The following is a 72089-nucleotide window of genomic DNA, read 5'->3' as shown; positions in this document are numbered from 1 at the left end:
GTGCATTCACTCTAGACAGTCACACAAAGGGAGCTGAGGTGTCCCTTGCATATCCTGATTGCCCATCACCTGGCTGAGGGGCCTTCTTGAGCCAGAATGGTGGAAAGAGTTGTCACTGGCACCTGAATAAGGCTGTGCCTGTCCTCACACAAAGCTATCACCATCCTCCCTCCTTGTAGTGTGCTTGCAGCCAGGTCATGGAAAGGGAGGGTCTTGTGTACTACAAAGACTTTCCTTAGAAAATTGCCTACTTGAGAAAATGGTATAAGTATTGGACCTCTGACACCCCAAAATCAAAACACTTCTCTACTGAGAACATTCTGCCAGGAAGAAGAGCTAGATGCTGCAGGGGGGTCTACCGCTCTGCCTGATGCTTCATTGTGCCGGCCTTCAGCTACTGCTTTCATCCTGGGAGTGAAAGGACTGCACCTTGCTTTCTACATCCTGGTTCCAAGATGTCCAAGGGCTTGTGTGTACTTGCCTCATGTTAAGAAGTCTCTGGTCCATCAAAGTCTTCCCCTACTAGTGCCTGGGCTCTTCTACTGAGAGTCCTGACATGCCAAGTGGTGCAAAATCAAGTTCCTGGGCTTTTGGAAGTGTAATTGGGTGATCCTAAAGAGAAATACATGCATCGACTCCCAGGGCCTGTTTTATCGATGCACTGCTGTAAAAGGTCAATGCATCGCCGTAGCCTGCACTGAAGAATGGCTCCCGCTTGAAGCATCAACCACAGCTTTCACCGTCGGCCACATCTTGCCATTGTGCCCCAGCACATCAGAAGAATGGCCGCAGCATGAGTCCCGAGCACCATGTCACCAACATCCGGTTCCGAATCAGCATCTGCTTTGCAGCTGTGGAATTAACGCAGCATGTCTTGTTTTTTGACGCATTGTTCCACGATGCCGATTCTTCATTGACACCGGGCCACACATGGGGCCCGATGTAGGTGGCCGTTTCAGGCCATTTACCGACCGGTAACGGCCGATTTCGGCCGTTACCGACCGGTAAATAGCCAATCGGTATGTAGGGGCCTAAATCCAAGGCCACATGTAGGTAAATCTACATTTACAGAATCGGTAAAATTACCGATTCGGTAAAATACCGAATCGGTAATTTTACCGATTCTGTAAATTCCATATGTAGGTGGGACTCTTCTGAGTCCCAAAGGCCATAACGAATCGGTATTTTACCATGAAATCCAACTTCATGGTAAAATACTGATTCCGGTGTGCATGCACATGTGTGAATGCACACCTATGCCATGTGGCAGGCAGACCTGCCCCTAGGGCTTGTATGCCTGCCACATGGCACCCAATCCTGTTTAGGGAGTGCCAGGGGGTTTCAAAGTGACACCCCCTGCACCCTTGTGAAATTCGGTATTTACCGATTCGGTAAATACCGAATCGGTAAAGCCTATTGATTCCTATGGGCTTTGAAGCCCATAGGAATCAATAGGCTTTACCGATTCGGTATTTACCGAATCGGTAAATACCGAATTTTACCGATTCGGTAAAAGGGAACATCTGGATTCCCTAAATACCCACCCCTCACATTTACCGATTCTTAATTACCGAATCGGTAAAATTCGGTAATTTTCGGTAATTAAGAATCGGTAAATGTTACTTACCTACATCTGGCCCTAAGGAACCACGGCCTGTTTCCAGAAACCAATGCATCATCTCCACTGCTAGTAAGGAAATATTGCATAACCTTCCCTGTGTAGTAAGGAACCAACGCATCGCTTGGCTTTTCGGGCACCTCACCTCCCTTGCCCCTTGCACCGTCTTTGATTTTTGACGCATTTAAGGTAATTTGTGCTAAAAGTAATGCATTCATCGATATGAATGAACTATACTTGTTTAACCTTTTAAAATGATATTTTGACTTGTATATGTTGGATTTTTGTCATTTTGGTCTTGTGCTATTCAGATCAATATTGGCTGTTTGACTCCATTACCCGGACTAGAGTGAGGGTCCCTACTTGGACAGGGTGCAAACCACTGCCAACTGGAGACCCCATTTCTAACAACCAGGTATTAGGTACCGTGGATCTTGGTGAGTCGCACACCTTCTAAATTCATTGCCTACCACGTAATTCATTGTCTATGGTATGTGACTTTGGCTGAGAAGGTAGTTTTATGCAGCAATTTGTAATTTATTACCTTTTTTATCTTATAGATAGACAGACAGACAGACAGATAGATCGATAGATAGATAGATCGATAGATAGATGGATAGGTAGGTAGATAGATAGATAGATAGATAGATACAAAATCTAATGAGATACAAAATCTAATGAGATGGAAAAGAAGGTTAGGCTGAACAAAAAAACAGATGTATACAAAAAAGCGCTAAAACATTTTAACTACTTCTTACCCATAGTCGCAAAGGCAATTGATTGCTGCTGATTTTTTCAAAGGAAGCAAAACAAGAACAAACCTACAGAAGACTATATTTCCAACCTAAGGAAATTAGCCATAACCTGCAAATTTGGCAACCTTCAAGATGGCTTGATTAGGGACCAAATCATCATGCATACCATTAACATATGCATCCAGTAAAAGTTGTGGGTATATGGTGATTCACCCTTAAAAGAGGTCATTGCATTTATAAAAAAAATGGCAGAACTATCCAGGTGACCCAAGCTGTTAATGTTAAACCGGTAGAGGTCGAACAAGTTTGTAAGGTGGTAAAGAGGAAACTTCACTCATAAGAGAAGGAGGGTGCCACCAGTAATATCTAGAAGTTCAAATGGACAGTAATGTTGTCAAATCAAACATAAGGGATTGCTATCACTGTGGCAGGACAGAACATCTTGCCTATGACAAAAAGTTATCTGCTGCAAAGCAGAGCTGTTCCCTTTGTGGTATCATGGGCCATTATCCTAGGGTGAGTCAAAAAAAATTGTCTACAGTTTTTTTATAACACTTTATTTTTATTATTTTATTTCGACAGATTAATTCCGTACATGCTTATCAGTCCAAAATTTGTTTTTCATACTGTGTTACACATCCTATTTTACATTCTGCGGTTTTCAAACAGTGCATAAATTGTTTGTCACTTTTCACAATGCATATGTACAGCTCGTACATATGCCAATTTTTGGGTTATTGCTGTCCCATTAGAGTACCCCACACTAGCTACAAATCCTTCAATTGTTAGATCATGTGCCTGGTACATCTTGTGGGCCCGTTGATGTTTGTGTCTCAAGTAGGTATATCTGAAGCAGTTGCCAAATGTCACGTGGATTAAAAGTAGGTTGTTGTAGTTGTACATAAATATCACTGTTAGTATTGCAGTATGTTAAGCTAATAATCAATGCCTTATGGTTCGGTGAGTGTCTGCTGCTCCATTAAATAGCAATTTCCCTTTTGGCAAGTAGCAGGTCAGGCGCCGCAAAGTGGCAAATAGATTTAGGTATGATATGTACAAACCCCAGTAGTGCCTGCAACGGGTCAGGTGCAAGCATGGCATGAATCATGTGGGTAAGTTCAGTGAATATGTACATAACATGTGAGAAAAGTCAGCTGAGGGGGCAAGGCATTTTGGACACGTATGTGGGCGGGAGGGGTCTAACTGGTTAGGTTTAATAGGGGTGACATATGCGCGCCATAGAAATTTGACGTGTAATAATTTATGCCGGTGGTTTAAGAAAATCTTTTGTGTACAGCAGTATTGCCATTGGAAGTCTGAAAGTGCGTGCTCTAAGTCCCACTCCGATGCCGCTCTCATGCCTTTGTCTCTCATGGGAAGCAGCGCAATGCATGTTTTGTATAATTTGGACACTAGTTGTGTACCACTCGAATCTTAAATGAGTAATGTCAAAGGAGTAAACTCCTGCGGTTCAAGGGGATAGCTGGGGATTTGGGCTCTAAGTCCACTCTGTAATCTACCCTACACAAAGTGGTCCATTAGCTGGATCACTAAATCGAGCATCTTCTGTTCGTGTAAAGACATGACCGAAATAGGTCACTGATGGGGTCTAATGAATATTTGGACAGCCTGCGTTTTACAAGTGTCTCTCGCGCAATGGGTAACCATGTATTTCCTGCCAAGGGGAGGGCAGGTAACTAAAGTAGATGCCTCCCTGTTGTTCTAACCCAGCTTTTTCTAAGCCCAGCTAGTTGTAAAGACAATCTGTATTGTGGATCTCACAATACACAATATTAGATAGAGTTGGATAGGGTGTGTAAGGTCTGCCTCTGGTTTAGAATATGGTATCCTTACGTCTGGGTGGTACCAATGTCTGACAAAACTGCACTGAGCCACCAAATAATATATCTGCAAGTTGGGAACACCGAACCCACCGCGCTCGTAGCGCAGCATCTGAGTCCCTCCTAATCCTAGGTTGTTTACCTCCTCAACAAGTCGTATTTCTTTCTTGCCTGTTTGCTGCCAGGGCGACCCAGCGGCCGCTGAGCCGCCCGCCCGCACCAGCCTTTCCCGCCGCTGCCTCCCTGCGGCCCACACCCCCGACAGCCCATTGGCCCCCGCTCCCGCCACCCAGCTGACCCTCCCTCCCGGCTACCTTCTTATGTCGCCCCCACGAACGCGCAGCGGGTGCACCGATTGTGCGCCAAAGGCAAGCCCGTCTGCGCCCGTCCACGCCTGGACCACGCCCAGTTCCAGAACCCCTGCCCCCCGCAGACGCCAGCCCACCCACCGGGCTTACGACGCCGCCACCCTCAACGCACTCAACACTGGCCGGATCCCCGGATGCTACCGAGCCACCCTGCGACGCACCCACGGACCCTTCAGCTGCCATTCCTTCAACTTCTCCTGCATCCGGACCTGTACCGCACCCGCCAAGCTGAGCACCAGCCACCTGAAGTGCATTCTGCTCAACACCCGCTCCGTCCACAGGCACGCCGTGGAACTCTAGAACCTGCTCGACACACAACATCACCAGACGTCGCCTTCCTCACGGAAACCTGGATGAACGCCTCCTCAGCGCCCGACGTCGCAATCGCCATCCCGGACGGCTACAAGATCACCCAGAGGGACCGCGTCAACCAGACAGGAGGAGGCATCGCCATCGTCCACAAGAACACCATCCGCATCACGACCAACTCTGACGACACCCTCACTGCAGCCGAACATCTTCACTTCTAGATACACACCGACCCAAAGACCACACTCAGAGGTACCCTCATCTACAGACCCCGGGACCTCGCACACAATTCAGCGAAGACATTGCAGACTTCATCAGCCCGCACGCTCTCCCCTCCGCTGACTACATCCTCCTAGGGGACCTCAACTTCCACCTCGCCAACCTCGGACTCAAGCAGCTGGTGAACACCCCCACCCACACACTTGACCCCGTCTTCTCCTCCAGCAAGGACATCACCTTCAGCCACTCCACCGGACTCCACTGGACTGACCACAGCTGTGTCCACTTCAGCTTCAGAAGGACCACGACTCACCATCACCCGCAGCTGGTTCCCCGCAGGAGCTGGAACAAGATCACCTCCGACCAGCTCTCCACATCCCTGAACCAGAATCCATCCGCCAGCTCAACGGACCCCAACCAAGCAGCCATCAACCTCACACCGTGGATCACCACCTGCGCTGATGACCTCGCACCCCTGAAAACCCATCCCAACAGGCCCGGCAGCAAGAAGGCTTCCTGGTTCAAGGACGATCTCAAGAACTCCAAGAAGAACTGCTGCACCCTCGAGAAAGCCTGGCGCAAAGACCCGACTACAGACAACATGACTGCCCTCAAGCACGCCACCCGCAAACACCATCGGCTGATCCACACCACCAAGAAGACAGCATTCAAGAAACAACTCGACAACAACTCACACAACAGCAAGGAACTCTTCAGCATCATCAAAGAGCTCTCCAACCCCAGCGCCGGAACCAACTGTTTTTCCGATTTTGCAGCTGGGAATATTACTACAGCCCTGGCAGTAGGAGCCCTTATGCTTCTGGCCCTACCCATTGCATTCAGTGCCACATCACCTATAGTGTCTATGAGGAGAACAGGAGAGTGGTGCCCTATAAGGTTATGGTGATATGTATGGTACTGATATGTTGTTGGGGATGCTTTGGTGATTTCATTGTTTTTTCGTTGCATGTCCTGACGTTATGATGTATGTTGGTTTACCTTACCAGGATTTGCATAATATAGCCAGCAGCCCTGATTCATTTATTCCTAACCTGCACTGTAGACCCTGATCTTATGAGTTATGTCATGTATGGCTTGCATTTGTCAGGATAACAGGCATAACTTCAGAGTATGCATTATATGTGCGGGGATGGTGTAAGATGATGTTATGCCTACTGTTTTTGTAACATGTGCAATATATATGTGTTTACTTGATTGTATTACCTATGCATTTATGACCATTGCCTTATGGCAAAGTGATTCATGATCTAAGTGACTTCATGACAAGTGCACAGTGATTTATGTGATTGTGACCTAATGTGTTTTATGAACAATACATACAGCCTGGTGAGGAGTCTTTTTTTGTAGTGTGCTAATGTTTCGCGTGTGTGTGTGTCTGTGTGTGTTGCGCAAACGCTTTACACATTGCCTCTGGGATAAGCCTGACTGCTCTACCAAGCTACTAAGGGGGTGAGAAGGGGTTATCTTGTGTGTGCAACTTCATTTTCCTGACTAGAGTGGTGGGTTCTCCCTGGCTTACCAGAAACCCCATTTTGAAAAATTGGTTACTAACCCCGGTACATCTTTAAATATTGTGCTTTTTTAAGGGGGGTGTGTGTTTTTACCTGTGCGAGGGAGAGCACAATAGGATTAAGGCTGGATTGGGGAACCAATAGCAGCCCTGGCAAAAATGCTTAAACCAGCCCTGCTTCCCCTTCTTCTACAGTCTCTCTCTCTCTCTCATCATCCATACATTATTTTTCCTCTCTCTCCTACCTGTCCGAACTGTTTCTCTCCATGAGCATCCATATCTTTCCCTCTTTGTCATAAACACCCTTAGTGGCTGCTGCAACTAACCGTGGACAGATAGGCAAAGTTACAGAGGCACCAACGGTGGCCTTTGTTATTAGAACAGGCCCCCAGTGTCTCAAGCCCAACAGAGAAAAGCCAAATGGAATGAAGATACCATCTGGCCCTGATTAGGGACCAGCACTTTTTATGCAGAGCGGTATCTGTATTCAGCGAAGATTCTAATTTTGCTCTGCTGCATTGTGCAGGAGGGAAAATACATCACAATGCTATATCTACAAGGATTGGCCTGCTGGTATTAGCCCACTTGCTCACTGCACCATCAGGATTCAAGCAAGCCGGGCCGACGACGGCTGAAATGCCAGAAACCGGTCCCCGGAAGCTTGTCTCCTTACTGGTGAAGAATTGGCTTGGTAGTTTAGTCTGCCCTGTTCCCATGATGCACTGGGCCAGGGACAGACTGATTTGCATATAGCCAGGTTCTGAGCTGGGATGGTGCAGTGAGCTAAATAACGGTGATGGATCAAGGCCCGATCTTTGGACTGGGTAAGAGTGGTCTGCTTAATTCAGACACTCTGTTCATCACCACCCCCTTTTCTGAATCGTTTTTGGCCACTATAGGTGTGGCAGGGTATACTCAGACATGAGTCCCTTGCTCACTGCACCATCAGGATTCAAGCAAGCCGGGCCGACGACGGCTGAAATGCCAGAAACCGGTTCCCGGAAGCTTGTCTCCTTTCTGGTGAAGAATTGGCTTGGTAGTTTAGTCTGCCCTGTTCCCATGATGCACTGGGCCAGGGACAAACTGATTTGCATATAGCCAGGTTCTGAGCTGGGATGGTGCAGTGAGCTAAATGACGGTGATGGATCAAGCCCTGATCTTTGTACTGGGTAAGAGTGGTCTGCTTAATTCAGACACTCTCTTCATCACCACCCCCTTTTCTGAATCGTTTTTGGCCACTATAGTTGTGGCAGGGTATACTCAGACATGAGTCCCTTGCTCACTGCACCATCAGGATTCAAGCAAGCCGGGCCGACGACGGCTGAAATGCCAGAAACCGGTCCCCGGAAGCTTGTCTCCTTTCTGGTGAAGAATTGGCTTGGTAGTTTAGTCTGCCCTGTTCCCATGATGCACTGAGCCAGGGACAGACTGATTTGCATATAGCCCGGTTCTGAGCTGGGATGGTGCAGTGAGCTAAATAACGGTGATGGATCAAGCCCTGATCTTTGGACTGGGTAAGAGTGGTCTGCTTAATTCAGACACTCTGTTCATCTCCACCCCCTTTTCTGAATCGTTTTTGGCCCCTATAGGTGTGGCAGGGTATACTCAGACAGGAGTCCCTTGCTCACTGCACCATCAGGATTCAAGAAAGCCGGGCCGACGACGGCTGAAATGCCAGAAACCGGTCCCCGGAAGCTTGCTCCTTTCTGGTGAAGAATTGGCTTGGTAGTTTAGTCTGCCCTGTTCCCATGATGCACTGGGCCAGAGACAGACTGATTTGCATATAGCCAGATTCTGAGCTGGGATGGTGCAGTGAGCTAAATAACGGTGATGGATCAAGCCCTGATCTTTGGACTAGGTAAGAGTGGTCTGCTTAATTCAGACACTCTGTTCATCACCACCCCCTTTTCTGAATCGTTTTTGGCCACTATAGGTGTGGCAGGGTATACTCAGACAGGAGTCCTTTGCTCACTGCACCATCAGGATTCAAGCAAGCCGGGCCGACGACGGCTGAAATGCCAGAAACCGGTCCCCGGAAGCTTGTCTCCTTTCTGGTGAAGAATTGGCTTGGTAGTTTAGTCTGCCCTGTTCCCATGATGCACTGGGCCAGGGACAGACTGATTTGCATATAGCCAGGTTCTGAGCTGGGATGGTGCAGTGAGCTATATAACGGTGATGGATCAAGCCCTGATCTTTGGACTGGGTAAGAGTGGTCTGCTTAATTCAGACACTCTGTTCATCACCACACCCTTTTCTGAATCGTTTTTGGCCACTATAGGTGTGGCAGGGTATACTCAGACAGGAGTCCTTTGCTCACTGCACCATCAGGATTCAAGCAAGCCGGGCCGACGATGGCTGAAATGCCAGAAACCGGTCCCCGGAAGCTTGTCTCCTTTCTGGTGAAGATTTGGCTTGGTAGTTTAGTCTGCCCTGTTCCCATGATGCACTGGGCCAGGGACAGACTGATTTGCATATAGCCAGGTTCTGAGCTGGGATGGTGCAGTGAGCTATATAACGGTGATGGATCAAGCCCTGATCTTTGGACTGGGTAAGAGTGGTCTGCTTAATTCAGACACTCTGTTCATCACCACACCCTTTTCTGAATCGTTTTTGGCCACTATAGGTGTGGCAGGGTATACTCAGACATGAGTCCCTTGCTCACTGCACCATCAGGATTCAAGCAAGCTGGGCCGACGACGGCTGAAATGCCAGAAACCGGTCCCCGGAAGCTTGTCTCCTTTCTGGTGAAGAATTGGCTTGGTAGTTTAGTCTGCCCTGTTCCCATGATGCACTGGGCCAGGGACAGACTGATTTGCATATAGCCAGGTTCTGAGCTGGGATGGTGCAGTGAGCTAAATAACGGTGATGGATCAAGCCCTGATCTTTGGACTGGGTAAGAGTGGTCTGCTTAATTCAGACACTCTGTTCATCACCACCCCCTTTTCTGAATCGTTTTGGGCCACTATAGGTGTGGCAGGGTATACTCAGACATGAGTCCCTTGCTCACTGCACCATCAGGATTCAAGCAAGCCGGGCCGACGACGGCTGAAATGCCAGAAACCGGTTCTCGGAAGCTTGTCTCCTTTCTGGTGAAGAATTGGCTTGGTAGTTTAGTCTGCCCTGTTCCCATGATGCACTGGGCCGGGGACAGACTGATTTGCATGTAGCCCGGTTCTGAGCTGGGATGGTGCAGTGAGCTAAATAACGGTGATGGATCAAGCCCTGATCTTTGGACTGGGTAAGAGTGGTCTGCTTAATTCAGACACTCTGTTCATCACCACCCCCTTTTCTGAATCGTTTTTGGCCACTATAGGTGTGGCAGGGTATACTCAGACAGGAGTCCCTTGCTCACTGCACCATCAGGACTCAAGCAAGCCGGGCCGACGACGGCTGAAATGCCAAAAACCGGTCCCTGGAAGCTTGTCTCCTTTCTCATGAAGAATTGGCTTGGTAGTTTAGTCTGCCCTGTTCCCATGATGCACTGGGCCACGGACAGACTGATTTGCATATAGCCAGGTTCTGAGCCGGGATGGTGCAGTGAGCTAAATAACGGTGATGGATCAAGCCCTGATCTTTGGACTGGGTAAGAGTGGTCTGCATAATTCAGAAACACTCTGTTCATCACCACCCCCTTTTCTGAATCGTTTTTGGCCACTATAGGTGTAGCAGGGTATACTCAGACATGAGTACCTTGCTCACTGCACCATCAGGATTCAAGCAAGCCAGGCCGACGACGGCTGAAATGCCGGAAACCGGTCCCCGGAAGCTTGTCTCCTTTCTGGTGAAGAATTGGCTTGGTAGTTTAGTCTGCCCTGTTCCCATGATGCACTGGGCCAGGGACAGACTGATTTGCATATAGCCAGATTCTGAACTGGGATGGCGCAGTGAGCTAAATAATTGTGATGGATCAAGCCCTGATCTTTGGACTGGGTAAGAGTGGTCTGCTTAATTCAGACACTCTGTTCATCACCACCCCCTTTTCTGAATTGTTTTTGGCCACTATAGGTGTGGCAGGGTATACTCAGACATGAGTCCCTTGCTCACTGCACCATCAGGATTCAAGCAAGCCGGGCCGACGACGGCTGAAATGCCGGAAACTGGTCCCCGGAAGCTTGTCTCCTTTCTGGTGAAGAATTGGCTTGGTAGTTTAGTCTGCCCTGTTCCCATGATGCACTGGGCCAGGGACAGACTGATTTGCATATAGCCAGGTTCTGAGCTGGGATGGCGCAGTGAGCTAAATAATTGTGATGGATCAAGCCCTGATCTTTGGACTGGGTAAGAGTGGTCTGCTTAATTCAGACACTCTGTTCATCACCACCCCCTTTTCTGAATCGTTTTTGGCCACTATAGGTGTGGCAGGGTATACTCAGACATGAGTCCCTTGCTCACTGCACCATCAGGATTCAAGCAAGCCGGGCCGACGACGGCTGAAATGCCAGAAACCGGTTCCCGAAGCTTGTCTCCTTTCTGGTAAAGAATTGGCTTGGTAGTTTAGTCTGCCCTGTTCCCATGATGCACTGGGCCAGGGACAGACTGATTTGCATATAGCCAGGTTCTGAGCTGGGATGGTGCAGTGAGCTAAATAACGGTGATGGATCAAGCCCTGATCTTTGGACTGGGTAAGAGTGGTCTGCTTAATTCAGACACTCTGTTCATCACCACCCCCTTTTCTGAATCGTTTTTGGCCACTATAGGTGTGGCAGGGTATACTCAGACATGAGTCCCTTGCTCACTGCACCATCAGGATTCAAGCAAGCCCGGCCGACGACGGCTAAAATGCCAGAAACCGGTCCCCGGAAGCTTGTCTCCTTTCTGGTGAAGAATTGGCTGGGTAGTTTAGTCTGCCCTGTTCCCATGATGCACTGGGCCAGGGACAGACTGATTTGCATATAGTCAGGTTCTGAGCTGGGATGGTGCAGTGAGCTAAATAATGGTGATGGATCAAGCCCTGATCTTTGGACTGGGTAAGAGTGGTCTGCTTAATTCAGACACTCTGTTCATCACCACCCCCTTTTCTGAATCGTTTTTGGCCACTATAGGTGTGGCAGGGTATACTCAGACATGAGTCCCTTGCTCACTGCACCATCAGAATTCAAGCAAGCCGGGCCGACGACGGCTGAAATGCCAGAAACCGGTCCTCGGAAGCTTGTCTCCTTTCTGGTGAAGAATTGGCTTGGTAGTTTAGTCTGCCCTGTTCCCATGATGCACTGGGCCAGGGACAGACTGATTTGCATATAGCCAGGTTCTGAGCTGGGATGGTGCAGTGAGCTAAATAACAGTGATGGATCAAGCCCTGATCTTTGGACTTGGTAAGAGTGGTCTGCTTAATTCAGACACTCTGTTCATCACCACCCCCTTTTCTGAATCGTTTTTGGCCACTATAGGTGTGGCAGGGTATACTCAGACATGAGTCCCTTGCTCACTGCACCATCAGGATTCAAGCAAGCCGGGCCGACGACGGCTGAAATGCCAGAAACCGGTCTCCGGAAGCTTGTCTCCTTTCTGGTGAAGAATTGGCTTGGTAGTTTAGTCTGCCCTGTTCCCATGATGCACCTGGCCAGGGACAGACTGATTTGCATGTAGCCAGGTTCTGAGCTGGGATGGTGCAGTGAGCTAAATAACGGTGATAGATCAAGCCCTGATCTTTGGACTGGGTAAGAGTGGTCTGCTTAATTCAGACACTCTGTTCATCACCACCCCCTTTTCTGAATCGGTATTAGCCCTTGAGCTCATGCTCAAAGTAGATTGTCCTGTATGATACACAGCATTGCATCCTGCATATTTGCTGCCTAATATAGGACTAAAGCATACCGGTCTGTACAAATTCCTGTCCATAGACAAACTTAAAAGTTTGCACCACATTGGATGTGTGTTGTGCGCTACAGCACACGTGCAATGCACCATTTGTTGAGAAATTAACACATTTACCTATGTTTGCTCCTGCTTTAATAGTCATGAATTTTTGGATGCAAAGCCTAGTCTAGCTGTTTAGTAGAGCAGACTTTACACCAAAACCGATGGTAGCTTGCATTGAACCACCATAGTAACTTTTCTTGCTGCAAAATGGTGGAAGGCGATTTTTTCACCGTGAAAAATTCACCTCTACAATGCAAAATGTTATGCCCTGGAAAGCAAAGCATTAGTGCCCAAAATGACCATCTATTCCAATGTATTCCTCTGGATTTTTGCCTTCTCTACTTTAGTCTTGCTGAACCAGTTTTTGTTGGTGTTATGGCTCTGCACACTTTAGTTCTGCTAACCAGTGCTAAAGTGCTTGTGCTCTCCCATCCTAACATGGTAAAATTGATGTAGACCTAATTGGCACACTTAATTTACCTGTAAGGCCCTAGTAATGGTATTGCATGTACACTGGGCCTGTAAACTAAATGCTGCCAGTGGGCTGCAGCACTCATTGTGCCAGCCACTGAATTGGTACTATAAAACATGTCTCTGGCCTACTGTTGCAGCCTGTAGAGCAGTTTTAAAACTGCCATTTCGAACTGGCAAAATAAACCTTTTGTGAGCCATAAACCTTCCTTTTGAATGATTATAAGTTACTCCTAAGGTATGCCCTAGGGGCCCTTAGGGCAGGGTGCATGGTATTTAAATCACAGGATCTGTCAAGTCAAGTCAAATGATCTTTATTCGGAAGTCAAAAGCATCTATAAAAGTATACACAGGTTAAGTTAAAAAGTACATTAAAATAGTTAATAAAATTATCCAGTACATTGTACAATTGATCATACATGAAATAACATTAAAAATTGCATACACGCATACAAAATAATCTTTTTCAAATGCAGAAAATAGCTATTTATACAACATCCAATGAGCAACCTACATATCTAAACGCCAATAAACAATACAATACTCAGGTGTGCAGAAAAGCTAATGTACAAAAATGCAATGTGCAAATATTCTTCAGGCAGATTCCATAGTTGCACGAGAACGGACACTGGCTTTAAGAAAACTGCTCACAATAAATATCACCTCATCAGAGGACATCCTTCGAAAAAATGTCATTGCCTGATTCAGGTCCCTGAGCCCGTATCTACAACAATACGGTTTTAGGTATTGACAAGTATAAAGTTTATAAAAACCACAAAAGAAAAAATAATGTATCAAACTTTGTTTGCTGCCCTCGGAACAAGGACAATCCAACTATTCCAGATGTTTATTATATCCAAGGGGAAACTTAATAGGTTTACAATGCTTCCGTCCCGGAAGCGGAACAGAAGGCTCCTATTACACCTACCTATTGTGGTGAGCAGATATCTTTGTGGTGAAACTGGGGAACCGTTATCAGGCTCAACAAAGGAAAGATATTTAGCAACAGAAGATTTGGGGTGTTTGAATCTTGCCCGCTCCTCCCCATATAATTCATATAGTGCTCTTTTGACTATATTTTTGTGAGAATGGTGAATAATGTTAGGGGAGCTAAACAAGAGGCCCTAACCCACACTAAACAGGCTTTCCTCGACTGCTTTTAACCATGGTACATGGTGAGACCTCTCACTTTGTAAGCAGTCGGTTATTATACTGCGGGTTAAGTGGGCCGCAGGATTTAGCCAAATTTTGAGCCAAAAGAGAGCAGGTCTAGAACGGATAAAATCCTCTATATATGGAAGTTTGAGCTCATTGTGGCAAATAACTGTCGGAGCACAAAAGACTCCCCCCAATATTTTTCTGCAAAACCTATTTTCCTCAGTCTGAATGTGTGTGCAATTAGAGTGAGGTGATAATGTCAGCCTGTTTAGGTTGCCGAAGGGAGAGAATCGAGTTGATGGATTTACTGATTTTGTTTCTCCCATAGGACACATGGGGTTGCCAAGAGCCCATGTTGGAAAATAGCAGTCCTAAGTATGGGAAGGTGCTTGTGCATTTTAGGCTGTTATCCCCTGTTTTAATTGCAGTTATATTGTATTTTTTGGGCCCGCAATTCATAATAAAAGATTTTTTATAATTTGTGGTTAGGCCCAGATCTGCCATAAAATTAACAAAACCTGAAATTAGGATACGTAGGGCATTGGGTGTGCGGCCTATTAGCACCGCGTCATCCGCGTACAACAGCGCAGGGATGGGGTTGCCGTTAATGATTGGAACATCATTGGTTATAGCGCACAAATTACTATTCAGGCCATTAATGTACAAAATAAAAAGCAGGGGGGCGAGCACACAGCCCTGTCTGACCCCCCTGCCAATTAAAATGTCATTCGAAACCACACCCTCGTTATTAATGCGCACTCTAGCCTTCAAATTCCGATGCAAGTGTGAAAGAAAATAAACTAGGGAATCGTCCAAACCATAACTAAGCAAAAGTGACCACAAACTCGAACGATTAACAAAATCAAAGGCTGAACTTAAATCCATAAAACCAAGGTACAAAGGGGATTTTTTTGCAATAGTGTACTTTGCCGTTAACAGATTCAATTTCAGGCATTGTTTGACAATGCCCACGTGGCTTCTGAAGCCAAGCTGGCAGTGGTGTAGTATATTATTGTCCTCAGCCCAGCTCCTCATCCTGTTAAAAATTACCCGCCCTAGAACCTTCAGTGTATCGTCAATTAGTGATATTGGGCGATAACAGCCGGGATCTACTCTGTCGCCTTTTTTAAATATTGGAACAATAACACTATTTGACCAAGATTCAGGAATAGAATTGTCGGATAAGTTATTAAATAAATTACATAACAGGGGGGCCCAAATATTAATTTCAAATTTAATTTGATCTATTGATAGGCCATCCGGGCCGGGCGCTTTATTCCCTGCACTTTCAGCTATGGCTTCCTCAACCTCTGCAATATTCAGGGGTGTGGCAGGCATAACATGGGAGATACTGTCTGTAGGGGGCCCTTGTGCGGCATAGATTTTGGAAAAATGCTTGAGCCACACATCCCCCGTTATATTACAATTAATAGCTGTAATATTGGAACCAAAGGATCTTAGGGACTTGACCTCTCTCCAGAACCCTGTAGTGTCTTTCAAGGCCGCAGACCGGACCAGAGATTCCCAATGGTCCCTAACTAGAGTCTCAGATCATATGCGTACTGCGGTTTTATATATTGTTCTCAAGTCTTTTACAAGTATCGGGTCCCTAGGTTTAGATTTCAGGGCTCCCCTTAACTCTCTATTGGCCCTAGAACAAGAAGAGTCGAACCAGCGGGGGCCACAATTCTTTTTGGTACGGGCTGGTTTCGAGGATTCCCTTTTAATTGCCAAACAGAGATCGCTAAAGGAATTAACGACATCACGTCCTGATCTATCGAGGGTCAAACAGTTCTCCATTAATGTGGGATTTTTCTTAATGACTCTAGCTAAAATGCTTTTATTATCGGCCCCTTTCCAAATAACTCTTAATCTATCAGTAGATGCTTCCAAAAGTTGCGCCCCCATTTCTATTCTGACTTCATCTTTGTTGTTCTTACCATGGTTATTTAGATGTATTATAATTGGATAATGGTCGCTATAGATGGAACAAGCGACCTCTGCTTTTAAGATGATATCATTTAGAGAAGGGGAGATAAACATGTAATCTATGGTGGAAGAACACCCTTGACCAATGTAAGTAGGAGTCGCCGTGTTATTCCCTCCCGTGCCCGCAATTTCCAGGGCATTCACTAAATCTCGGGGCGCTAGGTGGTCCTTCAATTCCTCACCGCTTCTACATGGGTGGTCATTACGATACATATGAGCATTGAAATCACCTCCAATACAAATTCCATCAAAAGTTCCATATTTCTGCCCAACTATTACATCATCGATAAAATTAAACAATATTAAAAAATTATTATTGGGATGGGACACAAAATCATTATTATAAAAAGTGATTAAACATAATTTTAACCTGTTGGTGTATTTCACGGCCATAAAACATTTCCCATGGGTCTGGATCAGTTTAGTTTCTACACCAGCTGTTATTTTGGCCAAGATAGAAAGGCCCCCGCTAGGGCGACCCATAGGTGGTGCGGGTACAATTTGATTATGGCAGCTAAATCCTTCTAATAGAAGTGAAGTTGTGTACCAGGTCTCTTGTAACATAAGTATATCACAGTTATTATTTACCCAGTCTGACCATTCTTTGATTCTCAATTTCGATTTAAGACCCGCTATATTCCAACTCACAATAGATAGGTTACAGCCCTGTATGGTAGTACTTAAGTTACCAGATGGTTGATTAACTACAGTGAGTGGAAGGGGTGGACGGGTGTGTAGTGATAATTCTTGATTGGGTACCTGGGTTGAGTGATCAGCTGCCATAATATCAAAGTCGGTAACTAATGGTCAGTTTACCATGTCTAATTCAGAAAGGGGTGCAAACCTGTTATGCAGGTTAAGGGGAAAGAATGCTGGACGCAGTTCCCTTTGTGGAGGTCTATAAAAATAGCTTAGGGGTAATAAAGTTACAACAGTGGAGATACCAGGGCAACTATTATTTCTATTAAGCAAAAATCTAACTGTGCCAGGGTTCTTGAAATTGAGGACTATACAGTCACCTTCAATATCTTTAAATAGGGGCCCTACCCATGACACCCTGCGGGCTGACAGGATTTCATTGGAGATGTCATAACCAACGCCTTTGTGCTTAGTTAGCCAATCAATACATTTATTGTGTAGTTGGACCCATGATTCCCCCTGTCCCTCCCTTAGTGGTGGTATGCCTGCTATAACCAGAACAAAGGGGCAGGCATCTGGGGGTAAATGAAGAGGAGGTCCTTGATGTTTGATGGGCCTACTATCCCCTGACAAACCCACACCCCTATTGCCAACGGAGGTGGACCCCACTGCTGCGCTCGTCAGGATGGGGCCACCGTTCTGGTTGTCAATACTAGATCTACCAGTGGGTGGCAATGGTGTAATTACTGGTATGGGCGTGGGTTTAGGTGGTAAATTAGCTACCACTTTGTTGTTCCCAGCATTATTGCCTTTAGTTTGAGTGGTGGGCGGTGCATTAGATGGTTGTTGTCCGCCAGTGCTAGGCCCCCCTACAGGTTTTAGACCACTACACGACGCAGCAGACCTCCCACATGATATAGTACTGCTAACTGATTCCAACTCTTTCAATAAGCGATCACCCCTTTTTTGATCTAAGGTAACAGTCCCCTTTCTTTTTACCTCCTCATTTTTTACCAAATTTTCTAATCTGTCCAGTCTTTTAAAAACATTATTAAACTGTTTAGTCATTTGACTCTCTAGTCTTTTAAAAATGGTATCTACTATAGTGTCTATGAGATTCCCATTTTGCTTCGATATACTATTATTGTCTCCTGTTGGAACAGTCTGTGTCCATATTGTATTCTGGTTTCCAATGGGATTCATAGGGGTAGCGGTAGAATTATCACCTGTATCCGCCAAGTCTTTATCGCCAACGTGGATGGTATCTGCCCCTGTTGGTTGATGTTTTTGCTTATTCCACAGGCTCTGTGGCGTAGGTTGATTCCTGTGGTTTAGCGGTTGTTTTCTTTTATTAACACTAGGTTTAGAAGCACCTCACTTGCGCTTTTCCCCACCCGGTTTATTACTGCCTTCCAAAAGCCCACTGGCATTGTCATCCACCTGAGAATCTATTATTATTGGGGGATCGTCCCCCTCAGGCGGAGGATCTGTGTTTTAATGTCCAGCCAGTGGAAAAAAAAAGTTGTTTTCACTGCAACAAGACAAGTTCTGCCATAGACTTACACTGAGTTACTTTATTACATTTAATAAGTTATAAATTCGGTTGGGGAAGAGCTAGAGAAGTATTTCTTACACTCATTTCAATTGGAATTTAAAATCCTTTTTTAATGGTAAAAGTGGGTTTTAAATTACCATTTTGAAAAATTTCACTTACAGAAAGGGGGCATTTTTGATGCCTAAACCAAGTATGCCCTTCTGCCAGTGTCCAGGGTACAATGATTGTTAATTTCTCTCCTGTGATGTGATGAGTATTCTATTCTTTCCAGTTAGAGGGGAAAAGCACCTTGGGTGTACGGAGAGTGCTCCTCTCCTGAACAGGATGTCCTGGGAGGTTGTTTACAACACTTCTGAAGCTTCAAAGAGTAGCCTGAAGGATGTACCTAGTTCCTTCTTGATTTCTGTAGACGTCTCCCCTGTTACTGGCAAATTCAGCCTGCACCTGGACCTGTCAGGCCTTTGTTTTTCTAGGCAGATTGAGGCTGAATCTAGGAAGAAGAGAACTGATCAGACCCAGCTTAAGGTTAGACAAAGTGTGTGTCCCCCACACACAAGATGGCACTGGGTATAAAAGTGTTACCCTCAGAACCTTTCATCAGAACACTGCTTGGCATGTGGAGACTCAAAAGAACGACTGACCTGATGACTGAATCCTGAAGGAAGACTACACCAGCTTGCCTCAAACCCAGAACCCCAGAAATTACTCCAAGGCTCAGTTGACTGACCTCCTGTTTGAGGTACAAAGACAGAACAAGTTTCCAGAGGCCTTTCCCTGCAAATACCCAGCTGACTAGTGCCAAGTGGACCAGCCTGAACCCTGCTGCTAGCCTTTTGTGGAGTGAGTTCTAGCCCCAGTAGATGACCCTCCACGTCTTGGACCCTTGGGTCGTATTAGAGTGAATTCCCTCAGGCCAACGTAGGAACCGCATCCAACTGCACCAAGACCTGTCGAGCTACAGACCCCGAACATTATCATCCAGAACTCTTCATATTGACAACAACTGCCCTGCATTTTTAGCCAGCATGAAGTTCCTATTGTCGGACATCTCTCTTTGCTGACGATCACACTATTAGATCACACTATTATCAACCTAGGTTAGAATCCGGGACCTGGATTTTAGCAAACTGCCATCGATGAGCCTCTGTTTGGAACCAGCCTGTAACCCAACTGCTGATGATTTCATCACCAAGTGCTTCTTGTGTGCAACTGGACTAAGTTAGAACTTAAACTTTCTATTGGAACGAACCTGGTCCCTATATTCATCCAACTCCATTGCGGTCGGCCTTAACTTTTGACTTTTACCCAGCGTGACCAAATAACCACAATTGACTCTTTGTGGTGATTTTTCTACTGAAAACCCTTAAAATTCATATCTCCTGTTCTTTCTTTTTGAATTTTTGTCATTTTATGTGTATCCTTATGTGTTAAAATATACTCTATTTTTCTGAATAGGTATGGATTGTTTCTTCTGTTTTATTTTAAATGTATTACTGTTCGATTTGTACTTTAATACTTTACACATTGCCTCTAAGTTCACCATGACTGCTTTTGTGCCGAGCTACCAGAGGGTTCAACATAGATTTATTTATTGACATTTGTGGTTCACCCTGACAGGGATTGGGATTAGTGCTTGAATGGGGCTTTCGCAGCCCTCTTAATGCAATTTATTATTTAGTAAATCAGGTCCATTGTTTGCAACATGGCTGCAAATCCCTGTTTGCATCTAGAGTAGGTCAGTACTGTGTGCCAGTTGCCTTTCTACATAACTAGGCTCTAGTTTCACCCATGGCCGTGTATGATTGCACTTTCTGTTATGATACCAGATTTGGGATGTAATTAAACACCCAAATATGTTTACAAATGCACATACCACCCATACGTTTTCAACAACTACTGAATATATATGGGGCCTGGATATCTTCTGAACTCCTCGGGGTAAAACGCTGTGGTTGTTGTGCTAAGACTGCATATGTAAATAAAATAAAATGTAAATTGATACTTGTATAGCTCACTACTCACCCGCAAGGGTCTCAAGGCGCTTGTACGAATACCGCTGTGGAACCCATCCTTGCTTTCCCTGTGAGGTGTCCACTCCTGGGCACCCCCAAGGTGGAGGCCAGGCATCCTTAGCGTTGTGGAGATTAAGCAAGCTATTGCCCAGAGTTGCACTCCATGGGGCAGATTTATGTTAACTGGCGCATCCCGAGGGATGCGCCAGTTAACATGCGCCACAGTGCGCCACAGCTACGCCACCCATGGTGCGCCGCATTTATGATGCGGCGCACCATGGGGCAAAAACGGCACAGATGCGTGACGCATCTGTGCCGGAAATGTGGCGCATTGCTGGAGTTGCGTCGCAAGCGCGACGCAGATCCAGCAATGCTCTGGGGGGGCCTATTCTTTTAATGCTGCCTCAAGCCTTACGCCTGCTTCAAGCAGGCGCAGGGTTTTGACGCAGCATTGCCCTGAAAGTGACTGAGTGAAATCTCATAGATTTCACTCAGCCACTTTCAGGAGGCGTTCCTGCGCAGGAACGCCCCCCCCTGCGCAGGAACGCCTCCTCATGGCGCAGTGCTGTACAACGTGACGCATCTACTAGATGCGTCACGTTGTAAATAGGGCGCAGGGATGCGCCACGTTTCCGTGCCGTTGCGTCACGCAACGGCGACGTAAACGTGGCGCAAGCCCTTCATAAATCTGCCCCTCTGTTTTTAAAGTGTTAGTAAGAGGTTCAAAACTGAGCGGGCTAATCATGGGGCAGATTTATGTTAACTGGCGCATCCCGAGGGATGCGCCAGTTAACATGCGTCACAGTGCGCCACAGCTACGCCACCCATGGTGCGCCGCATTTATGATGCGGCGCACCATGGGGCAAAAATGGCACAGATGCGTCACGCATCTGTGCCGGAAATGTGGCGCATTGCTAGAGTTGCGTCGCAAGCGCGACGCAGCTCCAGCAATGCTCTGGGGGGGCCTATTCTTTCAATGCTGCCTGAAGCCTTACGCCTGCTTCAAGCAGGCGCAGGGTTTTGACGCAGCATTGCCCTGAAAGTGACTGAGTGAAATCTCATAGATTTCACTCAGCCACTTTCAGGAGGCGTTCCTGCGCAGGAACGCCTCCCCTGCGCAGGAACGCCTCCTCATGGCGCAGTGCTGTACAACGTGACGCATCTCCTAGATGTGTCACGTTGTAAATAGGGCACAGGGATGCGCCACGTTTCCGTGCCGTTGCATCACGCAACAGCGGCGTAAACGTGGCGCAAGCCCTTCATAAATCTGCCCCCATGTTTGGAATAGGCACCGAGGCGAGAATTATCAGGTCCATGGAAATTTTTTAGCCCAAGACCCGCCTTGAACCTTGGTCCCGGGCTAGACCTCTGCATCAGGGTCTGCCACTCTAACCATTGAGCCACACTTCTCCACAATGTTGAATTGCTATATTTTTCATTCTCAGCTGCTTCATTCCACCAGAACATTTGGAATATTTCTATTCTTATATCTGTGATTTCAAAGAATCGGAATTTTATAATTTGATAATTTTCCTAGGCAAAAATCCTCTCAAGAAACATTGAACGCTATGCATGCAAGTAAAGGTTAGGAAAGTCTCAGCAGAAACATTGTGTGAGACGAAGGCGGGCTTGGCACAGCTCCAGGAAAAGCTGCGTTAACTGACTTTCTCACTTGTGGATTGATTTAGCAAGTGTTTGATTATTTTAAGATGCAAGCAGAGACTTCGACGGTGGTAACTCACGCAGATGTGAAAATGATAATTACACCTCCCGCCCAGGCTACCAATGAAACAGGCTGTAATGACAGTCTGGCATGTCAAAGTATTGAGAGAAAGACTCGAATGGCTGTACTAAACATGCTGCTGCTGCGCGTACGACAAACATCGATGGAACGTTTTTGAGTATTAAAAAGAATGAGTTAATTCGATTCTTGATTAGTCCTGTCTTTTCAGCAGCACATATTACAGAGCAGAGATGATTGCTTTGTGCTATTGGTGTGAGCTGGCTAAGCAACAACAGCAGCAGAGGCGTGGTAATGCATTTCATTAAAAGGTTTAATTAAGCTTTCATTTACTCATTATGACTGGCTGCCACAGCTACTGCTGAGGAGCCTCGGGTACAACAGGGACGACCGTTTGCATGCACAAACCTAGTGGACTTTGAGAGGCAATCAGGCTGAACATCATATATTCCTACTTTATATTCTGAGGGGGTGGAAGCACAGAAGTATGCAAACAGCTGCAAGCATGAACATTTTCTAAACACTTGACTGAACTAGATCACAAGTAAACTTACCATACATACGGTGTCTCATTGCAAGGACAAACTTTCTAGTCCTGGAAATTGCTTTTACAAGTAACAGTTTCCAGGTGTGATAGTCCAATGTGTTTAATTGCGCTACACGATCACACAGAATGTAGTCATTCCAACCTCTGCAGTGCAACACAGGCTTGTCCGTTCAAAGTGTAATACTAAGGCGTTGTGCCTGTTTTCAGACCACACATCTGGCCCACACTCCTAATAAAACCACTAACAGTACAAACATGAGTAGTGCAGTTGTAGGGAATGCTTTTGTTTACTGCCTTTTCATTAAAATAAGATTTTTAAAATTATGGACAGGAGTGGACACTTCACAAGGAAAGCCCGGAAGGGTTCCTCAGCGGTATGAGTACAAGCGCCGGGAGATCCTTGTTGGGTAGCTGTGCGCTATACAAGTACAAAAACATTTACATTTGGGCAGTAGTGGCTCCTCCGCTATGGCATTTATGTTTCTGCTTCTAGCAGTGTGAGAAGCAGAAACTTTAATGGTAATAACTTTTAGTTATTACCGTTTTATGTTTGCGTTGCGGGCGTCTGGGTGGGCGGGACTGATCTGCTCTTCAAGCCGGGCAGGGGAGAAGTGAGATGCCCACTCCAGAGTGTGCCATGACTGTTTGGTCGTCTATCTCGGGCCGCACAAGCCAGTCATGCACACTCTGCCCTTGTCCATGCAGGCTGCATTGTAGCCTGCATGGAGAATGTGCCCATCCATAAGGCCCTGCTGGGTGCCGCCCCGACTGGCTTTGGATGGAGAACCTGGCTGCCTGCTTCCTGTTCCTGTCAGAGGCAGGAGACGCAAAACGAAGCGGAAAAGTAAGTTTAATTTCTTTTTTTAAATCAAACCCTCCAGCACGACCTCCCCCGCAACACCACCTGTCTGTGTGACCCTCCTTCCCCACATGACCCCCGCGCCTGCCCCACAACCCGCGAGCCATGCTGGCCGCGACTGCATGTGGGCCACTGCTCTCCATGTGCCCATAGTAGAAAAACAAATTAATGCAATTTGCTGTAAAAGAAAAAATGTTCGTCTCATACTACAAGCATAAGTACAGGACTTAGGACAATTTTATACCTAAGTGTTTACTGGCTTTTGGGGTGCTATTCTGCACCGAAATACTGCCTAGCCATTATTTAGGTGATGAACTATCTCTAACAGTAGTTAAGTATGCCTACACGTTTTTAAGGTGCATTATGGTGTGCCCTAGAATTTGCAGTGGTGGGGCGCCAAGGCCCTTGTGTGACACAAACAATTTGTGCATGCACATAAAAACACACACTAGGAATAGGTGTAGCAAAAGTGCTGCTTATTGCTTGCACCAAAATCGAGCCTTAGGGCTCGTTGAGATATGATCAGTGAGATATGATGTCACATAATATCCATAATTCCTGCTCCAAAATTATTTTGCTTCATTTGCATGTGGGTGATTGTCCTACAGGTTTTTACTCCATCCTGTTATTGATGCTGAAACTTAATGGGAGGTAGCGTCTGGTGCTTGATCTACAATACTTGAACAGTTTTTTGATGGTGGAACGTTTCCAGATGGTAACTCTTCAATCTATCTTTCCGCTGATTGCCAAAGGCGAAAATCTGATGACACTAGATCTAGAAGATGCCTACTTTCATGTTGCAGGACATATGAACAATCAACAGTTCCTGAGATTTGTTGTAGACAGACATCACTTCTAATGTCGAGCTCTCCCTTTCAAATAGGCGACATCTCCAAGTATCTACATTAAGGTATTAAATCCTGTTACGGCTTATTTACAAGTTCAGGGCCTGGTGGTGAATGTACAAAAGTCACAACTTGTTCCATTGCAAGTCAAAAATTCATTGGAGCCCGCTTCGATACACATGTGGATGATGTTTCTGCCAAGGACAGTAGGTTGTTGCTCATATCCGATGTACAGAGGCTCTCGGACCGTTCTCCCAATACAGCGATATCTTGCCACAGGACACACGGTCTCCTAGCAGCATCCAAAGTAGCTGTTTCCTGGGTGTGCTTCCACTTTGGATATTTGGAACGGTATTTCTAAAGCGCAGACGGTCGCTCCGGAAGGAGCATCATGGCGCTATAAATCCTGTTGCCAGTTCACAGAGTGAAGGGGGGAAGGCTAGATGGCAGCTTTAGACCAGTCGTCGGGAAGATTGAAAATCCATGTTTTGAGGAGCTTCCTAAACGGCTTCTCGACTGTTTGAAGCCTGAGATGCCTTGGCATGCTATTCCAGGCTTTAATAGCCAAGGTGCTGAGAGTTTTACCGCCTTTCGATTTCAGATTGAATTTAGTGGGGGTCATGAGGTTATCTTGTGAAGATCTGAGGGAGCGTCAGGGAGTATAGTGAGGGAAGCGTCTAGTCAAATAGGAAGGACCGGATTTGTTGAAGGCTCGGAAGGCTACAATGAGAATTTTGAAGAGTATTCTCTTGTGCAAGGGGAGCCAATGTAAGGTTTTAAGGGCTGAGGAGATTGAAGATTTGCGTGGAAGTTTTAAGACGAGCCGGGCGGCAGTGTGCAGGACACTTTGTAGTTTCGGGAGAGTGGACTTTTTGGCCCCTGCCATAAGTCCATTGCAGTAGTCCACTCGAGAGAGTATAAGGGCTACCGCCACAGTTTTTCTGGAGTCAAGCGGGAGGGAATCGAAAAACTTTCTTAAGGACTTTATTATGCCGAAGCATTTTCCAGCTGGGGTCGAAGCATGGAGATCGAAAGAGAGCTCGGAGTCGAAGAGAACCCGAGGTTCCTGGCTGATGAAACTGTTTGTGGTGGAGCTGCAGAATTGTCCGGCCACCACAGGGCAGGGCAAAAAGAGGCATTTTTTCCGATGGGAAGAATCTCGGTTTTATTCGAGTTGCAGCGCAGATGGTTGGCGTCCATCCATTGGAAGACTGCTGTAAGGCAGTGTTTCAGATTGAGCTCTGCCGTATTGGAATTGTCATCTAGGGGGATGATAAGCTGAGTATCGTCGGCATAGGAGGTGACGGTTATGCCGAACGATTCTATAAGGGTAAGAAGAGGGATAAGATAGATATTGAAGAGACTTGAAGCTGATGGCCACTCAAATTCTGGAACATTTGTCCCTGAGCTTGGCAGATTACAAGCACTGAATAATGGTGACCCCGGTAATCTGCTGAGCTCTATAGTGGTGGATGGAGGAGAAAAATCTGGAAACATCCATTCCCAAGTGTACTTACCAATTATGACAGTCTTTGAGGCTGGGGTGGTTCTGAAGAGATAAGATCAAAAAGCCCCATGGTCTCTCCAATGGAGAGGACTCACTCTTTCAACTGGAGAGAGTTATGTGTGGATGTGTGGATCTGAAACCCCAATTGTTTTCCAGAGTAAACAAGAATGCTTTAGTAAAAACAAACAATCAAATGGTATGCTGCTATTGGAATCGTGAAGGGGAATGAAAAAATCATCCAATCTCTTAATGACTTAGAAATGTGTTTGGGCGGAGACTCATCTTCTGTGGTAGAAGGCAGTATGCATCAAAGGTGAGTTGAATTACTAGGACGACAGCCATTTTCTGTCTTCTGTAAGTTACCATCTGTCTATTCCGCAATTCACCCTCATGTCTCACAGATTGGGAGTTCCATGGTTGGATCTGTTTGCTCTCTGAACATTGCCTCTCAGTGTCTGAGATGTGTATGGAGGTGGTGTCTCCTCTGGCCTGGGCACTAAATGCCATGTCAATGACATGGCCTTAGAGGTTGTTGTATCCCTTCCTACCGATTCCACTTCTGCCAAGAGTTCTTTAGAAGATCAGGATAGGTGGAGTCAGGGTGGTTCCATTTCACCATATTGGCCAGGGGACACCCTTGGTTTCCTTCTCTTCTGATAATGTCCAAGGGGATGTTCTTTCATCTTCAGGTCTATCTGCTTTTTTCGCGGTTTCCTCATCTAACCCTTCAGCAGTACACTCATCTCAGGCTAATGTCTTGGTTGCTGAACAGTTAGCTCTTGAGGGTTTGAGCTGTTCCAAGGAAGTGTCTCTGGAGATTCATGTCTCTAGAAAACAGACTACCTTGGTCTAATACATCAAGCATTGGGGTGTTTTTGTGAAATGGTGTACTGAGCATTCTCCCAATCCATGTGATATTTATAAATTTTCGATTTTGGATTTTCTGAGGGAGGGATTTCTAAAAGGTCTAACCGCATCCACCATAAGAGCCCAATGGGCAGCGATTAGGGAATTTTGCCACATTTCTGGGGACCTTTAATGTTATGTTATGTTATGTTATGTTATTATTGTCTCGTATAGCGCACGGCTACTCAAAGAGTGTCCCGGCGCTTTATTGCAAACCTGTATCACAACATAACGGAAAAGGAAAGGCAGAAAAATGAGAGGTCCCTAAACTAACAAGCAAGACTAATATCTAAAGAGTAAAAAGTCAGGTTTTTAGGCCCTTCCTAAACGCCAACAGATTGGAGGTACTGCGAAGTGTCACTGGCAGAGTATTCCAGAGCTGCGGATGTGGAAAACGAGCCCGCATTGCTATCGATGCCCAGGCCGCTGGCGCAAACTGCCTCTTAGTTCCCATGTTGAATAATTACCAAAATAAAGAGACGGGCGCTGGAAGCAGGAATCAAGAACAGAGTTTAATTCTCATGAGGAGAGCCAGTCATTTCGGACACGAAACACAGTGTCTTTCGGGAGGTGCTCTAACAAGTGAGCTGAGACTCTTGCTTTTATACTTTACAAAACATTTGATGGTACAATCAGGACAGTATGACGCAAAAGAAAGACATCCCTATAATCCTCGTGGTGATCCTACTCCACATACGTTCACAATGGGGACCCTTGACCTGTTGATAAGAGGGGAGGGCAATCACGCAGCTGAGTGTTTCGTAGGATGTGTACGCCTGATCATGGCCCAGGGGGTGGGGTGGCTAGGCATACAATAAGGGCAGTAAATGGTATCTCGTGGCTTAGGCGATGGCCTCGGACATGTGTGGTCAGCTGGACTCGGGGGAAGGGGTCATCAAAGGAGTGGTATTCATGCCTGCGTGGACAATCGAGCGTGGAGGGAGGGCTTGTCAATAGAGGGGCATTCATGGAAGGGAAGGAGGTGCTGGTCAGGCGCGGCCGTGACTCTCAAGGACAGGGCTTTGCGGAAGAAGAGGGTTTATGACTTGCTCATATGAGGAGAAGGAGGGGGTCAGGGTGCGTGCAGGGCCAGAGTCGCGCAGAGAGAGAGGGAGAGAGAGATCCTATGACCTGTACATGAGAGAACAGGGGCAGTCAGATACAGCTGGGGGGGGGGGGCTATGTCAGCTGAGGCGAAGGATGCTTCTTTGAGAGGGAAATGGGGAATGCCTGGGTCAAGCAGGAGGGTTGCCTTTCACATCAGGATCGCGCAAAGGGAAAGGGTTTCATGGTCTATACATGAGAGAGGGGGTGCAAGATACGCGCAGGAGGGAAGCCGGGGATTCCAATGGGTAAAAAGGCCATGGTGCCTAGAATGGCTGTACATATGCATAGGGGTACGGGTTCTTACTGGCAGGGTGATGCGGTCAATAATTTACAGTATCCATGGTGCCCACAGGGAGAGGAGTGGGAGAAGAAGGGAAATGAATGCTGTTTATGTACATCAATTTCGTCAGATTTCACACGGAGCCAGCAGTCTGAAAGATCGACCTCCTATACGTGCCCTTTTTATGCGAGGGACCACGGCAAGAAACAAAGACTCCGACCTCAGGGACATTGCAGGATGGTAAAAGGCTATCCTTTTTTGGAGATATTTTGCTCCTGAGGCATGTAGAGCTTTATGGGCCAAAGTCAAGGCCTTAAAGACTATCCGCTTCCGGATGGGCAGCCAATGGAGCAGTTAATCCATTGGTGTCTAGATTAATGCACACCTTTACATTAGAAAAACTTACTGTTCACTCACCATTACCATCTTGGGATCTGGCAGTAATTCTTCAGAGATTGCTAAAACCATTGGAAACAGATAGTCTGACGTGGTTATAATACTCTTTTTCTGGTCCTCAATACCTCGGCTCGTCAATTGGGCGAGTTGGGCGCTTTAACCATCTTGCACCCCATCTTTAATTTTTTCACAATCGAGTGGTGTTGAGATTAGATCAAAAATGTAATCCCAATGTTCCGTCCTCTTTTGATATTTCACTGGATTTGGTGTTGTCGGTTTTGAGTGGTGACCCTGTCAATTCTGTGCTGGTCTACTAGGGCAGTCTATGCCTCTCGGGTGGAAGTTGAGGGGTGGAATATGAAGAGCCACAAAGTGGTCTTCATAACACACTTCTATCAAGCACTATCATGTTGATTTGTCTGGTTCTTCTACTGATAATTTTGGTTCTGCTGTTCAAGCTTCAGCAATGTCATAATTGTTAACCAGATTAAATATTGTTGTGCATTCAAATGATGGTGCTTGTTTCTTTGCTTGTGAGGTCCTCATATCTTATGACTGGGATGCGAAGGACTCCATGAGGGGGTGGTGAAGTAATTACTTACTGATGATCTTCATTATCCTGACTAGGAGGGTTGGGGGAGGGACTATTTATGTCATAGGACATAGACATAGAAGCAGGATTATGGGTAAGTGCAGTCTTTCTTTAACACATATTTATTAATGATTAAGTGTGTGTGGGCTGTCAGGGAGATGGGATGCCTCATATCTCAGGTCTGGGTCTGGGACAAGGAGGACTCCTTATCAGGAAATGAAGTTGACCTGTAAGTAAATTGCTCATTAGTGAGGAGCTTAAGGCTAAAGATAATTAACCAAACTTGATAGAGATACAGAAAGTCAAAATCCCTGAAATACAAGTTATAAACATCAATACTTACAACACACTTGTTGAACAACATCCATTTCGATTTAATTAAAATCCCTATTGCCATCTGATATATAACAGTTATACTATAATCTTTCTTCTGACTCTATTTTAACAAGTCTTAAAGCAATTCATGCAGCTTCACAAGAGCAATATTTTACCATTATACAATAGGAATATTTTCAAGAGGGCAGGAGGGTCGGTCCTAGGTCAGTCTCAACAACTCCACAAGAAAAAATGAAAAAACGGGATATGAAAGACATATATGTTGGCTGCTTCGGCTTATTTACCAACCACAGAACCTCAATACAAGCCAACCCATAATGAAGGTCTGCTCTTTTATGAACACAGATACAATATGGCAAAGGCCACCCTTTTGACAATGTAGTGCAAATAGATTGAAACAGCAAGAATTCAATGAACGATAAAGGGGGCCTTATGAGAGGACATTTCAAAATGAAGCAATGTTTCCTAGGATTGGGAAAGTCAAAGTATTGAACACATTACTCTGTTACAAGGAAAGCTAAATTTAGTCTCTGTGACATTTGGGAACATTCCAAGTTCATATTCATAATGGGAATTAGGCAAGAAGGATTTATTAAATCATTCATTAAAAATCAGAATGCCACAACTACATTTTTCTTTTCCAATGGGAACCTCTTTATACACCTGTAATAGAAATCCTCCTAGTTCCACAGTTAATTGTCTGATGAGCAGGAAAAAAATGAAAATACCGGAAATCTTTGGTACATCTCCTCTTGTGTATTGCCAATAACAGAGGAAATGCGTTCCACTGCAAAAAGGCAATTTCGTTTTATACAGCAAGCCAATAATTCAGGTTTCCCTTGCTCATCTGTTTTTTTTGCCATTTATCAATATAAAACAAAACTATTCGAATTATACATAGCAGATTGAGAGCAGAGAGTGTTCAAATACACTTATGGCAAAAGAGACAACCTTACAACAACATGATGAAGGGTACCCTCTGAGCCAAAAAACTTGACTAATCCATACATATTGGGGACCAAGGTTGGATCATGTTAAAAGCTGGAAAAACTATTAACATGAATTCATAAAGAATATAATGCAAAGCAATGGGAGAAAGTGAAAGAATTGCATCAAAATTACCAACAGATTGTTCTGTTACTCAACATTACCATTTCAGTTTAGACCTAGGCACAAGCAAATCAGTCTTGATCCTGCTCTAATAGGAACAGTCCAGCTCGAACGGCCAGGATAGCCTCTGCCTCAACCAGAACACAAGCACATGACTAGTGCTCATCAGTTTGGTATTATATCTTTGTCCGGTGGGACTGCGAGCACCGGACCCACATCTCTTAATACCCTTGCCACTTAGAGCATACACCAAACATTAAAAAAGGTGACAGTAGGAATGCTTGCAATTTGTCTAACCACTGACAGTTACTTGGGGGTAGCATCCCAACCCATCGTTCATTTGCTCACCATGCCATTTGAGTCTGGAAACAGCCACATACAAATCAGTCATGACCCTGCTCCAATTGGAACAGGATTCAACTTGTAGCTTGCCTTGCCGACTACTTGTCAACAACTCCTTTTTCTACTCAGAGTTTTCTGAAGTTAAAGTGTCCACCAGGATTAATCTGGTCCCTATATCCGGCTGGCAATTAATCATGGTTGGCCATAACCTTTGATCCTGTGTAGCATGACCACATAACTGTGGTTGAAGGTGTGTGCTTTTTAGAACTATTTTCAACTCAAGTTTTGAAAAATAATTTCTCCAGTTCTACGTATCAGATTATTGTTGTGTTATAGTAATTTTATTATTTCAAAGTTACTCTATTTTTCTAAATTCATTTGGGATGTTTCTTGTGTGCTCAAAATAGTTTATTACATTTTATAATAAACAAATGATAATACAAAAATAGTACTGTAAGAATACCCAATTAAAATAGAAAATATTCAGAACAGCAATCAAATTCCAACAGGTAAAATACAATATAGTATAGTATTCCTAAAAAAACTAAAGGGAAGAAGAAGCAGCATGTATAAATACATTATTAATAATGATTAAAGTAGAGCTACTATAAAATAAAGACTAGACTCTTATAATAGCAGTAAATAACTGGAGACAGCTACATATGTAGGAAGCTTAATAATTATCAAAAGTTTTCCAAAATGAATGATAAGAATTAGAATTATGATTAATGCCATTCAAAGATAAATGAGCTCCTCTTCTCGTAAAAATAACCCATGACCACCAAACATGAACAGATAATAATCAAATATCTTGCCAATAAGTTGTAATGGATTTTAAAGCTGCTGATAATAAAAAATTAAAATGTTTGGCTTCTAAGTCAATTATTTTTTGAGAAAGACCAACAGATTTGCAGATGATCAATTTAATGACAAATCTTCCTGCATATTAAGGGCTCGATTCCGATCCGGTAAAATGCGCTCCGAATAGTCGTACAGAGCAATTTTCCCCGTACGAATCGTACCCGTACACGTCCCCATACGTACGACGAAGTACGATCCGTACCAGGAGCCAAAGACCGTACGAGTCGTACAAGACTCCGTACGACTAAAATTTCCGTACGAGTCTCACTCGGAACCCGCTGTACGTGAAATCGCTACGGTTCGCGGCTGGTTTTTACGACCCAGCAAGTACGATTCGTGTCGGGTACGCCACATACGACCCTTTTTTTTACGGGAGCTGGAAACAGCCGTAAACGCATAGTTCGCGCCGAAACAAGTACAGAACGCCCCCCCGGGGACGCCGCGTACCCCCCATGATCGCCGGGGTACGCGCCGTACCCCTGCGATCATGTGGGGTACGTGCCGTACACCCAGCGTACATGGGGTACGCACCGTACCCCATGTACGCTGGGTGTACGGTGAGTACCCCATGTACGCTGGGTGTACGGCACCTACCCCACATGATCGCAGGGGTACGGCGCGTACCCCGGCGATCATGGGGGGTACGCGGCGTACGGTGTGTATGTGATGGAGCGCTTTTCCGTACGAATCGCCCTTACCTGACGCGGACCGTACGAATAGCGTCCTGATCACCCGGTCCGGATCGTACTCGCCGGGTCGTATGGTGTGTTTACGAGTCGTACGGATTCGGCTACGCATACGAATCGGACGGGGGATTTTTTTTACCGGATCGGAATCGAGCCCTAAGTATCTTTTTTTTGCAATATCCTAGACTTCAGTCCAAAATTTAAGAACAGAAGGACAATCATAAAGCATATGTTTTAGCGCACCAATTTGTAAATTACCGTGCAAACTATTTGAAGTCGGAAGAAGATTAGCTTGAAACAAACATAATGGAGAGCATAAACAAATATATAAAATATATGAGTTGTTTGATAGAGCGAAACAGGTAACCATACAGAAATATTATTGAGCCAAATATTTTTCCATGTATCAATAGATAAAGAGGTTGAAAGTTCGTAATTCCAGAATGTTGAGATCATATTAATGTTGTTGCCTTTAGAGATGTTCATCTTTTTATATAATATAGAAACAACATGAGATAAAGTGGACACAGTTTATTATAAATTGATAAATCTGATTTAACATTAGAAGGAATATTATGAGGAAATGAATCTAAAATAGAATTACATAAAAATTCATATTTTAGAAAGTCAGAAGGAGGTAAAAGAAATGTTGTTTGGAAAACCTCAAAAGATATAAAAGCATTAATATAATAAACATCTTTAAGATACACAATACCAGCTTTAATCCATGAATGCCAAAATCTAACATTTCTAATATGTTTTATGCATGGGTTACACCATAATGACATATCTTCAGTAATGGATATGGGTGATTGAAAAACTAAATAAAAATCATTTAGTGGGCTTTAAAATAAGAGATTTATGAACAAATGGAGATTTAGTGGACATGTTTAACAAAGTAGGTAATGGAAATGGCTCTATTAAAGTTTTTTCTATAAAAATCCATGTAGGGGAATTACTCAAATGAGAGTGAATAAAACAAAGAGAGCCTTATTTTAATATAAAAGCTTTATGATAATAAAAAAAAATCTGGTAAACCAAATCCCCATTGCATTTAGGCAACTTTGTTTTTTTTTATAACTAATATGAGGTGATATATTGTTCCAAAGAAATTTGGAAAGGAGTTTACCTACAGCTTTATAAAACTTTGAAGGGAATTGAGTAGGAATCATGGCAAGGGTATACAAAATGTTGGTGCTATAGTCATTTTTGTAGAGTCCATTCTTCCCCTCCAAGAAAGATGAAGTGAAGATCATTTGGATATGTTATCCTTAACATAATTTAAGATAGAGTCACAATTCAATGATATTGTTGTTTTCACAGATGAAGAAAACAAAATGCCAATGTGTTTATTTGTATCTCTTTGTCAAATTATATATAACATATCTGGAGTACAATAAATGTTTGAAGGAAAACATTTTGCTTATTAGTATTTAACTTGTAACCAGAAACTTGGAATAAGATGAAATCATTTCAAATAAGGGAAGGAATGAGAATAAAGGATTGCTAATAAATTAAATTACATCATCCAGATATACTAAAATTTTAATAGTAACCTCCTTAATATTGATTCCAGTAATTCTATCATATTTTCTAATGGAAACAAGCAAAGATTCAATACCAAGAAGAAACAAAAGTGGGGAGAGAGGACATCCTTGTCTTATACCTCTGCTAAGAGAAAATTGGTTCAAAGTTTGGCCATTAATAAATAAACGAGCAGAAGGAATAAAATATAGAGCAGATATCATACGAATAAATAAATCACCAAAATTAAACTCTGTTAAAGTGCAATAATAAAACTGCCAATGAACTATCAAAAGCTTTTCCAGCATCTAATGCAAGAACTCATGATGGTAAAGATAGAGTGGGTCCTTGTTCTATAACATGAATAAAGTTCTTGTATTATTGGTCGAATATCTATTCTTCATAAAACCAGATTGCTCTGGATGAATAATAGAATCAAAAACAGAGGTTAATCTAGTAGCAAGTATTTTGGCATAAAGTGTTCAATCTTGGTTGATTAAGGAGATGGGACGGTAATTTGACACAAATCTAGAGTCTTTGTTAGGTTTGGGTAGTACAACAATTTAAAGCTTCATTAAAAGAACCCATAGTAACCCCTGCAGAAATAAAAAAGGTAAAAATTTAAAATAAATGAGGAATAAGTTGTAATTGAAATTCCTTATAAAATTCTGCAGGAATACCATCAGGTCCTATGTATTTATATTTTTAAGAGACTTTATGGCTAATAACATTTCATCTTGAGTAATATGCAAATCTAATTCAGTTTTATTTGATTGGGAATTCTTGGGTAATCTACATTTAGATAAAAAATAATCAATTAAAGAAAAATCATCAAAGTTCGGTGTATTATATAGAGTAGCGTAATAATCTAGAAATTCATTAACAATATCATTTTGAGATAAAGCAATTTTACCGTTAGAGCTATGAATCGAATGTATTTGTGTCTTATCTTTTTAATGCATAAATAATTGGCTAAAAGTTGTCCTGATCTATTACCATTAAAACCAAACTTGGCTTTAGAGTTTGAAAGTTGAATACCAGCTCTTCTGCTAAGAATTGAATGAGACTCATTTATTTTCATGTGCCATGAGAGAAATAGAGACTCCTCTAATATAAGCTTTAAAAGCAGTGCATCTATTCACCATGGAAGTAGAGCCTTCTGTGTTAAGAAGAAAGTAATCATGAAGAGAATTTAAGAGTTTTGGTGTATTTTGTTCATTAAGAACAATACTAGTATTCATTCTCCATATGGATTGTGTTTTAAAATTTGAATTCAGTTTTAAAACAAAGGAAATTAAGGCATGATCTGAAATATCAATATTACCAATAGTAGGAGTGATTACAGAATTAATTAGGTGTCTAGAAATTAATAAATAATCAAACCTTGAATGAGAGTTATGAGGATTGGAAAGAAATGTAAACATGTTTTCTGTAGGAAAGTGTAATCGCCAAAAATCTACCAACTTTGTAGTTTGAAAAAAAGATTCAAAAGCAAAAAATGCTTTAGGAGGTCGAAATTTAGTGAGAGAAGATCTATCCAATAAAGGTTCAGATACAATGGTAAGATATCCTCCAACTATGAGAGGAACGTTACCCAACTTAAGTACTTCCGTAGTTAGATTAGAACAAAATATAGGATCATCAGCAGTCAGACCATAAACATTTAGTAAAAACATGACTGAATCGTGAACTTTAATTTTAGCTATAACATATCTACCTTCTGTATCTGAAGATTTACTCAGAATTTCGCAATGTAGTCTTTTTGCAAAAAGAATAGCCACAACATTTTTTTGTCCTTTTCAGGCGACGATATAATGCTATCAATCCACTTATTTTTCATATAATCCAAGACTTTGTCATCAATATGTGTTTCCTGTATAAAACAAATATCTGCTTACAACTTCCTAAATAATCTAAAATGTTTGTACATTTAATAGGATGGCGTAATCCCTTGACATTTAAATAGATTAATTTAACATTATGAACGTTAGCCATAATAAAAAATAAAGAAGGAAAAAATTAAGAAGAGGAGAGAAAAGTAAAGAAAGAATAAGAAAATAGTAGCTCTAGTACAGGGGAAAAGGGAAGTGTAGGAAAAAGAAGCGACAAACAAACATGAAAAAGACGTCAACACTTAAAACATTATTAACAGAAATGAAACACACACACGCTTTACAAGCATGACCGAGACCGTTGGAGCCCCATATGAAAATAAACAGTAACTTTATCAGAAATATACGTAACAGTAATCTTCAAGTAGCAGAATCATGTGTGTCCATGTGTGAATGTTGATCCAGGAACAATCTTAAATCTTCAGGTCATTGGAAGGACTTTGTAAAATTATCTTTCCAGATGCGCATTGTTAAAGGGTCAAAAAGACCATATTTAAAACTAAGACTTCTTAACTGAGGACGAAAGTGAGTGAATTCTTTGTGAGTCTTAACAGTATCTTTAGTAAAATTTTGGTGAATAAAGATTTTATTACCATTGACCACTAAGGAGGGAATGTCTCGTGCTGATTTCCTTATCAAGACAAAATGATGGTGACTTAAAACTTTAAAAATGATTTGTTGTGGTTTTGTGTGGTGAGGATTACGATGAGATTTAATCCTATGTTCTTTATCAATTTCACATTTGTCCAGAAATTTGATGTTTAGAAAGCCAGGAATCAGATTCTCCATATATAATCTGCAATTGGAACCTTGAACATCCTCCGGTAAGTTAAAAATGCGCAAATTATATTGCCTGTTATGGTTTTCCATATCTAGAAGGAGGGCAGACATAGGAGAAATTTTCGCCACAAGTGGAATAAATGTATCAATTTTAACGTTATTGTCTTGTATTTTAATTGAGTTTTCCGAAATTTTCATTGACATACTAGCCATGTCTTTGCGCATATTTTTAATCTCTGACTCAATGGTATCTGTGTTAGCACAAAGTGCTTGCGTTTTGTCAAGAATTAATGTTAAACAAGGTTCACTCAACTCCACTACTTTAGATTTAACTGGAGGTGGAGAAACCTTGTGTTTCCTTTTATTATGAGCAATTCACACTTTTTTATTTTCCATTTTCCTGTTGTAAGAATTAAGGATGTACAGAAATTCAAAATTAAGGAAAAGGAGAATATTGCACACAAAATGCTTGAAAATGAGTGGTGCAGCAGCTAAAACAGACTGTGGGAGTGGTTAGGCTAAAGCCAGGACCTCTCTTGAATGCTTATTTCACCCCTGACAGAGCAACTTGGTAGTACCTCAAGGCAGAGCTGGGAGATGGAGCAGGAGGGAAGAAAACACCACTTCCGATGATATAAATACTGCGAAAAACCTCACAGCAACAGGTAAGTACTTCGAAGCACAGCTACTTCATTATGAAATTGATTCTGACTGCAAATGTTGTAGATATATGTTGAAAAACATGCTGTAGAAAATGTAGCTCACCGGGAGGTGGCCATTTTGTTTTGCGTGTCCCCTTTTGGGATGTTTCTTGTTTTTGTTTTTATTTTATCACTGTTTGAGTACTTCACAAATGCATTGCCTCTAAGTTAAGCCTGACTGATTGGTGCTAAACTGTCACAAGGTTAAGCACAGGTTTATTTTAGTGACTTTAATTATTAAACTAACGTGTCAAGAATTGTGATTATTATTTGAGGTGGATTCATACCCCCTCATCTAACACTCTGATTTCTAACATTGGTGTGCCGCATATGGATTCTGTACATATTTTTAAGCAGTGCCATTCAGTGATTTGTGTAAAACCATAAATCCCTTGTTATAATATGCAGCAAAATCAATTTTTGATTTTCAAAATCACCTTTATTTTTAATTGATTTTTTTTTCTTTCTCCTAATTTCCAATCTTGTCCTCAATATTATCCACCTCTGTTTCAAAGCTTCACTGTGGCCGAGCTGAAAAAATTGTGTAAGAACAGAGAGCTAAAGCTAAGAAAAGGATCTAAGAAGCTAAAGTAGTAATTAGCTCTCAGAGCCTGGGAAGAAGTCTGTCTATTGCTGTTTGCTTCACAGGAGCAGAAGGATGATGGGAGAGAACAGGAAGATGAAATAGAGGAGGAGGAAGAGAATAAACTGGTAATGGCCCCTGAGCCCGATGAGAGAGGAGGGCGCCTGCAAGGTCCAAGGCAAGGAGCAGTGTGTCCTCTCATAACCCTACACCTGAAGAGCTAGAGGACAGGCAAGCTGAGATAGCTGAGGATACAACTGGCCACTATAGCCATTGAAAAAGCTGGTGAAGGAGAAAGCAACTGCAGCCAGAGCCTTGGAGGAGGAGAACGGTTGGTCCTGAAATACATGAACATATTGGTAAGGTGAGCCAAAGAGAACTGGATCTGAAAGGCAGGAGGGTCACAGAGCCCAGTAAAGATGTGTACTTACAGTGTTTATGTGTAAAGGCGTTTGTCCTCAATTTAAGTATAGTTGAGTCCTTCTTGGTAAAATCTTACTCTATTTAATTATGTAAAACCTAACTAAAATCACTGTTGACACCATGACTATCAACAAACATGTCTAAATCTTGTCACTTATTAGGGAAATGACTTAGGAGACTACTTTTAGTAAAACTGTTAGAACAGGTTAGTGTAGGGGGCGTGGCTTGACACCCAATGGACATGGAGGCGCGTGCGTGAGGCTCAGGAACCGGTGCAGAGGAAACGCGTCCCCCACCTTCCAGACGCAACTTTTCTTAGAGGAAAGGCTCCAAGAACTTTTCCACACATTGCGGGGAATGATTTCACCGACGTGACTAACCCTTCTATGTCAGCAATCCAGGTAATGCACCATACGAACTCGCACAGCAGCAACGGCCGCCATCTCAAACACTTGGGTTCTGCCGCGAATGAACCTCGCCAGCATAATTTTTGACGGAATGGCTTTTAACCTCAAAGCTATAGTAAATATGTTTTTAAGCCTCGGTTTAACACCCATTTAAGGGCATATTAAACTAGCAGGGAAGCACTAATGCAAGCTTCCGTTTTTCTTCATGTTTTTTTTTGTGGAACACATCTCACCCGCCATTTTGAGGAGCAAGCATATTAGCAATACGCTGTGGAACTAATGCTAAGGCACAATTAATGTCTCTCAGGTGATCTTTTATTAGGAGGACTTGCTCTTATTAATCTCCCTCAGCTGTTCAAAGCACTGGCGCTACACTACATTTACTCCTTATAAGAGGTTCTTGCTGAGGCTGTGACCCAGTTTTACCTCGACTACACATAATAGTTGGGGTGATGTGGTTATAGCAGCCATTTCAGTCTCCACTCTGTCTCTTGTGATCTGTTCAGTGATAACAAATGCCATATCGACTTAATTACTCCTCTTTGTGGGGTTCTATAGAGTTCATTTTTCTTTTTATAGGGACTCCTCTGCTTATGGCTTAAATATATTGTACCTTATAGTACGCCTCTAATAATTCAACAATCTTCCTGGTGGCGGCGCTTAATCAAACTTTCAACATTTATAGTTGGTGTTTACCTTTCGGTCCAGAGTTATTAAAATTTCATCAGAAGAATAAAAGGTTCCCTCTCCACCACTTCAAGACCTAAACGCATCTTTGTCAAAAACTCCAGAGTCTTTTCACAGTTATCTAACTTGAGTGACTCGGGTATTCTTGAAATAGACCAGTGCGATGCAGCCGTGGAGCCTACACAGTTACCAACAGGTAAATCGAATGTGACACGTCTAAAAAAATATGCTCCCTCTCTACCTAAACCAGCTTCTCCAGTTTCTATGGAGTGACTGCTACAAGAAATAAGAGCCCTCAGACCGTACGTGGAGCAAAATAACACCAAATTACAAATTATGTCTGGGAATTGGTCGCACCTTGATGCAAGACTTACTACGGTGGAACAGAATGTCTTTTCCTTTCAGGACACGGCCAAATGTATTACCACCTTGCACTCTTAAGTATAAACCCTACAAAAGCAAGTTTAGTACCTTGAAAATCGAAACAGGAGGAACAACCTACGTATTTATAATTTAGTTGAAGGGGCAGAAGGTACAGATCCGATTGTTTTTTTAAGTCCTTCCTTCCTAAGATACTTCAACTGCCCGAGGACACTAATCTCAACATACAACGAGCTCATAGATTAGGCCGTGTTGCCACTGCCACATCATCTCCACAGAGACCAAGAGGAGTCAGGTAATACTTCTTGGAGTACACAGACTTACTAACATTTTGGCTGCAGCAAAGGCTCTTCAAAAGATTTCTTGGTCCGGTGCTACATTATTTTTCGCACAGGACTATTCCAGGGCAACTGCGTCAAGACGTAAAGCTTTTCTCAGCATGCGACCAGCTCTCCGCTCCATGGGTGCCAGATACGGCCTGTTCCATCCATGCTTGTTTAAAGTAACCTACAATAATAAAACTACTTCATATGATGACCCAATACGCCTGCAAAGCTTTATTAATGCGCACAAGACAGATCTCATGTACTCCTCAAGACCTTCCTTTTCGCATGCAACTTGAGCTTTTAAATTTTTTTCACTTGAGATATTATTATCTTGTTGACTATAGAATTTTTGTCATAATGTAGTTTATCAAATTGACATCTTTCTTACTTACTTATACCCTAGATTTTGTTAATCATCCTGCAAGTCCACGTTATTATTATATGTTTGTATTTAGTATATAAGCTTGAAATAGCTTGGTATTTTCACCTCTTTTTGCCTCCGCAGTTACGTTTTATGTATTGGCGTGTTCCCTCCATGGCCCGATCCTCGTTGGATGTTTTGTCTGCTCCATGTGGCTCCACCCTCCCCCACTGTCTTCTTCCCTTAGTGTAGGTATGTCTTTTGTCTTGTTTTTTGTTCTCTGCTTTGTCTTACAATTTCTTTCTTCTTTTGCTCCTGGTGTCGTTTATAATTTTTCACATTCTTTCTGGTCTACTTTGGCCAAACAATATATACAATCCATGGAAGATAATTTTATATTAGCTGGTGACTGTAACCATGCTTTTGTTGATAGAAATTGTAAATCCCTCCTTTGTGCTTAATAAACCACACAAATCTTTTCTTCACACCATTACTCAATATAAACTCCTGGATGCTTGGCGTTTGTGTAATCCAACATCCAGAGAATATACTTTTTACTCACCTACCCATCACACCCATTTCAGACTCGATTATATTTTTGTCTCCCATAATATATCTCAAAAACTCCAAACATGCAGAAATCGGCCCTATTGTAATCTCTGATCCTGCTCCTGCTTTGATTGACATTGATGTTCTGCCTAAATCCTCAGCTCCTAGAAGGTGGCGTTTTAATAACGTTCTCCTTTAAAACCCTGAGTTTACTGCTTACTTCACTAATTTTGCTCATGAATATTTTGAATTAAATCATTCCGAACATATGCAGTTTTCTACTATTTGGGATGATTATAAAGCTTTGGCAAGGGATTTTATCATTGGTTTTGTCGCCAAGCAGCAAAGAAATGCCCTTATACGCACTACAAATCTTCTTCAAGATATCAAGAAGTTAGAGCATTCCTATTACACTTCACATTCAAAAGATTGTCTAACAGCCCTTATTAATGCTAAATTGCAATTTAACAAAAAGTCGACTGACGATGCTTCACTATACTTATTAAAATCCAGCTCAAAGTTCTATGGAGGCAAAAAAAAAAGCTGGCAAGATATTGGCTAATTACTTAAAGGTTAAACAAAATTAGATAATTATAGAATTATTATACGATGCCAATCGAACTTAAAATTTAAGGATACTGATATTATAAATAAATTCTCCCTTTTTTACAAATCCTTATACTCATCCGAAACACAACCTACCCAGCACTCCCTAACGCATTTTTTTCAAACATACCAAAACCCCACCTTTCTTCCCTGGACTTAACTTCATTGGAATCAGATATTACACAACAAGAACTGCATTCTGCGCTTCAAATCCTTAAAAAAGACAAAGCACCAGGTCCGGATGGTTTTGCTGTTGAATGGAGGGCAAGGATTCTAGATTTTGCAAGAACTACAGGCCCATATCCTTGGTTAACATTGACTATATACTTTACTCGAAAGCATTGGCTATACGATTGGATTCCTTTCTGCCAAATTGATTGGGAAAGGAACAACCTGGCTTTGTTAAGGGACATTTTATCACTGACAACACCCAACTTCTTTTTGACATCCTGTCCAAATCATCCCAACTGAAATATTCCCTGGCAGAAATCGTGTTAGACGCGGAAAAAGCGTTTGATAGGGTCGAGTGGGATTATTTGTTTTATACTCTTAAATGGTTTGGCTTTGGCCCTAAATTTATTTCCTTGGTATCCCTCCTTTATTCTAACCCTTGTGCTGCAGTTTGTGCCAATGGTTTGGTCTCTCCATTCTTTGTCTTAGGCAGAGGGGTGCGTCAAGGTTACCCCTTATCTCCCTTTTTGTTTAACTTCGCTTTGGAACCTTTGCTTTCCAAATTACGCCAAAATACAGACATACAGGGTCTCCATTTGACTGAACACCACATTAAACTTGCAGCTTATGCTGACAATATTTTACTTTTTATTTCTAATCCAAACAAATCAATTCCTGCTTTCTTAGCTGAAGTCCAGACATATTCCCTAATTTCGGGATACAAGCTAAACAACGATAAATGCGAAATCCTGCCCTTAACCAAATACACTTTCAAACTGGACTTTATGGCCTCTACTTTCACATGGAGTCCCAAGCATATTAAATATTTAGGAATATATATAACACCTAGCATTTCTGATACTGTAACATTATGCATGAACAAATGTATCATAAGCTCTCAGACCTAACTACCAGGTGGCATCCTCCTTGTGTATCCTGATGGGGACGTCTAGACACCTTTAGGGTGATGTTATCAACCATAGTTTTATATACTATATCTAATATACCACTCCCAATTCCTATCAAATTATTCAATATAATTAATTCAATTCTTTCTTCCTTTTTATGGAACAACAAAAAACCCAGAATGTCTCTGAAGAGATTAATATTTCCCAAAGATGAAGGTGGAGTCAATTTTCAAAATTTTCGGGTGTATCAAAAAACATTCCTTTTGCGTCAGGCATCCTTTTGGTTACTTGAGCCCACAAATGAGTCCCCTTCATGGTCCTCCATCGAATGTCTGCTTTTATCTCCCTTTTCTTTGCAGGAATATCTTTCCTTTTCTCGCAAACCGCAGGCTCTCTCCACCCCCATTATTAAAGTAACTTCTAAACTCTTCCAACCTCTACCACCTCCTGGTCCGAATAATATAGACTCCCTCCTAAGTTCAACCATTTGGCATAATAAAAGTTTGCTCCTTAACAATAAACCCTTTTATTGGAAATCATGGAGGCAGAGGGGATTAACCTGGGTCCATCTTTTATTTTCCCAATCACAGTTTATATCCTTTTCCTCGCTTAGCCAACTGTTCAACCTACCCACCTCATTCACTTCCAAATACAACTTATTTCAGGAAGCAGTTATGCCTGCTTACTTCCATTTATCTAGCACACCTGTAACTTCTAGCATTTCTGACTCAAACTTACCTTTGCACACCATTTTAAAAGCTACGCCTTTTGCTTCCACCATTTACGATTTTTTACGAGGTACTGCTGTCACTAGACAGAAATCTAAAGTTGAAAATGCATGGGACCATGATTTCCAGACCAATCTCTTTATGGAAGAAACTGTGAATTAAATTGCGCAAATCCTCGAGAGCAGCAAACACAATGCAATCACTGTTTTTTGTATATACCTTTTATTATCACCACAAATTTTACACAAAACTTTTTCAACTGAATCGGATGCTTGTTGGTCATGCTCCTCTCCAAATGCCGATCTATTCCATATGTTGTTCTCTTGTGACTTTGTATGTACATTTTGGAAACCAGTATGGACTCAAATCAACTTAATATTTGGCACTCATTTTTCCTTTTCCTTCACCAATATTTTTATGGGGAGTCTCTCACCTGTTTGGGAAAACATGACACTTAACGTTAAAATTCTAGATCTACTACTGGCTGTTGCTTTTCAACAAATCACTGCAAATTGGAAAGACTTTACAAAAATGTCATATAAAGCCTGGTGGTACGCCATCTGTCACAATCATAGGTTAGATACTGTTCTTGTTTACCCTATCAATTTGGCAACAAAGCGTTTGGTTTTACGGTCACCTGTTAAGATATTTCTAGATGCAAGTGCTAAAACTTTCTCCCAACCACACCCTTCACAACAGGAAGTTCTTAAACCCCCTTGATTCCCTAATTGTTTCATTTTTCTTTTATAACTTATTGAAATTCAGGTTATATGTGTATCCCTTTTTATCTTATATAATGTTACTTATACGTCTGATTTGTTTAATTGCAAATTTGCTTGTTCTCAATGTTTTGATATGAGGCTCTTAATATGCATTCTGTATTGACGGCCTTATATTTATCAATAAAAAATTCTTGAACAAAGAAGAGGTTAGTGTAATGAAAATCACATTGCTGGATGCCAGAAATAAATTAAGCATGATAAATTCTTAGGTGCATGGAGAACATCTGATTTGTTTTCCAGTGTAAAGCACATCATTGATGTGTAATGTTGCCTGTGTAGCTAGTCTGCATTTTACTTCAATGCACAAATGTTTTAAAAACAGAACTGCAGCGTGCCTCCCACTGTCTGCTAAACCAGTCCCAACTCAGTTTCCTCCCAGTACAACATCTGGTGAGAACCCCCCAATCCCGATTTATGGCAAAAAAATATTCTACTTGTAATACCTTTCAAATTCCAGATAAAGCAGACATTCTCAAGAAGATAGTTACAAAATGGGTAAACCCAACATAGTCACTGGGACCTTGGTGTAGGACAGTACAATATTGAGTGGTCCCAGTAAAATTACATTCAACTGCACAAATAAAGTAAACGAAAATAAACAAATTTAAGGAGGACGTTGTATAGTTGGACAGTTTTATTTAATCACACTGAATAGCAAAACAATTTCAGAGACTTTTTATGCAATACTAACACCGGTGCTCAGAAAAAGTGGGGAGAAAGAGTTTTTAGGAAAAGTCGGTGATTTGAGTTAATGAGGGTGTGTGAAGTAAGAACACTGTACAAATCACTTGTCATAATATACATTGAATAATGGTGCATAATTTTGCCATCATCTTCACAATTCAGTTGTCCATATATTATATAGCCATGTATACAAGGAGATACAAAAATCACAGTGATATAATTACTGCCGATTATACTGGCAAGCTACAAAATGTCGATGTTTGGACCCCAAAGAAATTGTGTAGGTTCTTGAAATCCTTACGGGAGGTCTTCTTCAGGCCTGCGGTGAGGGGGGAGGAGGGCAACTAAGAGTCGATTACAGAAAAATAACTTAATACACAAATAGACCAGACCCTAAAAAGTATAAAATGAGAAAAGGGCAACAGTCCCTTGTATTTACCATAAACAACCTCACAACGGGGGCTGGTGGAGAAGTGTAGGCCTCGTGGGCTCCAGACAAAATGAGAGAGGAAAACAGCACTTGGAAGTATAAGGTGCATGTGAGAAACTACCACCCATAAAGTGCGGTTGATGTAAAATAATGTAGAAATTAAATTAGATTAAAGTACCTTGCTTAGAAGCGAAACACTATGACTCTGTCCCTTTCAAAATGTTCTCTCAAACGAGAGCCAGAATCCTCAGTTCATATATTTACGCATCAATCTGTAAAACATAAAAATAAAAGACCTCCTAAATAATACCACCGCTGTTGCTAGCGAGGTGTTAAAAATGTGGTTCACAGTGGTATTGATAGAAGTTGCCACCATCTTTAATACTGCGATAGGGCAGGGCTCAAGGGGCGAGCCAGATTTTAAGCTCTTTAAGGCAAAAGGCCTGCTACTGCTGTTAAAAAACCTACAGCTGACCCCATGCAAGCAGCAAAGTACAGGCCCATATCCTGTCTCCCTGCTGTCTGCAAGTTACTGGGGAAGGAAGTTAATCACCAACACTCCAGTTATCCGGAAGACAACGGAATACTCCACACTACTCAATCCGGTTTCCGACCCCACTTTAACACGGAGACAGCTCTTCTCGAAGTGGTGGAGCATGTTCAGACTACTCTAGACGCTGGAGGCAAGGCCATACTCATACTGCTGGACCTCACAGCGGCATTTGAAACCATGGCCCACCGAAAGCATCTTGAGTGCCTCTATGAGATACGGATCAGACACTATGCCCTAAATTGGCTTTCTTCATTTCTGGACAGACGTACTCGGGAAGTCTGGCTGCCACCTTACTCCGCAAAAGCCAGACCCCTGAATGTGGGCATGCTGAAGGGCTGGGCTCTCGTTCCCACTCTGTTTAATGTGTATCTGAAGCCCCTAGCAATCTTACAGAGTCTCTTGGTGGAAAAGTCATCTCATATGCAGATGACATGCAGCTTCTGTTTGCTTGCGAATAGGGCAAGGACCTAGATGGGAAGCTGGTCTCACAGTGTCTCACCAAGGTGTCTCACTGGCTGGATCTGCACCATTTGATATGCAACCCAGAAAAAACAGAGATTGTGACCTTTGGAGATATCCCCCACAATTTTTGGGAAATCTGCTTGCGAAGCAACATGCTGCACCCCGGTTCCCCCCAAAACTGCTTAAAGGACTTAGGGATCAAAATAGATAAATCCCTTTCCTTCCAACCTCAGATTCAAGCCCTAGCAAGGTCCTGCTTCAGCGTGCTTTGCATGTTGAAAAAAATCCTATGCCGTCTATCTGAGTCTGCTGGCAGAAGGGCAGTGCAGGCCCTGATTACCTCGATACTTGACTATGAGAAAGCTCTGTACATCAGTCTACCAGACTTTCTTCTTAAGAGACTAGAGGTGGTGCAGAACTAGGCGGCAAGACTGTTACTTAGACTCCCACCTAGGTCCCACATGACCCCCAACCTGAGGGCCCTTCATTGGCATCCGGTAAAAAAGAGGTCGGTCTTTAAGGCCATGGTCCCTTTTTATAAGGACCTGCATGGTACAGGCGCATCCTATGTCAGCAAGAGGATCAGCACATACATACCTGCACTCACCCTTCGCTCTTCCTCGGCGCACCTGGCAAGTGTGCCCAGCATTAGTCGCCTCAGAATAGGTGTAGATTTTTTTCCTATCAGGCACCTCTCTTTTGGAATAGACTCCCATTTGACCTTTGGCTAATGCACAATCTGGATATGTTCAAGAGGAAACTAAAAACCTACCTCTTTAACAGCTTACCCAGATGCCTGTCGGTTCCCCCACTGCCTAGCACTGTGGCATTCTGCTGAGCAGCTGTACGCTCTACAAAATAATATAACATAACATAAAATATCACCCATGCAACTTTACCATTACCCAATCTACAGCGTTCGGGTCAGGGTTGTACTGGAATCACAAATTAGCCCTTGCAATTACATATGACCGGCTCGGAGGGGGCTGGCGGGACACTGCTGCTGCAGTGTTACAGGCCGATTTTGCAGCACTGCTGAAGTTCTGGCCCCCAGGAACAAAATAACGGCCCGCCAGCCTAAAACTGGGCCCCACACTTCCAGCCCTCCGGGAAAACGCCCAGTGCCCACTACCCCAGTCCGGCCCTGCTTCCGGTTACTTTTGGGCAATTTTCCATCACAAAACAAATGTTGTCCCGGATAGTAAATAGTTAATTAAGAATTGGCATCAGATTGCATTACTTTTTTGACTTTGCATCACTGCAAAGCCTTGAAAGATCTTGCTTGTAGTGTCTCGAATTATAATTGAGTTAATTTAATAATTTCTGTTTATTGCTATGACACTATCCCACTCTTTTGAGATATCTTATTTCCTTTCCTTCAAGTAGAGAAATCCCTTACAACCATGCATATGCCCACATATGCAAAAACACACACACACAGGTGTACATAGATGCCCACACACGTGTGCAGACACACAACCTAGAACAGAGAAGTGTTATATTTTGAATGGTCATATTGCACAGATCCTTGGGATATTTCCAGTTCGAAAGTCAGACTGCTGCTCTTCCTAGGTTTGCCACTGCTATTTGAGAAGTATCTCATTTTAAAGGATTCACAAATTTCCTCAGAAAATTAAAATCAGAACCATTGCACCAGCTTATCTAGTTCCGGCCTATTGGCTTAGGGGTAGCCCATCTCACAGTTGGCATGAGGGGGACATAGATCAAAAACAGTTCTTGACACATGCCAACAGCGCACAGTGTCTTTGCAGGTGGCATATGATGCCACCATCAGTGATGTGGTTGGTGGTGTGATGTCTTTAGTTGTGCAGGTAATTTAATGTACGCAGAAAGTGGTGGTGAAATGTCTGTGGGGCGAGGGAGAGAAATCGTGAATGTGATATTTATTTATACATTTTTATGTAGCGTGGAAATTACCCATAGATATTAGAGCACTTTAAAAAAAAGAACAGGTTTTATTACAAGACATATAGTTTTACAAAACAGTTGTCAATGTTTTTCCAAGATGCAATGTGATGGGATAGAGGGTAGTGTCAATCATTACAAAGGGACAGACTCACATTTGGTGGTGAATATACATGGTATGGGTAGGGGGTAGAAGTAAGGTAAGAACGAGTAGGGCTGGTGTGGTGGTATAGAGCTCACCCAAATATATCTGGCCAAATCAGGAAACACCGATCACACTGGGGACCGTAGTGTTCACTGCATTCACTAACAGTGCTTCAATGCCTCGTCACTGGTACTAAGCGCTATACAAATACAATTACAGTACAAAACACCCCACAGCCAGACTTCTGTTCTCACCGGAAGAGGCATTGCACGCAGGGTGTGCAGTACTGGTGCCCGCACTCAGTCTGCTCGGGTTGGATGAGCAGGTAACCGCAGGAAGAGCACAGGAGATCAGAGCTGTGGGCCACGTGCAGGGGCCACAGGGAGGACACTAGTGCTACCAGCACAGGCTGTGGCCGCACACCTGCTTCCTCGCTCCTAAACAGGTAGGATGATCACAGCAAAGGTGACAAACGGGGCTACCACCAGGCGATTGCTGTTCAATGTCGACGATGTTCCTATGTATGTAAGCGCGTCGATAGGTGACAATCCGAAATTTACTCACTAGTTGGTTTCCAAAATAGGTATAAATACAAGCCATATGAGGAGGAAATCCTCACGTGCCTTCCAAGAAAGCCTCAGATTTGATAAAATAAAGACTGCACCCCCCCTCCTCTGCCCTGATGGTGCTGCCCCCGTTGTTGCCTCAGAAACAAGCTCGTGAGTTGTGCACGCACGTGCTGCAAGGAATTTAAGGAATGCAGCTGCCACCCGTGCCCACCTCTGCTCGCTCCCGCAAGCAAATCGCTGTGGGAATGAGCATTTATAAAAGAGGTGGGACATGCACCTGCCTTTAGCAATTTGCAGCCTCCCATTTTAAATTGACATAGCCAACAGCCAAACAAATGCATGGTGGGAGGTAGACCCTCACACAAAGGTTTAGAGTGATTTCATGTAGCTTCCCATACAGCAGCGCATGTGTGCTTCGCTAGGCTCCACGTAAAAAGCAAGTTACAGATCTGTTTAATTTGAGACCATCTTTAGCCAATATCTAAAACTGAAGCTGCTCACCCAATACACTACCTAGTACAGACTTATACGCTATATAAAAGCAAGAAAAAAAGTGGACAACAAAAGTAAGAAGATAATTTTGGACATAAATACCAGAAAGAGGGTGATAAAAAGAGAACAACAAAAAATGGATTTGGGAGATAGAAATGAATGTAGTTGAGTTTGTATAAAGACACTGCACCTAAGCAATGTTACCATGACAGATTTTACAAGGTCAAACGTGCTAAAATGGATTGGGGAAAATTCCAAGAGAAAAGGTCAAAGATAATGGATATAAATACTGGCTTCACGTGTTAACCCTCATTTACGAATTTGAAACTAAGACAAAAAAATATTTAGCACCTGGTACTTCCTCACTCTATGGTAATGCTATTTACAGATGTGGTAAATGCCACCTTTTGTTCCTCCATCTTAGAATCATTGCCTTAGTAATTATTAATTGTTCCCACTGATATGTTTGATCGACGACACATGAGTGAGGTTTTAATACTTTGAGATTGATTGATAAAACGGTCTAAATTGTGAATAGCCAGAATAGACTATAAGGAAATATAGGGGTATATTCACAGGAACGTGTGATAACTACCGCAAGAGTAGTGTAATGCAACTTTCAACATCGCATCCCATCGTGGGAAAATAACCATGTGTCAACATGGAATTCACAACAATGAGGAAGCATGCGATAGCTATCAGATAACACGTGAAAAATCAGTGCGAAAATCAACACCATGCTGCATAAATGCGAAAGCAAACGCAAAAAAACATGTGATGAGGCCAATTTGGTACAAAAATCTGATAAAACCAGCCACAGGCCTGCAAACCCTGTGCGTCTGGCGGGAAAATGCACTATAAAAGAAAAATTAAAGAGAAACATTTCAAACTGCGTAGCACCTTGGAGGCACCTGGACTGAGTGCAGAGGACAAGCCGAACTCCACAAACCCCACGGAGGACCAGCATAGAATCCTGTGTTCATGGAAGGGCAAGGACAAGAGGAAGAGGAAGATGGGGTTCAGTCCGCAGGAAGACCGGACCATCATCACGGAGGTCATAGGACACTACCAACAACTGTCCACCACCTCCACTGCGGCACTGGAAACCCAAACGGAAGTATGGCAGACCATTGTCAACAACGTCAATGCAGTCGGAGTGTCGAGGAGGTCAATGGAGGAGGTGAAGAGGCGTTGGCATGAAGTGCACAGCCAAACCAATGACTGATGAGCTGGAGGATATGGTGGCCACAGTCAGCAGTGTGGAGACAGTGACAGGAACTTAGGGCCTGGACACAGCATGATATGACCTGGCCCAACATCAACATGGTGAGCAACGACCAGGGATGGGGGGAAGGGGGAGATGGGCACAATGGCTCACATGCACAATTATGTGTAGCACACTGCACACCACAATAACAAGGTCAGAGGTGCAGGTTTCCTCCCGCCTTCTGCAATGGAACAATGGAGCATTCATCCCTGAGGTTTGTCTGACTACTACTTGCGGTTTTGGAATGTGATGTGGCTTTGCGGCTGGAATTGGGACACAGCCTTGGGCTCAAGGTGAACGGATGGCGATACACACACACATGTTGGCATGTGGTGCCAGGTGCCCTTCGAGGCTTGTGCTGCTTGTGCAATCTCACTCCGTCTTTCTCCCTCGTGCTCTCCCTCTCTTTCTTTTGTTGGGTGCATGGCACACCTTCTTCTGTTTGATTTCATCTTCCAGGCCATGTCCTATGGATTGTCCAGCGTGGACCGGCTAGGACTCATCAGGATGGTTGTTTTGTCTTTTGTTTGTATGGTGTTTTGTGTTTGGTGATTGGTTTGCTGTATGACTGGTTCTCAATTTTCTGGTGTTGCATGTATGTTGATTTTCCTGCTTGTGCTACCTCAGGCAACATATTTGTTTTGTGTTTCGTGGTGTTGGTGTGCAGTTTCTTGGTCAGGGTTTTGGGGTGGGCCCTGTTTTTTTTTTGCGGGACTGGGTGTGGTGTCAGTGGGTGTTGTGGCCCTCTTGGGTGTCCGTGCTGCATGTTCGGTTGCTCCATGGCATCTGTTTGTCTTCAGGTGTGGCTGTGGGCTATGCTCCCTTTGGTAGTACAGGCTGCCGTCCAAATTTACACCAGGTCAGAGCAGGTGTAAATTTCCTGCAGGTAACACACTTTATCGCGTGGTTTATGTTCTTATCACCGATCTGCCTGGTCATTGTGAATGTTGAGGTGTGGTGTTGTTGCATCTTTGCATGCATCTCAATAGCGATAGTTGCGGTGGATCCTCTGTGGCGATGTTTTTTGCAGCTGCTTTCGTGGGAAAACTGGTACTGTGGGCTATTAGCACCTGCTTGTGAATGGTGGGGTACATTTATTACAAATTTGGCTACGATAAAGTGCCGTTAATTCGGCAATAGCTCCTTGTGAATATGCCCCATAGTGTTTAACCAGGTTTGAACTAAATGCAAACGAACAACAGAGAGCAAAGACTTTTATTTTAATTTTTTGAAGTGGATTTTAAAAAAATTGCTTATTTGAAAACAATTAGCATACTTTAATGACAGTTGTTTACTTTAGTATTGTAGAAATATAAAAAAAAAAGAAAGGTGTGAAGTAGATACCATACGATAACTCACAATAAAGCCATTTAGGTATTTACGGTCTTTCGTCATATTTACCATTATATGTTATGTCTTACATATACCCTCATCTAGCCGAAAACAAGCCCGACAAGGGTAGAAGGCTGAAAGGTCAGAATAAAAATAAGCGCTACTGCTAAATATTTTGTTGGTCATCGGTGATCAAAATATGAAATAGGACAGCATAGTAGACGGCGTAGAAAGATGATAAACAAATATTAGGAAATAAAGATGTTTTCATTCAACATTTTCATCCAACCAACTCCACCAGCATAGGGTTACAAGGAGCGAATAATCAATCAACTGATTCAGTTTCTTGCTATTTTCTCTTAGGCTTATCTTTCTTTATATTTACCATTATAGGTAATGTGTTATCACTATGCTTGCTTAGCTAGTTAAAAACAAGTCAAAGGCAGCAGATCGAATGATGAGAATAAAAATCACTGAATTTAACTCCCATGTTGTAATTAAATATTTTGCTTGACACCAATCGGATCCTGCAACATGTTCAATTGCAATCAATCAATCAATCAGTTTATTGTACAGTTCATACAAATCTTTTTTAAGTTCAGAAATAAGTTTATTAAGATAAGAACTACATTAATACATAAAATTCAAAGACAGTGAAATTAAAAAAGTGGAATACAATACATCAATTGTGTAGTCGATAAAAAGAGAATGGTTCAAGTTAACTACATTACAACATAGCATGCAAAAACAGAAGAATATCAATAAATAAAAACAATATCAATATATAAAAACAAACTGCATCATGTATAATATAAAAAAGTTTAGAGGACAAACTAGATTATAAATTGAGTCATATAATGTCAATCTAAATGACGTCATGGGGGTTTGGCAACTTCTTGTTGTTGAGGAGCAGGAGGCATAGAGCGCCTCGCACTGACATCAATGAAAAGTGTGACAGGTGACCATGAATCTAAGCGTTTTGATGCCATGTGCAATGGATATACAAAGGTTGTATATAGTCTGTGATTATAGCAGTCAGCATACCACCACCCTTGGTAAAATAACTTGGTGAAGTCTTTCCAATTTCTTGGTTATTTGCCGGAAGGCTACTGCCAACAATAAGCCTATTATCTGAACATTGGAATCACAATGTTCCCAAATAGGAGACAGGCTGTCTAGAAAAATGTGTAAGTGAGAAAAAGGATGAGTGGAATCAAAAATGGAATTAATTTGGGACTACACCTTGTCCCAAAAGTTTTGAACAAAATTTCACGTGAAAAGCATGTGATATAAGTCAGCATGTGGAGCGGAACAGGACCAAAAAATATCTGAAAGATGAGACTATCTCGCACTGAGAGTGAGTGGAGGAATTAATAATCTATTATAAATGAAAAAAAGTGTCTGTGTGGCATTTGCAGCCCTAGAGGATTTCCAAAGTTTAGGCCATATTTTACTCAAAAGTCCACTGACCAGGAGGTCCTTAAATCACTTTCCCACAACATTTCTACTTTGGTCTTGTCTCTCGGCTGGATGGGAGTGTGTAAAAATGTATAAACAGTGGAAGCCTTGGATGCATTAGTGATAAGGGTTCTCAATGTATCTGCATGCATAAGCTCAAGTGAAGTATATGACTGATGTGGTAAGAATTGTGCATGAGCAGTTTGAATAGCGCCCAATAAAAGAGAGTATCTGGACTTGAGAAGTGGAGGTAAGGCAAACAAGGTGCTTGCCTTTTCAAAGGATATTACTTGTTCTTGATCATAAAGTTGATTAACCCAAATTAGGCCTTGTTGCCTCCAAGATTTCTAAAAGAAAGGTTTGTCATTAATCAAAATGTCATTATTATGCCATATGGAGGAATTAAGGAATGAGGTTAGGAGAGCAGGCGGGATTATTCTAGAAGTATATTTGAGTATAGGGGTAGAAACAAACTGCGGTTTGGTTGTAAAGAAATGGTATTCCTGAAATGAGAATGAAGAAAGGAAGGACTTTTCAAGCGTAACCCACTTAGGACGATTATTGGAGGTATCACAGAGCCACTTGGAGGCTTGGTGTAATAGAAAGGACTTGTGGAAGGTAGGGAAATCAGGAAAGTTTACCCCCGCTCTGATTTCGAACGGATTCGTTTTGAGATGGACATGCGTGATTTTTTGCTACCCCATAAAAAGGAAGATAAAATGGATGTAAGTTTCTTGAAATATTTTTCGGAAATAGCTAGTGGGATATTGGCGACTATGGGCGTGAGCATCATTTTAATGGTGTCTAAACGACCCCACCAGGATAAATAGAGGGGATGCCATTTTGTTGTTAGAAGTGACAATCTTTGTATGCAATGTTCCAAAGAGCGGGGTGTTGTTCCTGAAATAGTTAGAGTAAAGTGCAAGTCTAAGTACCTAAAGTATTGGGGACTCCATGCAAAACCTGAGGATGTGAAGTCAGCACTGAGAGTATATTTGGTGAGGGGTAAAATTTCACATTTATCCTTATTTAATTTGTATCCAGAGACAGATGCAAAATAGTGAACTTCTTCTAACAAAAGCAAGAAGAGAAGCTTGAGGATGTGATAAGAATAAAAGAACATCGTCAGTTTAAGCAGCCATTTTAACAGTGGTGTCATTGAAAGTAAAACCATGAATCCGTCATTTTAATGGATCCTTAATATAAAGAACTCCAAGGCAAATGTAAATGTACAGGAATTTATATAGCGCAAATCACCAAGTGGTTTCTAAGCGCTTGCTTAGGGAACCCGTCCTGGTATTCCCCTGTGAGATAACCCCGACAAGGTATCCGCAAGGTGAAAGCCAGGCATCCCGCCGCGAGGGGCCGTCATGGAGATTAAGCAAGCTATTGCCCAGAGTCACAGAGTGTGAACCCATGAATTGAGTAGGCACCGGAGCGAGAATTGTCGAGTCCATGGACATTTTAGGACTCAAGACCCGCCGAGCCAGTAATTGAACCCTGGTCCCGGGCTGACCTCTGCTTCCAGGTCTGCCTCCTCTAACCAGTGAGCCACACTTCTCCAGGCAAGATTAAAAAGAAAAGGTGAGAGTGGGCAGCCTTGTCTGACACCTCTACCAAGGCGAAAATAAGAAGAAATATCACCATTTGCTGAAACAGCAGCCCTGGGATTGGAATATAAAATAGAAATTAAAGCAGTAATCTTTGGGCCAAAACCAAACCATTGGATTACGCGAAAAAGATAAGGCCATTCAACTCTATCGAAAGCTTTCTCAGCATCCAAGGCTATGGTTGCCAAGGGATGGGAAATGTGTGAGGCTTTAGATAAGATGTCAAAAAATAAGCGAGTATTGTCTGTGATAAGGCGACCTTTAACAAAACTGGATTGTTCTGCGCCTAATAGGTCGGGCATATGGGATTCCAAGCGCAAAACTAAAGCTTTTGAAAATATTTTATAGTCAATATTGACCAGAGAAATGGGTCGGTAGTTTTTACAGTGTTGTGGATCCTTGCCCTCTTCAGGTATAAGACAGATAAGAGCATATGAGAAAGAGCCGGAAGATTCACAAGACTGTAAAAAAGTGGATATGAGAATGTGTACTTTGGGAAGAAGTAAATGTGCAAAGTGGGTAAAACATTCCACAGTGAATTCATCAGGGCCTGGAGCCTTATCCTTTTTGAGCGTTTTAAGGCAGCTAGAAATTCTTTCTGTGTTAAATCAACTTCTAAGGGGGAGAGATCTGAACTGGTAATGGGGTCACAATGTATATGAGAAAGAAATTGGGTTATGGCATTATCAGAGGACAAGGTTTCAGATGTATAAAAGGATTTATAAAATTGAAGGAATTCATTAAGAATGTCTTGATCTTTGGATTTTAATTGATGATCTTGACCAAAAATAGACCCTATATTGAGCTTGTTTTGTTTGACCTTTAAATATTTGGTTAATAATTTGCCACCTTTACTCTGGCCACAATAATATTTTGCACTAGACTTTATTAAATAATTGGAGGCATTGTTGGTTGTGTCCTGATTAAATTGAAGTTTGGCTTTGATGAGATCGGATAGGCAGTCTTTTGGATTTGGAGGAATAATAGGAGTGTTCCAATACCTTAATTTTAGTTAGAAGTTCTTTAGTGACATGTCATGCCTTTTGATGTTTTTTGGAGACAAACCTAATAATAAAATATCTGGCTGAAGCCTTAAAGGCGTCCCAGACCATACAAAAAGGTGTGCTATCTGTTTGATTTAAAAGAAGATATTCATTAAAGAAAGAGGTGAAGGATGGTGTAAATATTGGATCTAAAAGCAGGGAATTATTAAAGCGCCATTTACGGGATAGTTTGGCTTTGTGCAAAACATCCAGGTGAATATTCACAGGAGAATGGTCTGATATCAAAATGGAGCCAATATCTGCCACCACAAGTGACTGGGAGAGATTATGAGATAAAAAGAAATAGTCTAATCGTGACTGAGTATGATGTGTCGGGGAGTAGAAAGAGTACTCTCTTAATGTGGGATTGCAAAGTCTCCAGGCATCTATGAGCTTATGTTGTTTAATTATTTGTGTAAATAGCTTGTGAGATTTATGAGGAACAAAGGAAGATAATGAATTTCGGTCAATGAAAGGATCGAAGACTTCGTTGCAGTTCCCTGCGAGGATAAAGTTATCATCGTAGCATTGTGTAATCTGCAGTGCTAGGAATTTCTAGAAGGAATGATCCCCCACTGTGGCCGCGTAAATGCTCAATGGACAAAAGCGGGACATTGTCTATAAGGAATTCAACAAATTCACATCTGCCTGCTTGAGTATTACAATGTGATATCACCTTAATCGAGAGAGATTTACGAAAAATAATGATGACACCATTTTGTTTACCATCACCTGGGGAAAAAAGAACTTCCGCCACCCAATGAGTCAAAACTCTCTGTCTCTTAATAGGTGAGTGTAAACCCCTGACGTTGAAAGAAACAATGTTTAAAGGCATAGAATAAAATTGTAACAATATGATGCATACAAAGTAAAACAAAACTTTGAATAAATGAAAGCATAACCAACAAGTATCCGACTATACATAGAAAAAATCAATTGAAGTGGAGAAAAGAAGAAAGAAGAAAAAAAGCAGTGATGATTAGAATACATTGAAGAGAGAGAAGAATGATGAGAGGAAGAAGAAAGTTTTTTGGTAAGTAGAAACAAAGAGAAAGAAATTGGAGTAAGAGGAGAGTGTGAGAAGAAGAAGAAAGTGTAAAAGAAGGAGAAAGTAAAGAAGACAAGAGATTTATAGTTATTGCGGAACATATGAAAGAGAGTGCAAAAGAAGATGAGCAAAGAGAAGACAAAAGACTTACAGATAATCCAAGATAAACACGGGGTGGAGGGATGGAAGGCCACAGGGAACAATGACGTGTTCGAGACCCATGGGGTAGGACGGGGACGAAGACAGGACCAACGAACTTCAGCAGAGAGGGATTAGAAGAGACGCTGCAACAACCTATAGGGAGGAAAAGGAAAATGTAAATACATGCTAAAGAACTATACGAATAAAGGTATTATACTGCAAATACATTATTAAGCCGTAATTCAACCATAAGTAGGTTTAAGGCATATGAGAAAGATGGATCAGCAGAACAGAATCCAAAAAGTCTACTTGAAGTTTGATGAAGAAGCAGTATCCATTAGGTCCACATGATAGGAATAAAGGAAACTTTTCAGCTTTGTTGGATCCTCATATGTGGTGGTCTTATTATTGATAGTAATTTTAAATAGGCAGGGATGAAAAAGACCATAGCGGGCACCTATCGAGCGCAGTTGAGGCCGGTGTGATAAGAACTCGCTGCGACGATCTGCCGTTGGTTTAGCATAAACTTGAGTAAAGAATAGAGAGGCATCTAACCAAGTGATTTTATTCAGTGATCTAGCTGCAGACAAAACCTTTAATAAGTCAGTGTACTCAAGAAAGTATAAGATCACTCCCCTTGGCTTTATCTGCTGAAGAAGAGGACACCATATGCGTTTTTGGTCCCAATCGATGAGCTCTTTGGATGTTCAGAAAAGTGCTTTCTGGAAGTTAAAGAAGTTTTGGAAGAAAGTTTTGAAGAAGGTAATTGAGTCTGAGCCTTCTGTTCCTTTAGGTAACCCATACATATGGATATTATTTCTCCTATTTCTGTTTTCTAACTGTTCTATTTGCTTGTGCAGTAATGATACTTGGGAACATAGGGATCCACTTTGGAGGTAGAAGAAGAGAAGGACTCCACGTTTTGCTCCAAAGTAGGGACACGTTCTTACACATTTGACCACTTATCAGAAAGAATCTGGAGTTTTGAATTGGTCTCTTCAACAAATGGGCGTAGTGTCCTTATTTCCTCTAGCAGCAAGTCCATGGTGACTAAGGAGGATTGTTTAGGAGGAGAGGGAGGATCTTTTTTCAGTCTTTTAGTGGACGCGTTTGCAGTAATAGAAGTTAGAGAAAGCACTGACGGTGGGGTGGAAGTTGTCGTGCGCGGAAGGCGCTGTATTTGAATTGGTTGTTGTGCATCCGTCCTGTCAACCCTGACTCAGGCTGCAGGTCTCTGCTAATACACGTCTGCCACCATTTGCGTGCTTCTCTGTATGTGCAAACATGTGCTGCTTCATGGAAGAGTGATAGCGACACCAACTAGCCAAAGTATTGCAAGTGTCGCATGATGGGCTGAGTCAGCAGGAAGGAGACTTTGGGTTCAGGCCTCGACCCATCAGCTCACAGCACACAGCCATGTAATTGAGGAGAAAACAGTACCAAAGGGAGAGGTTTGTGGCTGCCGCCAACGAGATGAACGTCTCGAGGGGAAGCTCTGAGAGCCCAACAGCCGCCGAAGCTTAGTTTGAGATCTTCAAGGTGATGTGGAGCAAACTGAAGAGTGTCATGACAAAGAAGTGCAAGCTTTACAGATGAAAGTTTCAAAACTGAAGAAGGACAGATGTTTGAAGGATAAAAAGCAGTCTGCTTTCCTGCATAGCTCGGAGCCGAAGCAACATGGCCCATTCCTGGTGGAACTTTGATGGAACTTTCGATGATGCTTTAACGATGTCTCCTGGGCAGATACAAAAACTGTTTGTACTTACCTCAGTGCACGAGCAACCTTGGCCGATTCCTGGTGGAGCTGTCATAAGCAGCTATAGAGGAGTCTGGCCCTGGTTGCACCCCCTTGGCTGTCACCTACCCAGCCGGTCATCTGACATTGTTTTCCTTGTTTCCCCTTGGTGTTTCCCTCCCTCCCACTACCTCTCTGATTCTTTGATTTAATTGATGCAACTATGTAACCTGTAACTCTGGGCGGATACCAAAACTGTTTGTACTTACCTCGGTGCACGAGCAACCTTGGCCGATGCCCGGTGGAGCTCTCTTATGCAGCAATAGACGAGTCTGTCCTTGGTTTCACCCCCTCGGCAGTCACCTACCCAGCCAGTCATCTGACAGTGTTTCCTCGTCTCCCCGTTGTGTTTCCTTCCCTCCGCTTCCCCTCCCTCTGTGATTCTTGGATTTAATTGATGTAACTATGTAACCTGTAACTCGCTGATCCTCATGTAAAGCGCTCTGATACCTCCGGGTCTAGCCAGCGCTATATAAAACTTTTCAAATAAAATAAAATAAATAAATACAAATAAAATAAATAAGATGCATTTTTAGGTGAGGTGTTGTTTAGTCATCCATGACTAAACAAATGTAACGGGAGCTGGTTTGAAGTAGGAATCTATGAGAAGAGGATTGAGGTTGAGCTGAACCTTTAAGTTGTTTTCCCATAAATGAAGAAAGGTAGAGTGCAAAAATAAAAGTCCATTAATTGCAAGTTTCTACCGTACATAGGCTTAAAAGTAAGCACCGTAATCTAATTCGAGCAAAGAAACATGTAAATAAACACATACAGCATGTAGTATTAGGTAAGTTGCTGCATCATCATAAATGCTCACTGGTAATCTTTTATGAAGAAAAAAAGTAGGAAAAAGACACAGAAGCATAAGTATATAATCATCAAGCAAGTATAAGAAATAAGCCTATGTATGTTATACGAAGAATAAATGCTCTGTAAAGCTCAGAAAAAAGTATGAACCATACCTAGAGTCAAGTTCATATAGACAATACCAGAGAATTGTAACCACTAAATTCAATAACAGACATAAACTATGTAGAGCAATGTTTGAAACGATTTCAAATTAGGCAAGGTTCCATTGTACTTTGAAGAGGCTCAAGCTACAGAAGAAGAGCGAATACCAAAATAGCGAGCTTAATCACATCAATGCTATATGTTATCCTAGCTATAAAATAAATAGTACTTGCAAGCCATAGAGAATGCCTTAAACGGAGACACATTCAATAGGTTTTGAGTCCGTATAGGTCATCAATGAGGCAGGCAAACAGTTGTGGCAATATATGCATGGTACAAAAAACAGTTCTGTCAGTAAATGCCCCCCCCAAAAATACGTGGAATTATTAAGTCCAGGATTAAGCAAAATGATGTAGCAGGCAGTGTTCAAAGGAAAATCTATTTAAATGGTGTTTAACTGCGCCATGAGGGTATAGTGCAAAAACCGCATTGGAGATAAGCTCCGTCAGCGGTAAAAAAGAAACAAACAAAATGGCGGGCAATAGTTCAACAGAGCTGAAACACGCTATACGCGTGAGAGAAGAACAGACATGCCAACCCTCCCGATTCAGGCGTGAGACTACCGATTTGAAGGCTAGTCTCCCGCCTCCTGATTCCTGCAAGCAAAAACCTGATTCCTCGGGGGTTTAAGCTGACAGGGCTTGGTATTGTGTAAAGTGTTAATTCTTCCAGCAACAAGTGGCCATGCAGGGGCTCTAGAAGGGGTGAACAACCAACAAAGCGTAATTAACAAGGGAATGGCCTTTTAAAGACCAGTGAAGTATTGGTTGGGGAGGGTCTGTGTGTGTGCACAAGAAGCTGTTTTAGCCCGGGCTGTCACACGGGGTTGGGGGGGAGCATGCACTGCCAGGCCAGTGCACAACACTTGCATTACCTTCTCTCTACCTGCCATTGTTCTCCACGCTTCTGAAAGGTATGAAAAAAACGTGCATTTGTGTTTCAAATGTCAAATCCTGCAGCAGCACACTTCCAAAGCCCATACATGCCAGTAACCGATTCAAGGCCCCCTTCTCCTGATTTTATTCTTTAAACCTCCCTCTTTGCTCTTCTGAAATGTTGGCATGTATGGAAGAATGTCTCACCAGCCTTGGAAATGCTTTAAAAACAGATGCCTTGAGGGACCCTGAAGATTGCTTGTGACATCCCGTGAGCAGGCAGCGGGCGCAGCACTAAACGGACCTCATCCAGGCCCGGACTGGCCGTAGCGGGCATCGGACAATCCCCCGGTGCGCTGCACGGGTGGGGGGCCGGTTTTGTGCCCCTGGGGGCCGTTTTTGTTTAAGGGCTGTTTTTGCAGCATCGCTGCAAAATCGGCCCTGTAACAAAATCGGCCAAAAACCGGACCCGGCAAAGAGCTCGGCGTCACCCACAACCCCCCCCCCCCCCTTCCCCCCCGCCCCGCCGAGCACTTTGCCAGGGCCGGTTTTTGTTCCCAGTCCGGCCCTGACCGCATCGGAAACAGCTCCTTCTGTGGTCAGCACGAAATGGTGGGCGCAATTGCCACAGAGCCACACCACTACTCACGCTGCATGTGTCCTCCGTTGCAGAAGAGAAGGAAACCTAAAATGAAGCGTTTTGGGAAGCAAAGGTGCTCACACGCCTCATACTCCGTTCTGTGGGCAGCACAGGTGCGCAAAAAGTCACGTTGGGCTGCCTTCACTCCCGTCGTCCCGGGAGAGTCACAAAGTCGCCGCCATCATCGCCGGGCGCAAGCCACCCAGTTAATACAAATCTTAACAAACAAACGTAGCAGTTAAAAGCATTCAGCATGCAAAGTTCTAATCATCCCATAAGGACAAGCAGGTCTGAATTCGGCAAAAAGATGATTAGACTGAACCATTGCTAAAACAGAGGAAACTGAAGATGCAGCATATTTGATTGCTAAAAAGCAATGTGCAAATTTCAATAGCAGCAAAGACCAAACAAGCCCATTTGAGGCCCATAGTACATGCAATAGTGCCAGGTGCAGCGAAAATTTGGAATGTAAGTGGGTCAGGACATTTTTGCAAGCACAAACCAGCCCTGGGTAAACAAGCAATATCAGATAGCACGGGTAGAAAACATTTAGAGAAAAAAGAGAATGTGTAAAACAGATAGAAGGTGTGCTTAAAATGCGACACTTGATGTCAGGATTTTGTAAGGGGTTCACGGGGTTCAGACTGGTTATTTCTGCCTATCGGCAGATACAAGCTCCTAGGCAAATGAGGTCAGTGCGGAGAAGGATTTTTCTTTGCTGCAACAAAAAAGGGCAGGTGCACAAGATATGGATAAAGGTTTGCTTCTCCTGGCCACAGAGACGACATCTTGTATTGTGGGGTTCTGAGCGACGCCATGAAAGAAAGTGAGCTCACAAGTTCCACTCACCCAGGCTTAATGCGACTAGCCTGGCCTTCATCCACAGAGGGTATGGGTAGAAATGTAGTTCTGCTTTTTACTGGCGGAAAAGTAGTTGATTAATAACCATGTGCAGTAGCACTTACTCAGTGCCACCATATCCTCCAGTTTGGAGAGTTTTTTTCATGTGTTTGCTATCAGTTTTTTGAAGACCTAGTGGCAGATCTACAAGGAAGTGCCGCAGAGCGGCAACGCAAGCCTTAAGGCTGCGCCACGCTGAGGCACTTCCAAAACACAGGAATGCGACATATTTACAACAATATGTTGCATTCCTGTGCTCTCCCCTGCACTGGTGCACAAACTGCAGCCATGCGCCGGTGCAGGCACGCTTGCAATGTGGTGCAAGGATGCCTGCATCATGGGGATATTGTTTTTGTGCAGGAAGGGGCACCTTCCTGCACAAAAACAATCACTACCGGCATTTTCCGCGTTCAATGTGTGTTGTACAATGCAGAATGCTTTGAAAGAAGAAATAACAAGGAGAAATGAAAACATTTCTCCACGTTGCGCCTTGTATGTAAATGTAAAGGCATTTATATAGCGCACTACTTACCCGTAGGGTCCCAAGGCGCTTCGACCGCTGCGAAACCCTTCCTGGCTTCCCTGAGAGATTGTCCCTTAATGGGTATCTCCAGGGTGAGACCAGGCATCCCCAGCGGTCTGGTGGGGCCGTTAGTGAGGATGAGGCAAGCTAATGCCCAGAGTTGCCGAGTGTGATCGCTGATCAGAGTGGGCACCGAGGCGAGAGAATTATCGAGTCCGCTGACCATGGTCCAGAAACCTGCCGCGCCGGGAATCGAACCCTGGTCCCAGGCCGTCCTCTGCTCTCGGGTCTGCCGCCTCTAACCAGTGAGCCACACTACCTCACGACTTTGCTACGCCTCCCCTGGAAAGGCGTAGCATTGACATGCATTTCCAGATTTATAATCCCTCGTAAATCTGGAAATGTGTCTCGTTCCATGGGTGTTGCGTGGGAACTCCCACAACAACACCCATGGCATGCCCCTTCCATGCACAGTGCTGCATGCGAAGGGGCCATATTTAAAAGGAGAGGAAAAGTCACACAGGTTAGCTTTTCCTCTCCTTGTAAATATGTAGAAGTGAAATACGCCTCCAGTACGTCACAAAAAGTGACGTACTGGTGGCGCAGGGGGCTTGTAAATCTTCACCCTGGTGAGGGAGATTTTTGCCCCAGGCCTCCGTGTGTGAAAATTCTATTTGTTTGTCTTTGAGGTGTTGCATGTAGGACGAAGTTGGACCAGCGCCCTCTAGTTCGTGCCAGATTAGGCCATGCATGGTGTTTTGCGGTGCAGGTCTAAGCCTGTGACAGAAGTTTAAAAAACAGCTGCCTCTGGCCCAGTGCTGGTTTGTGATGCTGAACTCAAGTCTGACTTGTGATGGTCATGCTCTCTTTGGTCGACGGAGAACCGCTTTGTAATTCCAGGTTATACATGTGTCTGCCATATGAGCCTTCCTGCCCAGGGAAATGTCGATCCAGTAAGTTGATATGGGGGATGACCTTTGCTTTCCTCACCAGTAGAAGGTGCTGCAGACTTGGTCTTAGCAGGTTCTGAGTGACAGCAGAAAAAGCAAACATTAAACTGCAGTATTTGTTGTTCATAGAGCGAAATTGAGATTTAAATGATACTTTGATGTCTAGGTGAACGCCCAAGTATTTGTTCCCTAAAAACTTTTTGATAAAAGATAAGCAATAACTAACACAATGCCATTGGACGGCTTAATAAACAATGTAGACAAATTATAACGGATTATAGAAAAAAAACGACATTTTCAATGTGTCTAACCAGATCCGGCAGGATTGGTCTACAGGGAACCTGTTATTATTTAAATAATTCATTTTCTTTAGGAAGCACCACCAATAAGCGATGTACAGTTTTTCCTGATATGATATGCGGTATATTTTTCTACATATTCTACACATAGTTCTTACAGATATTCAGCAGTTTTTAGTGCAAACTTTACCAAATAAAAACTCCCCCTGCAAAGTCATCCAAAACTCAGGAGTCATGATGATATATCATCGAACATCAAAATGTTTTTTCTTTCATCTGACAGGTTCAGTTGCTTAGGAGCTGATGCTAGCACCTGGTAACAGAGCAGATGGGTTTGGACGCCTCTGATTCTTCATACCTTCAGCCTGATACCTGCGAATAATTGGCTCGGATGGCTCAGAACTTCAAAGTCATCTTTTTGGAAAGAGAAATGCTGCCAACAATGGCGCAGGCAGAAATCTGTGGATGATTGACAGCTCTCATGTATTCTAATGAGCTTTCTAGTCGCAGGCAAAACTTTTTTTGTCACTCGTGGCTTTGAGAACACACCTAAGCATGACAGGTTTATAGACCCTGTAGGGGAATAAATCAATTTTACTCAGTGTCACATCATTCTTTACAGTTTTGTAACAAGGTGTACTTTGTCAGATTTTAATCTGCATAGATTTGAGACTGCAAAGCTCTTCAAAATCATCTTTTAATGGCATCGCAATTTATAGACAGTAACTAATTTCAAACTTCATAGCGCTTGGCTTTTATGATTATTTCAAATCATTTAAATGCAAATGAATTTCCAAAGAGAGAAAACATCAAATGCCCTTGAGTGGCAACTTGTAATGGAACTGCAAGGAGGAGTCACAGACGGAATATGAAGCAGCTTGGCAGGGCTGAGGGGTGGTCGTCACAAAATTGTTTGCCTAAAACCAATTAACATAACATTTCTCGTTATCTTCCATTGACCCATTATTTTTAGCTCAGTGTGGCTTATTGCTTACATCTGCAATGGAACTCGTCAGAATCATGGGCATTCTGAGGGTTGTGGGAAGGCGCATCCGATCCGCATGTCATGAGTTCCTAATTTGCACTGGTGACTTCGGTTTCCCGCAGTTAATAATACTCCAGCCACGGCCGCATTCGTGCAGTCCTCCAGTAATTACATTTCGTTCAGGCGGCGCTGCTGCTTGCCTACTGACATGGCAGTATTTCCCGGGAGGTGCAGCTTCTGCGCACAGCCGCGCATACAAAACGGCGGGACGGAGAGAAGGGAGAGACAGCCGCGCTAATATTTATGCAGTTGAGCTAGCCTGGATGCATCTTGCATTAAATGCTGGAACACTGCGGACATATATTTACAAGAGTTTAACATTTTTTTCGGCCGTCTAAAACAAAGAGAACGCCGCCGCTCGAACGTGCCCTTGCTGTGCATTATCTCACTATTTTATATGCTCAGCAGAGCCTTGCTTTGTAGCCGCGCGCCATGGATTGCTGGTGCTGAGTCATCGGCTATCACTCACTGCAGACATCATGGGGCATGTTATCAAGCGATTTATCTCTGCTTTTTTGGCTTTAAAAGCCAAGAAAGCAGAGATAAAATTATCTCCCTATCAGCAACAGGGTGCTAACACGCAAATTCGCATGTTAGCACCCTTTTTCTCTACTCTTCCCCTTGCCTTGGGACCTCCCCCCTCCCCAGTAACCAAGGCCAGGAATCTTGGAGTTATACTGGACACTAAACTCACCTTCATGCCTCACGTCAACACGGTAGTATCTTCCTCATTCTATACTCTAAGAATGATAAAGAAACTTCTACCTTATCTTCCAATGAATACAAGAAAAACTCTAATCAGCGCACTTATCATGGCTCGCATTGACTACTGCAATGGCCTGCTAGTCAATGCCCAAGAGGGTGTCTTAAAGAAACTGCAACTTGTGCAGAATGCCGCGGCCAGATTGATTACTGGACTTCCCAAGTACGCCTCTATCTCCGGAACTCTCCGGGAGCTCCACTGGTTGCCAGTGCAGAAAAGAGCCAAATTTAAGGCTCTCTGTATTGCTTACAAGGCAATTCACGATCAAGGACCAACGTATCTGAAAAACTCCTTTCGTCCTTACGAACCTACCAGATCCCTACGATCATCAACTGCTGGACTACTCCAAGTCCCAAGGACAAAAAGAGTTTCCTGGGGTGACAGATCCTTCATAGTAACTACCACAAAACTTTGGAATAGTCTACCCTCCTACATCAAAACATCCACTTCTCTGCTCTCCTTTCGCAGACAGATAAAAACCTGGCTGTTTAAGCAATAATCGCCTCATGAGCTAATTCGTTTCACTCAGCGCCGAGATACCTACGGGTAATTGAGCGCTTAACAAATAGCCTAAATAAATAAATAAATAAATAATGAGATGCAAAGGGGGCGTTCCAGAGAAAAATAATAGGAGAAATGTTGTTCGGCGACATTTCTCCGATTATCAAGGATATCGCTAACCCTGTTAGTGATAAAAAAAAGCAGCGCTAACCGCGGTTAGCACTGCTTTTTTTACACCTGGTATTTTCCTGACTTAGCCATGATATCCTATGGAAGGTGGATATCATGGCTAAGTTTGTGAGCCCCTATCATCAAGCTAACGCCAAACTTCGAGAGATTATCGTTGGTTTTCCAGCGATAATCTCTCCTCTCATTTGGCATTGAGCATGAGGATTTTTATCACTTCTGAGATAAACGTTGCTAATAGAAAGTTATCTCAGCGATAATTTCTGGCGATGCTTAACGATAAAAAAATCGTTGCAAAGCCTAGGTAGCGATAAATATCGCTACTCATTGGTAATATGCCCCATGTGATTGGGGTTCTGGGTTCGGATGCAATAGGGCCTACACAAAAGGACTGCTGTCTCCAGCGCATACTTTTCAGTGCTTAATTTGTAATAAAATCAGCGCTGGGGCCCTCTCAGGAGGGCGCTAGAGCTGGCACCACCCATTGCCCCTGCCAGCGCTGCGAAAAACAAAACAATTAACCATCACACTCCTAAAAGTGTGACAAGTCAGACTATATCAGGCCCCAAAGCAGTAAGAATCTCTTGGGTGGCAGGTATTAGTCATTTTAGTGTATAATTATTAATAAGCATCTGTTGTTGTGCTCCTCTCTTAATTAGACACCATGGGCCGCACTATGGCCCACATGCATCATTGTGTCATTTTGCATTTCTTAATTTGCGAAAAATAAGGAATCGCAAATTAAGAAGTGCAAAATGCTATGCATCATTTTTTTCGGTATTTCTTTGTGATTTGGTAAAAATCGCAATTTTTACCGAATCCCAAAGAAATACCGAATTCTTAAGTTAATTTTCGCAATTCCCATTGATTCCTATGGGCCAAAAGGCCCATAGGAGTCAATGCAAATTGCGAGTGGCACTTAGAAAATTTCATGGGTGCAGGGGGGGGTCCAAAGGACCCCCCCATGCACCCCTGAAATGTATTTTTCGCATCATGTTGCACACACACATGCCCTAAGGACATGTGTGTCCGTAACATGAATGTTGAAAAAAAAGCATTTTCAACATTTTAAACACTTTTTCCAAATTTACCGAGTGGTTCAACCACTCTGTAAATTTGGCACCCTATTTGCGAATTTTCACTTTTTAAAATAATGATGCATTGCTTTTAAGAAATCGCACATCTGCGACTTCTTAAAAGCACCCGCAATTTTAGAATTCGCAAACATGTTACGAATTCTAAAATTGCTTCATGCATCCCAAAAAGCACTTTTGCATTCGCAAACGGCCGATTTTAAGGAATCGCACCGTTTGCGAATGAAAAAGTGCTTGATGCATGTGGGCCTATACCTTTGAAAAGGTGCGCCAGGTGCAATGAACGAAAATGCATAGCATTATGCGTAATGTGCTGCCCACAGGGCAACCTCAAACTCGTGCTGTCCTGGGGGCAGCACATTCACATGAAATACGGAACGGCTGCTTTAAAGCCGCTCCATGTTTCACTGTGCAGGCAGTAACCCGCCTGCACTTTTAAAGGGCAATAGAGATCTACTTGCAGGCGGGTACAGTCACTGAATCCACCCGCCTGCAAGGCAATGTCTGGGGCCCTCCATAAGGACCCCCTTTACCCCTACAGAGGGCTGCTCTCAGGAGGCGCACTGACAGTGCACCACCTTTTAGGTGGCGGCCTCCTGAGGGCTTCTTTGCTTCTGCGCCCACGTCGGTAATACAGCGCGGGAGCTGGGGCAAAGAGATTCCCACATTTGCATGGGGCACACCCCCATGCAAATGAGCAAGCACCACTTGACGATAGCGCTGGCGCTTTATTTGCGCCAGCGCTATTGGTATGACAGAAGGGGCTGCACAAGCATCTGCGGCCCCTTCTGTAATAGCAAAATGCCCTGGGACAGCGCATAGCGGGTGCAAATGCCCAGTGCACCCGGGGCACTTTATGTAATATGGCCTCATCTGTAAGACTGTCATATGTATGTATATGACAATTAAGTGCCAGTGCGAAGCACCAGAAACCACCATCTTAAATTAAGCACTGGCTATAGTAAACCACCACCTACTGTGAAGGCATTTGAGAATCTGAACATAGAGCAGCGGTTCTCCCACTGCTCTGTGCTCTAAGCAGGTAGTTCTATTGGACGGCAATCCATGCTCTTGGGTGGCTTAAGGGAAATGGTCACTGGCAGGGGATTTGCGGTTTGAAAAAACATACCACCCGCTCTGTAGAGGAGTATATAATTTGTGTATGCACTTCCTTATGAAGGGTTACCCGGATGATTCTGAGACTGTTTGTGGGAAACCAAAATAACTTCTGAAAGACACGGTAAGTGTCCACCAACTCAAGGACTTTCCACCTCTCCTCGTCCTTTTTGTCTGTTCACCTTTATCTATAATTCAGTGCATGCCCATGACAAAAAGCCTTCCTTTTACATTGGGCCCAGGGCAGGAGTGGCCATAGCGGGCACCTGGCAATCCCCCGGTGCGCCGCACGGGTGGGGGCCGGTTTTGGGCCCCTGGGGGCCATTTTTGTTACAGGGCCGTTTTTGCAGGATAGCTGCAAAATCGGCCTAAAATCGGCCCCAGCAAAGAGCTCGGCGGCACCTCCAACCCCCCCCCCCCCCCTCCCCCCGAGTGGGGAGGTGGGGGCGGCCGAGCACTTTGCCAGGGCCAGTTGTGGTTCCCAGTCAGCCCTGATTGGGCCTGTGAGAACGTGGATTGTGAGTTGTGGTAAATGAGACTTGACCATAAGCAATAAAGTCACAATCTTTTTAGGTCCCGTAAAAGTTTCAGTAATTTAAACCTGAGTTGAAAGGCAAAACAATAAAAATTCTCATCCAATTTATAAAAAGGTAAAGAAAAATTCAATCAATAGAACTGGAAATAGGAATTTTAAGAGCTTTAAATTAAAATAGCACCAAAAGCGTTAAGTGCCAATGCAGGTCAACTGGTCACGGAAAACCAGACCTAGGTGTGATTTGTGGCCAAACGCGATGGAGCAATGATTGGATACATCAAACAGGTTCGATTTTGCCTTCAGACTAAAGGCCAGATTTAGACTTTGGCAGAGAGGGTGCTCAAACCCCCCTCCGCCAAAACAAAGTTCTGCCTGCCTCATTTAGAGTAACAGTACATTAGGAAAAGGTCTGTATAGACAATGCATCAACAACATAACATACATTGAGTCAAAGTAAATACTAGGAAAGACAAATAAAATATTCAGTAATCAATGTTGTTTAATCACACTGAACCGACTTAAATTTGCAAAGTTATTCAGAACAATGGCAAAAGGTAGTGCCCCCAGGAGGGGAGAAAGGGAAGAAGGGGTAATACAATGAGTATTGTGGTTGGAGTGAAGATATAAAGATAAGTATAAAGGGTATGGTGAAAATCACATGGTTAATTACATATGGAACAAATTGCTCCACTAGCAACCTCAAAATTCAAAGTTATTTTTCAAAAGATAAATAGCCATGGTAGAAACACATTATCACAGTGATAGATCGCTGTTGGTTGAGCTGGCAATTGTTACAAAAGTCAATGTTTTGACCCCTAGGATATGGTAGGCAGTTGGGCCCTTATGGTGGGGTCTTCCTCAGGGCAGTGGGAGAAGGGGGGAGGGCGGGTACCTAGGATTTAAAATATGAAAAAAGACATAGAACTAAAATAGACATAAACCCTTAATCTTGTTAAAACCAGAGAGGGCTGCAGCCCCAAAAAATACCATGGATATCCCTCCACTGGGAATCATGTAGTGGGCGTGGGCCAGAGCGCTCCAAATGTGAAAAAAAATGGAGAACAGTCACCTGCAAAATGGATTGAATGCAGGGTGAGATAAGCCCACTTATTATTATGTTGGGGGGAAGGGAATGTGGTGAAAATCCAACAACTTACTTGATTAGATAACCAATAACATGAAGAGAGAGACATTGCCCAATGTCCGATGGCTCTGCTGGGTCATGAAAATGCTTCATTCTAAAACAGAAGATCAGAAGATTCGCTAGTCAGGACTGGAATGTCAGTTTACACCGGTAAATCAAAAACATGTGAAATGGCTCTAGAAAACTTGCTTGGAGGTGGGGAGGAAATTGGTGGCCATTACCTGACAAAAAATCTGATCAGGCAGAATCGCTCCGTAGTACACGTAACCTGCAAGGAATAAGAGAGCCTGCTTGAAAAGGGACACTCTGGTAGGAGTCAGAACGTCTGGGGAATTGGTAGTATGGACCGGAGACTTACCACTCTGTGAGTAGCGCGTCTCCGTCTGGCAGCTCAGAACAGGAGCGCTGGCCGCCTATGGATTAAGTAGGAAAGCGCACGGGCATGACATGCTCCGCACAGACCCTCAAGGGAGGTGAATCCTGACAGTCACAGGATCACCATAGAAGACCGACTTGGTGATTGAGTCAACACCAAGTTGGGATATGCGTGAAAGAGCGATTTGGGATATGGTGTATTGACATAAAGTATACATCAATTTACATATTGAATAAAAATTATTGCATGATTTTGCGGATACAGTAAGAAAGGTCTGAAATTAACGTCCATAAAAAAAGTGTACATAGAGGCATCATCATTCAAGTTTGAGTAACTGAATGGAGACAGATGAAGGCATCATATTAGACTTATAAAAGGGCACTACAGGTGTGAGATTAAAAAGTAGTGTCGCCCAATATGCCTTATATACAATGTTGATCATAAATACTGATGTAGAAATTGAGTATCATAGGGTCCACAAGGAGATTTGCCATGTGGATGGTATTTACCACATTAATGATTCATGAAAAAGGAGATAGAAGTATACAGCACATAGTATCATGCTCAGGTTCAATGTAGGAGCCAACTCAACACATCATCGGCATACGGCCTAGGCATATTACTGTGATATTGCGGAACAAATACATGTGTACATAGACAAACTGCGGCAGTATTCCCGGCATAGATCAAAGTCACTGGGGTAAGAGGCAGGCTAATTGTGCATGGCTGACCTCGGATTCATTCAAACCATTCTCTATGGAATCCAACAAGGACATTTATTTGCATTCCCTTATATTCAATATTGTTAACTTTGAATGTGAAGGCTCCAAGTGTTGCAATTTGTCCTATATATAATGAACCATGTGATTTTCACCATACCCTTTATACTTATCTATCTATCTTCACTGCACTTGGGGGCCAAGACACACTC

Source organism: Lissotriton vulgaris, chromosome 3_2, assembly GCF_964263255.1.
Source record: "Lissotriton vulgaris chromosome 3_2, aLisVul1.2, whole genome shotgun sequence".
NCBI classification, from domain to species: Eukaryota; Metazoa; Chordata; class Amphibia; order Caudata; family Salamandridae; genus Lissotriton; species Lissotriton vulgaris.
The sequence above is the reverse complement of the archived record's forward strand: the minus strand, read 5'-3'. Positions refer to the sequence as shown.